Source organism: Pituophis catenifer, unplaced genomic scaffold (genome assembly GCF_029215685.1).
Source record: "Pituophis catenifer annectens isolate HBS135680 unplaced genomic scaffold, rPitCat1.0.hap2 SCAF_1, whole genome shotgun sequence".
NCBI classification, from domain to species: Eukaryota; Metazoa; Chordata; class Lepidosauria; order Squamata; family Colubridae; genus Pituophis; species Pituophis catenifer.
Genome location: NW_027256881.1, coordinates 190,865,775 through 190,937,863, shown reverse-complemented (window position 1 = coordinate 190,937,863; position 72,089 = coordinate 190,865,775). Strand labels below are relative to the sequence as shown.

Below are 72,089 nucleotides of genomic sequence, written 5' to 3'. Positions count from 1 at the left end.
AGATAGAATATATGAGGGATTTTTTAAAATTGGAATGTAATCAAAAGCTTGGAACTGAATTTCTTTCATTTATGTAGAATAAGATGGAAATTATTGGTATATTTACCCCAGTACACTGAGACTGCTGCAGTAGCATCCCCATAGGTTCCTGGAGTTCACATTCAGAAATATATTTTCCATTCCTTTATTCCAGTGTTCCTTTCAGCTTTATTAAGGGATGAGCAACCTGAGTTTCACAGACCACAAAACAGTCTGAGAGTCCCTTTATGTGATACTTAAAATCAGACTGGTAAAAATATGACCCCTAATTGCCAAATTAGAATGGCATGATATTTCCATTCATTTGAGACAACAAAGCAAGTAGAATAAAGGTAATAAGCCTCTAACAAGAACCAGTTTGATAAAGCAGCTAAACATACCGGTACTAGACTAGAAACCAGGGGACTATGAATTTTTGGCATGAAGCTTGAGCCAATCAGCTTCTCTAGGAAGAAGGTAAGGTCAAAGCACTTCTGAAAATGTTCTTAAGAAAAATGCAGGGACTTCTTCAGGCATTTTCCAAGAGTCAAAACTGACTCAAAATCATACTTTGCTCCTCCAGCATCCAATGCACATAGTCTGCTTCTTTGTTTTTTCTTTAAATATCTCTCAGCAGAAAAAGGTCACGAAAATTCCAAACCCACTCCATCTGTGATGTCAGCTGGTCACTACTGTATTTTCTGACTACCTTGGCAGGCACACAAACCAGATTGATAGTCAATACCACAGTCTATTCATCAACTAAGAACAAATACCACAATCTGTCATTCTCTAGACCAGGTATTTCAGTAGAATTTATTACATAAGTTTAAATGAAAATGCAAAAACAACTGAGGCAATGAAATATTTTGCAAATGATTATAGTACACTCTGTTCGCTAATTAAAATTTATTTGCATCTGGGGACATCTTTGAATTTTCAAACATAGAACTCTCCAGTGTGAAAACTCTGAAAACCTAAGGGCCTATGGTGGAACATAAAACAAGCGGAAGAACATAGGTGGACTTTTGAAAGTGCGTGTTAAATATGCATTTGCATGTAACTCTATTTTTCTCACGCTTATGGAAGCAGCAAAGTGGACATTCTGAAATGAGGCTTAATTAAGTTTATTGTTAATATATTTCAAGTGTTGTTTCCTGTCCTTAGGATTGTATGATCAAGGAAATACCTTCCAACTGTAGGAATTGGTTATAACTATGAGGAAATAGAAACTGCTTTAGATTTATGATATAGGCACAATCTGAAGTATAAAGAAAGATGGTGCCCCAAGATAAAGATAGTATGTTCAATCAGGGCTGGGGATATTTGCCTTAAATCTCCATGCATTATGGAATTAATTGACACTACAAGTCACCTTACTTTTCTTATATGTTGAGAGAAACTAATTAAATACTGTAAGCACATGAAGGAAAGAACAACTACAAATAAATCAAGGAGAGAAGCAACTTAGAACTAAGGAGAAATTTCCTGACAGTTAGAACAATTAATCAGTGGAACAACTTGCCTCCAGAAGTTGTGAATGCTCCAACACTGGAAGTTTTTAAGAAAATGTTGGATAACCATTTGTCTGAAGTGGTGTAGGGTTTCCTGCCTAAGCAGGGGGTTGGATTAGAAGACCTGTATGGTCCCTTCCAACTCTGTTATTATATTATATTAAAGGCATATAAAGTACAGTGACGTAAAACAAAGTTGGGTAGAGTTGAGAACAGTAGTGGGTTCCACTTAGTTTCGCTAATGGTTCGGAACCATGAGTGCGCAAGTGCGTGGCGCTTCTGCGCATGTGCAGAACCTTCTGCACATGCGCAGAGCCTCAATGATGATGTCCGGGCGGATGGGCGGAGCCTCCCTCTCTGCCACTACCGGTTAGGCCAAATCGGGGCAAACTGGTAGAAACCCATCACTGGTTGAGAAGCTACCTTAGAAGTCATGCAGAGTCTGTTATAGAGTCATTTATTAAGCACTAAGCAAGTATAATAAGGTAAAGTACTTCACTGATATGAAGATGGAAGGGAACAAGATCCAGTGGTTGGTTTCATGCTTCCATCTTTAGTTTGGACTATCAAGGAAAATTACCGGAAAATAAGCCCAAAGTAGAAGAATGCCTTGGCCAGATTTCCATTAATGAAGCATTCCATGGAAAAGATCTCCAAAGAGAAAACATTTGAAGACATATATCTAACTCTGGTTATCATGCCTTTGAAAGTGAGGATGGAAAAAAAATCAGACATATTTGGAAGCTGGCTGATTTGCTGTAGAAATGGTTGCAGAATCAGTATGCATAGGAAACTAGTTGAAGAAACAATGGTATTTTTAAAAAATATATTGTGAAGGCTGTTAGGAAGGGATCAGTACCCTCTCACTTTCTTTGGAAGTGGGATACACAAATAATATCTAATTCCTTCCTAATAAAGAGAGGAGTCTTCGCAGAATTCCACTCTGACAGTGGCCGCAGTTAAAGAACAAAGGAATTTTAGAATTAGGAATGTTTCTCTTTTCACTGAATGGGAGGTTCCCCCCCACCTCCCAAACTAAGATGTTACATGCGTAAAATATTGCACCACTCCAAATGAAGTCCCAGCCTTGCCTTGCACATGCTTTGCTGGCAAGGATCAGCAATGATGAAACATGAATGCCAGGAACCATTGGCAGACTTGGCCTCGAGCGGGACAGCGTAGGCGTTGCTACCTCTTTGGAGAAATATACAGGAAAACGCGACATCTTGAAAGCGAAGGAGAAGTGATCAACAACAGCCCTCCTCATCTCTAGCTTACCATCTTAAAAATCTCCTATAAAATCATTTGCCAAAGAAAAAAAGAAAAGGAAGAAAGAAAAGCATTGCTAACAGTTTTGTTAAGTTTTCTTTCAAAAGAAGCACTTAGATGCTTTTAAGGAAAGATTGAGGTAACGTTTCTGCTGTTGACAGTTATTCAGTCATTCATTGCATAAGACACAGGCTTCTTTTCCATGGTAATGAATGACAGCTCCACAATTACACTGAGAAAAATAAAGAATAAAAGGTGAAAAACAAGTGAAAGCCGAACTCTTTTACACCATATGTTTGATTAACAAATCCGTTCCGCCACCCCCACCAAAAAAAGCAATGACAGGATAAACATCCAAGTTGATATTTTTAATTCTTCTGCACTTAACAATCTGTGTATACCAGCAAGATTGAGTTTATACTGTGGAAGTGGTATTTAAAGAGCTGCTTGATAATTAAGCCACTTTCTCAAATTCTTTACCTTAATGGTGTTGTATGATGAAATGCTCTGTGGGTAAAAGCTCAGAAAGAAAATTGATTCTAAAAGAGGATCTGTTTTAACCTTTAATCACTGTATCTGACCTGGAGACATAATGTTTCTTTAAAAATGATGATAACAAGCTTTTCATTAGCTCTAACAAAATGTAGTTTTACTATGCAGTAACCAAGAGGTTAAGAGTGAAAAACTCTTTAACTAGATCAATTACAAATCTGCTGTTTCTCTTGGTATATAAATCATTGTATTGACAGAGGTCCAATTAATTAAGCTAGCATATTTCATAGCATTGGCTTTGGCATCAGATGTTGCCTTCTAATCATAATAATGTTCTGAAGAAAAATGGTTACAGGAATAAAACAGATTTCCCAGTTATTTCGCTTCCTTGAATCTCTCCAAGATGATCACATTTCAGTAGGAAAAAGCAGCCAAAGCAATTCTTACGTGTTAGACCGCAATACTCATAAGCAGATACAATGGTTAGGGTGTAATTTAAAACACTACCTACTTCAGGCAAGATTTCCTTGACTCCTTCGTTCCCACCTCCCAGTATTGAAATGTAAGGACTTTTTAAGTTATGCACATTTTTTTAACAGACACAGAAGCTTCTCTAGACTACATATAGACTGGTGTCTCCTATCATGAACAGTTCACAGGCTATTCCAGTTTTTCCTTAGCAGATTATATGAATTAGGGAGGAGGGAAAAATAGTTTCCCTTTCTCCCTATTCCGTGAACAAGGCATGGCAGCTACAAAATAAAGGCATGGTCTAGAAGCACTTTTGCTCTCTTCTAATAAAACTCTTCTTATGTACTTAAGTTGAATTTATCCTTTGTAAAGCATTATGTTCTTGACAGCTACTAGCTGTGGATGTGAATTTGTTTATTCATATAATGCCTGCTGAGCACTTGATGATACCCTCACCCAATCATCTCCATAAACAGCATGTATGTATAAGCAATGTTATGACATCATCCAAAACACAAAATTGCATTAAAATGGAATAATGTCTAAATGAGACTGCAGTGTCTAATTTACAAAAGACAGGTCAGCTGATATATTACTCCATAGATCAATTAGTCATTTGGCTTCATCAAAGCAATTTGCCTATCCCATCCCATCCCACCCCATTCCATTCTTAATGCTGCATACTGGGTAAATTGCTGGCTCCTTGGAGGGGAATTGTATCCTTTGTTAGAACAACATTACACCCTTTCCAGAATCAACTGAGACAACTTGCAAAACTGATAAATCTGTCAGATTCACTTGGCTTCTAAATTTGTAATCTTAAATTTGCTCGTAACTTTGCAACCAAAAATGTTACCATGACCCTACATATATATATACATCATATATATGTGCTGGCTACCTGGGAGGTTACACGAGGCTGGCTCCAGAGGATTATTAATGCTTCTCTGAGTGAGGGTGTCTTACCTCCCGCCTTGAAAGAGGCGGTGGTGAGGCCCCTCCTCAAGAAGCCCTCTCTGGATCCGGCTGTTTTGGCAAACTACCGTCCTGTCTCCAATCTTCGCTTTGTGGCAAAGGTTGTCGAGAGTGTGGTTGCGCAACAGCTTCCACAGTACCTGGATGAAGCTGTCTATGTGGATCCATTCCAGTCCGGCTTCAGGCCTGGGTACAGCACGGAAACGGCATTGGTCGCGTTGGTCGATGATCTCTGGAGGGCTCGAGACAGGGGATGTTCCTCTGTCCTGGTCCTATTAGATCTCTCAGCGGCTTTTGATACCATCAACCATGGTATCATGCTGCACCGGCTGGAGGGGTTGGGAGTGGGAGGCACCGTTCTACGGTGGTTCTCCTCTTATCTCTCTGACCAGTCGCAGTCCGTGTTGGCTGGGGGGCAGAGGTCGACCTCGAGGCACCTTGTTTGTGGGGTGCCGCAAGGGTCGGTCCTCTCGCCTCTCCTGTTCAACATTTATTTATTTATTTATTTATTTATTTATTTATTTATTTATTTATTTATTTTTCATATTTGTATACCGCCCTACTCCCGAAGGACTCAGGGCGGTGAACAGCCATAATAAATACAAATACATATAGAAGTTAAAAACTATTAAGAAACAGATTAAGTAATTTAGGCTCAAAGATTAAAAAACATCCAAATTTATCTAAAGAGGTTTAAAACCCAATTTAAAAGACAGTTTAAAAGCCAATTAAAAAGGGAGAGTTAGGCCAGACCAGCTTGTTGGAATAGAAATGTTTTCAGGGCTCGGCGGAAAATGCGTAAGTCTTGGATGTTTCGTAACTCCGGGGGAAGCCCGTTCCAGATGGTAGGTGCCCCCACAGAAAAGGCTCTCCCCCTGGGGGCCGTCAGTCGACATTGTTTGGCCGACGGCACCCTGAGGAGTCCCTCTCTATGGGAGCGAACTGGTCGGTGAGAGGCTATTGGTGGCAGGAGGCGGTCTCGTAAGTACCCTGGTCCTGAGCCATGGAGCGCTCTAAAAATAGTAACCAAAACCTTGAAGCGCACCCGGAAGACCACTGGGAGCCAGTGCAGCTCGCGCAGGAGGGGGGTTACATGAGAGCGCCACATTGCTCCCATTACCACCCGCGCGGCCGCATTCTGGACCAGTTGGAGCCTTCGGGTGCTTCTCAAGGGGAGCCCCATGTAGAGAGCATTACAATAATCCAGGCGTGAGGTGACAAGGGCGTGAGTGACCGTGCGTAACGAGTCCCGATCCAGAAAGGGATGCAACTGGCGAATCAGGCGAACCTGATAAAAAGTCCTCCTGGCTACGGCCGTCATATGCTCTTCAAAAGACAGCCGTGAGTCCAGGAGGATGCCCAAGTTGTGAACCCGATCTGTGGGGGCCAACGACTCGCCCCCAATAGTCAGAGATGGCGCCAACTGACTATATCGGGACGACGGAAACCACAGCCACTCGGTCTTGGATGGGTTGAGTCTGAGTTTGTTCCTCCCCATCCAGATCCGTACGGCCTCCAGGCACCGGGACATCACCTCGAGGGCATCATTGGGGTGGTCTGGGGTGGAGATGTACAGCTGGGTGTCATCAGCGTACTGATGGTACTTCACCCCAAAACCACGGATGATCTCACCCAGCGGCTTCACATAAATGTTGAATAGAAGGGGCGAGAGGACCAATCCTTGTGGCACCCCACATATAAGGGGCCTCGGGGTCGACCTCTGCCCTCCTGTCAACACAGACTGCGACCGGTCAGAAAGAAAGGAGGAGAACCACTGTAGAACAGTGCCCCCCACCCCCAACCCTTCCAACCGGTGCAGCATGATATCATGATCGATGGTATCAAAAGCCGCTGAGAGGTCTAATAGGACAAGGACTGAGGAGCAACCCCTGTCTCGAGCCCTCCAGAGATCATCAACCAATGCGACCAATGCTGTCTCTGTGCTGTACCCGGGCCTGAATCCCGACTGGAACGGATCTAGATAATTCGATTCATCCAGGTACTGAGGCAGTTGTCGTGCAACCACACTCTCAACAACCTTTGCAACAAAGCGAAGGTTGGAGACAGGACGATAATTTGCTAATACGGCTGGATCCAGGGAGGGCTTCTTGAGGAGGGGCCTCACCACCGCCTCTTTCAAGACGGTGGGAAAGACACCCTCACTCAAAGAAGCATTTATAATCTCCTGGAGCCAGCCTCGTGTCACCTCCCGGGAGGCCAGTACCAACCAGGATGGACACGGGTCCAATAAACATGTGGTCGCCTTTAGTCTGTTCAGTATCCTGTCCACGCTTTCGGGAGTCACAGGATCAAACTCTTCCCAAATAATATTCTCAGGACCTGCCCCTGTCATCTCCTCTGGATCAATCCAGTCAGAGTCTAGCTGTTCAAGAATCTGAGCAATTTTGTCATACAGATATTGTACAAAATCCTCAGCTCTACCCTCCAAGGGGTCTTCCCGCGTCTCTTGATGGAGCAGAGAGCGGGTCACCCTAAACAGGGCGGCTGGGTGATTATCTGATGACGCAATAAGAGTAGAAAAGTAGTTACTCTTCTCTACTCTTATCGCCACTTCACTTATGTGAAGCTGCTGGGCGAGATCATCCGTGGATTTGGGGTGCGATACCATCTGTACGCTGATGATACTCAGCTGTACATCTCCACCCCAGACCACCCCAACGATGCCCTTGAAGTGATGTCCCGGTGCCTGGAGGCCGTGCGGATCTGGATGGGGAGGAACAGGCTTCGATTCAACCCTTCCAAGACCGAGTGGCTGTGGATGCTGGCGTCCCGATATAGCCAGCTGGTGCCATCTCTGTCTATTGGGGGCGAGTCATTGGCCCCCTCGGAGAGGGCTCGCAACTTGGGCGTCCTCCTGGATGCACGGCTGTCTTTAGAAGAGCATATGACGGCCGTGACCAGGGGGGCTTTTTATCAGGTTCGCCTGATACGCCAGTTGCGTCCCTTTCTGGATCGGGACTCCCTATGCATGGTCACTCATGCCCTCGTCACCTCTCGCCTGGACTACTGCAATGCTCTCTACATGGGGCTCCCCTTGAGGAGCACTCGGAAGCTCCAGCTGGTCCAGAACGCGGCCGTGCAGGTAATTATGGGGGCGACATGGCGCTTCCATGTGACACCTTGCCTGCGCGAGCTGCACTGGCTTCCGGTGGTCTTCCGGGTGTGCTTCAAGGTGTTGGTTCTCATCTTTAAAGCGCTCCATGGCTTAGGGCCCGGTTATTTACGAGATATGGCATGGCACCTTCTGCCACCGATAACCTCCCACCGGCCAACTCGATCCCACAGAGAGGGCCTCCTTAGGGTGCCGTCGGTCAAGCAATGTCGACTGATGACCCCCAGGGGGAGAGCCTTCTCTGTGGGAGCACCCGCCCTCTGGAACGAGCTACCCCCAGGAATATGACTAATCCCGGACCTCCGGACCTTCCGTCGAGCTTTGAAGACCTTCCTATTTCAGCAAGCTGGGCTGGCTTAAAATTTTAATGGGTTATTTTAAGGGTAATGGGTTTTAATGTTTTGGGAAGCCAATTCGATTTAATTCTGCTTTTAAATTATTTTAAATTTTGTATTGTATGTATTTTAATTTTGGCTGTGCACCGCCCTGAGTCCTTCAGGAGAAGGGCGGTATACAAATTTAAATAATATATATATATATATATATATATATATATATATATATATATATATATATATATATATATTATAGTAGATGAGATTCTACTGAGCTGGAGCTACAAAAAAACCTTGGCTACGTAGGGAAAACCTGGCTAGAAGAAAAACACACATAAACCCTACGAAGAAGTAAGAAAATTGATACTGTGCCTTTACAGGGAGGAGATGGGTGTGGCCTACTGATGACAGCTAACGAGCTAGAAATGGATCTATTTAGGTCTCCCACCTAGCAGTGAGAGCTTGCTAGGTGTTAGAAAAGAAAAAAAGCCCAGAACCGAGTAGATGAGATTCTACTGAGCTGGAGCTACAAAAAAACCTTGGCTACGTAGGGAAAACCTGGCTAGAAGAAAAACACACATAAACCCTACGAAGAAGTAAGAAAATTGATACTGTGCCTTTACAGGGAGGAGATGGGTGTGGCATACTGATGACAGCTAACGAGCTAGAATACACATACATACATATATATCTTTTTTCTTTTTCGTAGGTTTTTATGTGCATATTCTTTCTAGCCAGGTTTTACCTACGTAAACTTAGTTGTTCTACAGACCTAGGTTCTGTGAAATCTCATTCACAAGTTTCTGGGCCTTTTTTCTGCTGACAAACTGCAACTCTGTGTTGCTCTCTGGGAGATTCAGATAGCTATTTCTGCCTTTTAAGGCGTCGTCAGTGAGCCACACCCACTTCTCAGATATCCTTCCTGTAAAGGTACAATGTATCTTTTTTCTTTTTCGTAGGTTTTTATGTGCATATTCTTTCTAGCCAGGTTTTACCTACGTAAACTTAGTTGTTCTACAGACCTAGGTTTGCAGTTTGTCAGCAGAAAAAAGGCCCAGAAACTTGTGAATGAGATTTCACAGAACCTAGGTCTGTAGAACAACTAAGTTTATGTAGGTAAAACCTGGCTAGAAAGAATATGCATATATATATATTAATGCAATTTGTGCTAATATGTGTACTTTGAAAAAAATAAGGCACCCAATAAACATCATATGCCATGTTATTTTACAGAATATTGTTGACCATGATTGCCACAAATGCCTGCTGATAACTTTTTTTTTTAAATGGAAATATATTTGAAAACATAAGGAAGAGAAGGAATATTACTACCTGTACTGATTTGGGAAGACTATGAAAACAGAATACTGTATCTTTCAACCCCATGCCAAGCAGCAAGCCTGAAAATGTGGGACTGCCTGAGTTAAAACAAAACTCAATTTACTCCTTGGTTGATTTAAAATGGACTTTGTGTTCCCTAGCTTCTTCTGAAGGAAGTTTGAAAACTGCAGTTTCATCAGTGTTTACAGCAATGTACAGAGTACGCCAGAGAGTAAAGCTTGAATGGCTCCTTAAAACAAATGTAGTTTGTCAAGACCAATCCAACACAAGCATATATTTTTTTTCACTGCAGCTTTATGCTTCACTGTCCAGAGGGAAAATAGAGTTAGGAGTTGTGACTAGAAAGAAAAATTGATGGTTTGAGGAGAAAATCCATTTATTTCTGGGCACATTTCCCTTCAAGATGCCTTATCAAACTTGACTTGAATTCTCCTGCCAACTAGAGCTTGAAGGGAGTGCTGAGTAAAAGAACATAAGGAATGAAGTCAGCTTTTAGGTCCATCTATTTTAGAATGGTTCATACTGGCAGAATATTAGAGAGCCATCATTTCCGGTTGTATTTGGAGATTCTTGAATCTGGGACATTTGGTGTGCAAAGTAAACTGCAGTATTTACAAGGATGCCATGTTGGCAATGTTCTTGTTGGTTGCTGAATGGTATAAAGGATCAGAGAAAGCTTGTGGGCAAACCAAAGTTTAAATACTCCAATACTCCAGTATTCTTTTCTACTCGGAGTTCTTCGAGTATTTAATCAGATTACTTGCAGGAAAATAAGGAAGTTGAATTGTATGGACCGCACAATTTCATACTGTTGATGATGATTTCACTTTTACACTCATCCACTTAAGAAGAAGAAGAAATTATAAATAAAAAGGTATTCCATTGGAGAGAAATATATTAATTTCCAGTCTACTCCCTGTTGTGCTCATTACCTCCATAAAGGAAGTTTTTGTTTTTGTCATTTTACCTAGGGGAGAAGTCAAAATTATAACTCTCTGCACCTGCAGTTTAATGAGCTATGGCTTATTTCTTATTATCTCTCTGTTAATAAGTAGTGTATTTTAGTGTATTCTAGCTATGTCTCCAAGGTACTGCTAATCTCTGAATTACTACAGTTTTATTTATCAGTCTATTTGTTTTAAACTGTTATTTGGACTGAAGGATTTACTAAAATCAGATTGTGCCTTTTTAACTGCCCTTATGTCTTAAGCAATATTTTATTGCAGTTCAACTGATACCTTGCAACCTACTCTAGATTTATTCTGCTGGAAATCAGGCATGCAAAGGTACGGATGAAAATGTGTCCCAATGCATTTCTAGTTGAAATAGACCAGGGGTGTCAAACTTAAGGCCTGGGGGCTGGATCTGGCCCTCAGGGTGCTTAGATGTGACCTCAGGGGCTGTCCTGGAACAGCGAAGAATTGGCCCGCAGTGCCTCTGCCAGCAAAAACGGAGCTCAGGAGAGCTGCATGCATCCCTCCCAAATTTCGTTTTCATTGGCAGATGGTTGCAGAAGGCCGTCACAGCCGAAAATGGGAACCTGTTTTCTCTGGCAGAGCACTTGGGCCACCATAGGCACCCCCACATGAGTGATGTTGAGCTGGCCATGCCCACTCCAGTCCCCCAAGGTCAAACACAACTTTGATGCAGCCCTCAATGAAATCGAGTTTGGCACCACTGAAATAGACTAACCATCATAGTGGTTGAAGCTCCATTATGCAAGTCAACGTTTGAAGCTAAACAGATCTGGTCCTATAAGAGTTCAGGATGGAAGATCAACTGAGAGCCACAAATCAGGTGTTTTAATTCTTCAGAGGAAAACATGAATGCCACTATAATAAATAACAGCATTTGTCATCTTCATTTTCTGTAGGCCTGTGGTTTCTCTTTTATAACCCTGGGTTCCTGTTGATTTTTCTAAAAAGACTATTGAACTGTGTTAGTTTGAAACAACTTTCAAATGAAATACATCTCAGTGTGTGTCACAGAATATAAACAAGTTCCAGCATATGGTTGCAGTGAATTAATCAGGAAATGTAACCAGGGGGAAAAAGAAACTGATTTCATTTTTTAAAAAGTGTCTTTTACTTGCATGAAAACAATTCAACATTTTGTCAAGAAAATTGATCTGTTCAATCTTGAATGTTCAGAAAGCACAGCTGCTAATATCGAAATATAAATTAATTGAAATTTGTTTTCACAGTAAGTTTCCCACTGTAAAAAGTTTTGAAGCTTTAGCTTATTTTTAACTTTATAGAATGTGTTATGATCAAGAATGCTACACTCCTATGATAGCTCTTTACTCTTGCAAGCAGAAGTATCAGGATACACAGTGGTGCTTAAATGTTTGTGAACCCTTTTGAATTTTTGATATTTCTGCACAAATATAGCATGATCTATTCTCTCCACAAGTCCTAAAACTAGATAGAGATCCCAATTAAAGAAAGTCAAAAACATTACCTCAGACTTGCATCAGTATGACTAGTCTGATCCTCCAAGGATGTTACTGCAGAGAGGGAACAGCAGATTTGATCCATTTCGCTCCTTCAGTAAGATCATGTCCCACTGCTTTCAAATAGGCCTACAGAACCTTTCTCTCAGACATGTTAACATGTAGCCCTTCAATCAATAGAAATATACACTGGCATAAATGGTTTTGCGTCAAGGGTCAAGCTCTATTTTGCCTCAGAAAGGGGAAGATATGCTGCCCTTACAGATTAAGGTGAGCAAGTTAAAGAAGGAAATGGATTTCCCCAGCTTCACTTTGCTTCCCAACCAAGAATCACCTCTCGGTGGGTGAAATCTCCACCAAGGATTCTCCTTAATGTGGACTAAGGCCAAGGTTTTTGTGAAGGTGTTTTGCAGAGGTGCATTCAAAAGAATATTCCCCTAACATCCATCAGTGGTTTTTCAAGCTACATTTAAGCCGGAAAAACCAGGGGACAGGCGAAGGCATTCATGTGTGTGAAGGAGCATTCCCATAGCATCAAGCAACACCTTCTGCCTGTCAGCTCTTTTTAGAGTGGTTAAATCAATGGTAATGTGTGCATGCATGCACTCTCCTTTTCTCACTTGTCAGGGAAGGGCTTTCTTTATACTAAAGTTGACATTTTGAACAGAGCAATCTCACCACCTGCAATTAAAGGCATCTCCTATAATTTTAAATGAAATTTCAAATGAATATCTTGGAGACAAGAGGGGGAAATTTGGGAGGGAGTTTTCCCCTATGTTTTGGAAGCTTTTAAAGAAAAGTCATTGGATTCTATGGCACTGTGGCTTGAAACCCGGTTCATCTGTTGAGCTGCAATTAATCTGCAATTTTTTTTAAAAAAAGAAGACTATAATGTTGGTTATTGATGATGTAGTTGAGAAACTCATCAGTTTCTCCTCTCTTTAGTCAATTGTAGGGTGGGAAGAATGAAGTAGAAGAGAGATCAATCAATCAATCACTCAATCAATCAATTAGAATAGAACTGGAAGGGACACTGAAGGTCTTCTAGTCCGCTCAAACAGGAGTGGACTTCTGCAGGCAAGCTGTTCCAGTGATTAATTGTCCTCACTGTTAGGAAGTGTCTCCTTAGTTCCAGGTTGCTTCTCTCCTTGATTAGTTTCCATCCATTGTTTCTTTGTTTCTTTCATTGGGAGAGAGAAGGAGAGAGGGAGATGGGAGAGGGGGGGAGCAGTTTAAATATGATGTATGTGGAACTGTCCTTGAAAACCACCTGGCAGTTACAACTAATCCAGAATGTGGCAGTGCACACAGTGTTGGCCACCTCTAGATTCACCCACATTATACCCTTTAGTCAGTGGTGGGTTTCAAAAATGTTTACTATCAGTTCTGTGGGCGTTGCTTGGTGGGCATGGCTTGGTGGGCGTGGCAGGGGAAGGATACTGTAAAATCTCTATTCCCTCCCCACTCCAGGGGAAGGATACTGTAAAATCCCCATTCCCTCCCGATCAGCTGGGACTCGGGAGGCAGAGAATAGATGGGGGTGGGGCCAGTCAGAGGTGGTATTTACCGGTTCTCCGAACTACTCAAAATTTCCACTACCAGTTCTCCAGAACTTGTCAGAACCTGCTGAAACCCACCTCTGCCCTTAATGCAATTCAGTTTAGTTTGAAATTCAGTTTAGAAGTGATGCTGGTCATCAGTTCTAAAGTCCTATATGGCACAAGTCCAGTTTATTTGTGGGAGTGTCTCTGTCTGAGAACTTCTGCTCATCCCATTAGATGGAGAGGGTAGCTACACTCCAGGACCCATACCTTGAATTTCACCATTTTATGGAACCTAGGAAGTGTGCTTTTTTTTATTACAGCCATAGAATATTTTTCTTTTTGACATCCAGGAGTCCCCTATTTTTGTTCATCTTCTGGAAAGTACATAAAAAGTTGGCTTTTCCTCAAGCATTGGGATAGAATGAAGGCAGAATGGGAGGAGATTCCTGAGTTCCATATTGGGAAGTTAAGTTCTGGCACCAAGGTTCTCTGGTTTTGAGTTTACTGGGGGGCGGGATTTGTTTATATTGTCTGCATATATCATTTTTATTCTTTGCTTGTGAGCCATCCAGAGTTTGGTTTAATGTGGGTGGTTATGTAAATGTTTTAAATAAATAAGAAGGGAGGAAAAGCTGCTAGCACTATGCACACACCAGCTACCCTGCAGATAAAAATGGAAGAAGGGTCAACAATATTCACACAAGCATATACCCCCTTCCCACAAGAAAGTAAGGATCTGGGTTTTCTAAAGACGGGTCTACCACGCTTTCCAAAGAACAGCAAACTCAATGCTTAGAAGGAGCCCATATAGCAAAGGAGCTGCACTTCAAAGAGGTCCAGTCAGGTCTAATCCTTTCACAAAAGCAGAAGCCAAAATGACCATGAAGGGTAGTGCTAGGACAGGAGTGTCAAACTCGCAGCGTCTTGTTGTCATCACGTGACATATTGCAACTTCCTCCCCTTAGCTAAACCGGGGATGGGCGTGGCCAGCGCATGACACATCCAGCCTGTGGGCCGCGAGTTTAACACCCCTGTGCTAGGGGAAGAGGCACAGCTGCAGCAGCTCAAATAATCAGTGGTCTCTAGGCAGATCCCAAAATGGCCATTGAGGGTAGTACATGACATGATTTCCACAGACACAAGAGGAAAAATTGCATGTTAAACTAGAACAATTAATAACCTATTGAATCTGTCTCCACTGAAAGCTGACAATGGGCCAGAGTGACATCCTGTGATTCATCCTTAGCAGGATGTAAAGATGAGCCCTAAAAAAACCTAACATGATAGATCCCACCAGGTATTTAACCAACCTGGCTTCCATTTAGAAGAGCATATAACGGGCTTATTTACCTATTTGTGCAGATTTTGAGATTCGTCAACCTTGCCTTTTAGAAGGAGTTTTATATATATATATAAAGCATGACTTTATTTCTGCTTCTTTGGCATCTCTTAAGCAACATATTGTATCATGGAAGTATTTCTCTTGTGATTATGTTCTTCATGTAGTAATTCTTGTGATAATGTTAACTGGCTTCTCCAGCTGCTGAAAAATAAATGGCTGATTTTTACTTTGCGAAAAAGGAATTTTAATGGTCTTTGCCAGAAATAGCAGGAGCTGAAGTGTCTTGTGCAAAATAATAATTTTTTTAAAAGCACTCAGGATGTGAGTCATTATTAACAGCAGGATAGTTTAAGCATTCTTCATTTTCCTATTGTTACAACATAAAAAATAGAAGTTTTGATACAGAAAAATATAGTTTCTATAGGCTGACCAGAGATCATGTGACATCCCCCCCTTGTCTTCAAATCAATGCATTTCATTTTCCACAAATAAGTTGACAATGCAGGAAATAAAAAGATAGAAAACTACACAACACTGTGACAAGTTTACTAATTAACACAGAGAAGGAAAGTGAAACGCACAGATTATAAGATTTAGTATTTCTTTGGTATCTTCACAGCTCATAATGATCCACAGTAAGAAAAAAAACACATTATCACAGTCTGCATGGAATGGAATTATAACTGAAACTTATCTATCTAGGATTGACTGGAATATCATCAAAAGTTTGAAGAACTTCCGCACTGGAAAAAAAAAAAGTGAACCTGTACTGCTGAAATATTAATGGAGTATTTGCTTGCAAGTTGTATACAACCCATACATAATGTCACATTTTATCAGCTCCTAGTATTTGCAGAAAATATTTTGTTTGCAGTAGAAGGAAGGAAATTGATAATGTTGGGCAAATGAAAATGTGGCACTGTACCCGAAGGCTCACTGTGACACACAAGGAATGTATATGGTGGGGCATCTGCTATCGTGATCATCTCTTGTGAGCTGCTTTGGGGACCCCTTTTACTGATTTGATGCATAAATAAATCACAGGACAAAGAATACTTTAAATCATTGCATCTTCACAATTAATCCTAAACTAATCTAGCGGTAAGAGTTTCGGTTCCAAAAATAGGGTTGCCAGGTGTCCACTATTTGAGCGGACAGTCCGCTTTTTTCACATTATGTTCACTATTTTTTTTCACAAAATAGTGGACATTTTTTTTATTCAAAAGCTTTATGATGAAATGGTACATAAGTTTTGCGAGTCAGAATTTCATGAAGTTTTGTGCCATGTTCCAATACGTTGGTTAAGTTTGTTTAAAGGGGTCGAAAGACTTCTTTTAAACTGGATACCTCTAAAATCGTATTTTATTTCTCTTGGATCTGATGAGTGCCATAAGGTTATCTGGAACCTTATTTCGGATCAGGAAAATGAACTCGCAAAGGACGATGAACCAACAATTTCAGAATTGTATTTATATTTCACGCACTTCTTCATGTCAATAATGCAAGATACCCTACTGAAGCTGGAAAGCAAGAAAATTCTTGCATGTGATCTTCACATTATCATGTGTAAGCTGCGTGATTCTTTGCAAAAAAAAATACGATGAGCGGTTTTTTGGAATGAAAGTTTTATTTGCCTTATGTAAAAAACATTTGTCTGAGAATGCTATGCAAAAGTTCAAGAAAGAAGCCATTAACGTGTATCAAAGAGCCATTGCGTACCTAGAAAAGTGGTATAATTTCACCGATTTAGTATATGAGACGCTAAGTTGTTTCAATCTAATTGATCGCAATAATCCTCCAACTTTAGAAGAAATGACGAACATCTGGTTATTATCACCATGGCAAGAAGAACTTCCACCCAACACTCTCTTTGATGAAATTTCTGCCTTAGAAGAAGTTTATGTTCATCTGCAGGGCGATTCATCCCTTGATAAGTGGACGTACTTTTTCAAGAAAGAGCCAACTCCAAGTTTACTGAAACTGTTCCAGTATTGTGCATCAATTCCAGTATCAAATGCAAACATTGAACGAATTTTCAGCGTCATGGGAAATTTGTGGACTGACGAACGTAACCGACTGCTTGTATCAGTTTGAACTTTGTATATTTTTTAATATTTCTCAACGTTGTACTGAAATTAAAGAATTATTCCTTAAACACAAAGAATTGATCAAAGCTGCGCAGTCAAATAAAAAATACATATGACAGCAAAGTAAAATGTAATTTAATATTAATGTAATTTAATATTTTACATATTATTATATTTGATGTTTTGAATTTTAAGTAAAGTTTTAAAGTGATTATTTTAATACGTGTGAAAATGTTTGTAAGAAAATATATAATTTAATTGTAAAAAATGTTTTTATTTTTTTACTACTTAACCACTACCACCACCCCGCTTGTCCGTTATTTGACTTGGCAACCCTATTCAAAAATGACACAAAGAAGGTAGCAGAAACTGTTTCTTAAGGTAGTTCTTTTGGAAAAATAAAAGATTCGCCTGTGATTCCGTTTTCTTCTTAGCTTGAGAGTAATAAAAAAAAATCCTGTCACATAATGCATTTAAAATATTTTAAAACCAATTAAACTAAGGAAAGAAATTAATCAAAGTGCAACAGTAAATTCAGATACAGGTTACTCATCTATTTTTAAGCTTGACTTCTCTCTGAGGATATAAAACAGGCAGCTTTAGGAACTTAGGATAAACTTCTGATTGATATCAGGCTATGCTTTTTAAGCACCTGAGCAGGACTTGTATTTAAAAACAATGTTTAAATTTCATTTGAAAGAGCGTCTGCTAAGGAAAATGGATTATCTGACTGGTGCTGAAGGTCCTGCAAGTGTCAGCTTTTATCTGTAAGCCCTCTTCTATTAGCAGAATTTTGCTTGACAAATCTAAGTAAGTTTCTCCTTTAAGGAGGAGTAACTTCAGTGGTGGGTTTCAAAAATTTTTACTACCGGTTCTGTGGATGTGGTTTGGTGGGCGTGGCAGGGGAAGGATACTGTAAAATGTCCATTCCCACCCCACTCCAGGGGAAGGTTACTGCAAAATCCCCATTTCCTCCTGATCAGCTGGGATTTGGGAGGCAGAGAATAGATGGGGATGGGGCCAGTCAGAGGTGGTATTTACCGGTTCTCTGAACTCTAAAATTTCCACTACCAGTTCTCCAGAACTGGTCAGAACCTGCTGAAACCCACCTCTGAGTAACTTACTCTACAAATCTCCTTGCTACCACCATTTCTATACTTCATATACTGCCTCTTGTATTTAAACTTCTCAACTCTCTGTGTACCACACAAATGTGCTCTGGAAAGTTTTTTTAGCAGATTTGGGGGGGTGGGGTAGAGAGAAAGAAAATGAAATTCTTGCCTAATAAGCAAAAATTGGTTTGCATAATCTGAGCAAGCTGATTAATAGTTGGCAGGAATCTATCAAGACTCTTGGCTGGACTGGACTGGGAAGTTAAAAAAACAACAACAATCCAAAAGAGGCAGTGGCAAAGTTACTTAGATAATGAGATGGGTATTGCCTTAATTTAATTAATTAAATAAATACTTTTGTACAGTCATCCAGAAAATTACCCAAATGAATCCTTAAAAGGTTTCAACAGTAGAGTATGAGTCAGAGAAAACTGTACCTGAATTCCTCAGTGATTATGGAGGAGGATGGTCTTAAATCTCTTATTCTAATCTAAGCTAATGTGAATACTTTTAATAAATCTCTCATGATGTTACCTTGCATTCACAAGATTGACAGCTGCTACCCAGATGGGGAATACACATCCTTCTGTCTCAAATATGAACTCCTTAAAGGAGAAACTTTCTCTACAAATCTCCTTGCTACCACCATTTCTATACTTCATGTTGTCGCTTGTCTTTATGAGAAGTTTATTCTCATCTCCCTGTGAGTTTTTCATCAACTCCATTCAATTCAACTTTTTTGCTCTTCCCCTATCCTTCAAGCAATTCATCTAGTAGCGTGTGTTGGCAAATGTTTAAGAATCAGTTCTGTTGGCTCCATTGTCTCTGCTGTGCCACTAACCATGGAACAACGGATCAACGCAAAGGGTTCTGTAGTTTAATTCTGCTTTCAGTTGGCTTGCAAAATTCATGAAAATTGGGAAAAAAATGACACTTTGATTTTGGGTTTTCTCAATTAGACATGTTTGTTGTTATAGAACTGGGTAGTTTATATTATGAAAAAGTAAAAAGCTGAGGTTTGATGCTATTATCTTATTCTACTGCACCAAAGGGACTCAGAAGTCAATGCCTTTTCTTTCTTTTTTTTCCTTTGCCTTACACTTTCCTCTTCCCCTTTCTCTTATTTTCCTATTTCTTGTGTTTTGTATTATAAATTAATAAATAAAATGGAATATGGGGGAAGTATTATTCCAGTGAACAAGGGCAACCATAGAAAAATTCCAATATGATGACAAAATTTAAAGGAAGGAACCTGGAGCAGGCACTCCTGGGGCAGATGTTTTTGGAGAAGGCAGTCTTTCAAATAATTTAATTTTAGGCCACATAAAACTTGTAAGGTACCCTTCAATCACATTCGGAGAGCCTACTTGCAGCCAGTGCAGCTTGCAGAGTGGCAGGGTATATTATGCAAAAGTTCCATAATTCAAATCTATTTCCTTTCTTGTGACCTTTCTATAAATTAATATATGTGTAGTCCACTTTCTTTTTCACAACTATATTTTTTCAATGATCTGCTGAACAGCAAAAAATTCTCTGCAGAAATACTGTAGTTTGGCTGAACTTTTGTTTGCATCCTTAAATTTAAATTCTGCTAACACCTTCCCAGGTGTACTTTTAAAAAATCATTTTTAAATGCGCACCTTTTGTAACTTTGTAGAACTTCAAAGAACATGAATGTTTCTAAATGTGTAACATGAAAATGGACCGAACTTAAATGCAGATACTAAAACGCTAGAGAAAATATAAAATTAAAGCTAAATTGCTAAATTGTTCAAGTACTGTGTATTGTAGAAGACACTATAATATAAAATGCTAATGTATTTAACTTCCAAACTATTAAATGCTAAAATAGTTGATTGTACTTTTGTGTCATTTGTTAATAATACAAATCTTTCACCTTTAAATTTAATGTTTGTCTAAAATTCAGAAACTTCAGATAATTAACTAAGAGAAAACATAAAGCTATTGCTATTGCCAAAATACATGGCTGGTTCATGACTCCCTTTAAATTTTTCCCATTATTATTGCCTATGGCTACTGCAGGTGGGATCCAATAAAAAGAATGAATGATACACACCAGAATGAGCAGAGTTTTGTTTTATTTAAGGGATAAATCCAGTACACACACAGGGAGGAGATCATTTCCTGATCAATTGTGATTGACATCAGTGGGAGAAGTTTTGACATTTCTGTTCAAAATTGCTCCATTCTCTTTTCTTCTCCAAGCTGTCCCCCCATAAGGTTGAGGTACAATTGCTACACTCTATGTTTGAATGTTGCTCAAGTAAAAAAATCCCTTCTCGTTTCCCTTTTTGATCTTATATCAAGATCATTTACTTGAAAAAAGAGAACCAGAGGATCTTCTGATTAGAGGAAAATGTAATTTAGACAGTTGCATATCTTTCTTAAGAGGGGAGAAATTAGTAGCTTTACTGTCAGTATTGGAAATGCTTCCGATTGTTAAAGCTGTGAGTGATTTTGTTGGAGAATGTATCACAGGGAACCGAAGAAGTACTGAAATGAAAATGTATTTAAATTCCTATCATTTAATTATAAAATGGATTTGTGTAATAGTGCCGAGAAAGAGCTAACTTTACTTTGCTTGGTGGGATCCTGTTGCTTAAAAACCATTTTATCTCACCCATTTAAATTAGAGAATTATGTGCTCATTATCCCACATTATCCCAAGCCTACACATAAAAATACCTAGTGCTTATATATTTCAAATACCATGAATATTTAGGATTAATGTTGCAGCCTTCAGAAATAGATCAAATGTATTAATATCTCTTGAGCAGCGTTGGTAGGGGCAGATGTCTCAAAAGTTTTTTTTTTAACAGAATATCAGTGTTTCTAGCATGTGGTAGCCTAGCAGTTAAGACTGGAAAACTGGAAGGTTGGTAGTTTGAATCCAAGTACTGTGTGATGGGGTGACCTCCCATCCTTGCCGCAGCTTCTGCCCACCTAGCAGTTCAAAAGCATGCAAAAGTGAGTAGATAAATAAGTACCATTTTGGTGGGAAGGTAACAGAATTCCATATGCATCAGTGTATAGTCATGCTGGCCACATAACCATAAAAGCATCTTTGGACAATGCTGGCTCCCTCGGTTAGGAAATGTAGAAGGACACTAAAGTTGGGCAAAATTAGAGTCAGACAAAACTTGCTTTTACTTTTTTTCTTTCTTTTTTTTTAACCATAGTTTAAGGTATGGTTTTATATATTATTTCTGGAAACTTTTTTAAAATTCAATTTGGAGCCTGGATATTGTGACAAATTTAAATCAAGTAAACAACTGAATATATCTGAAAGGAAGATGCTCAGAGGAGAAATTCCTGTATCTGTATCGCCCCTATTTGTAGAGATTATAGCTAACTTTGTGGGCTACTGCTGTATAAACCTGAGGAGGACCATCAGATGGTAACTGAAAGCCATAAACATTTGTCTTCCTAAGGAAATAAGGTTCTCCGAACTACTCAAAATTTCCCGGTTCTCCAGAACCTGTCACAACCTGCTGGATTTCACCCCTGCTTCAGAGTCTCCAGATGTTGAGACAAAATGTCTATAGATATCTGGCCTAAAGCAGGTTGGAGACGTACCAAGAGCATACTGATAATACCTCTTTCAAATCTTATAGATAACCTCTGTTTCAACCAGATGGCAAAACAGGGATAAGGAGACTGAATCCCGCTGCATCATAAATAGGACTGCCTACTGAGTCAACCTCTTTCCACACCATTGACCAATTCTGCTCTTATAAAGGAATGGAACCACTGCAGAACAATTTTCCTACACTTACTTTAGATGGATGCCATAACAAATAATGAAAGGTCAAGAATGGGAGGGCCTATTCCTCCCGTCCTGGTCCTGATGAAAGTCATCCACCTGTTGTGACCTAGGCTTACTGAGTCACTACAAGACACAATTAGTCCTAAACAACCCTATTTTATTGTAACGTTCATGGGAATGTTCATTCCCAGTTGAGTCCCAATTAGTTGCAAAACAAGTCCTTTGGAAGAAAAACCTTTATCTTCTTTGACACCCTGCCAAAGGCCTTACTTGGCAAAGCCCCACAAAGTTCAGAAACAAACAAGAGATGTCGACTGGAAACAGAGTTAGCAATGTTGCTTTCCTGCAAAAGGCCCAAGTGCCTTTGTTTCTCTTTTAAGCCTTATGGGAGAGGCCAATCATCTCCTGGCCTTACTCCCGAGTCATCTCTTTTGCTTTAGCTGCTCTTGCCTTCTGGCAGCTCTGCACATGCATGCACTAGGAACAGGGTCCTCCTGTTCCTCTGCCTCTCTGCTGTCTGACTGGGAGAGCTCCGGAGTCTATGCATCACTCCCAGATGGTCTTGGCCCCATCTCTGCCTTCGATGCAGAGCCCTCATCCAAGCCTTCCCCAGATTCCAGGACTGGCCCATGTTCCTCCCCAGCCTCCTCACTGTCTGACTCCACTGCCAGCTCCACAGACTGCTGGCAGGCCACAACACCACCAGAGCAACCAAAGCCACTTCTGTCCCATGCTCATGCCCGAATCCTAACTGAAAGGGTTCTAGATAATTTCTCTGAACTACTTTGTAATTAAAGCCACACCACCTTCTCAATAACCTTTCCTAAAAAGGTTGTATATAAAGCAGTAGTTGTCCAATAGAGGATGGGCCTGAGAGGATGCAGCACTACCTCTTTCCCAGCAAGACTCCATCTCTCAAAGAGGCACAGACCATGTCCCAGATGAATCTATTACCACAGATGCCAACTGAAGAAGCAGGGAGGGACATGGATCCAAGCCACAGATGGCAAAGATTGAATCACAATACTTTTTCTGCTTCATCTGAGATGCCAAAGCAAATCCCAGATCACCCTACAAAGCGCTACCTTAGCAATTCGGGTCCCAACCATGGAGACAAGACTTAAACTAATCTGTCTCTGTAGGCAAAATGCCATGCAATCCCATCAAAGCAGCATGGTGGCAGATATTCCTGCCGCTCATTTCCAACTGGAAGGCTCCCCTAAATAGTGCTACTGGATACTGGATGATGACTCACTGATAAATTTAAGGTTGGAAAAGTACTGATGCTCTTCCAAAGTGTGGACTTGAATATGAGCTTGTACTCTTGTTTGGTTATGATCACTTTTTGTTTTCATTCCCTGGCACTTCAAGCATTTACTTGTCACTTCAACTTCTGGAGCAACTCAGCAAACTAAGGAGCACCTGAGGTCAGAAAATAAGAGAGGCTGCTCAGAGGCAATCATGTCAAATGCAATGCTCACCTTCTAACCATAATTCTTAACCAAGTACACAACAGAAATTCTTTCCCTGCAGACAGACTGTAAGCTTATTTTATGTTGGCTTTCATTTTCATTCGGCTACAAAACTCAGTGCTTCTCTTGTGTGATTCTATAATTTGGGATTATATTTTGCATTTATCTTAACAAGTGAAACCATGATTAGTTTTATTTCATTAAATTACTAGTTCAATAATAGTTTTAAATAACTGAGACTTCCCTCTGTGGATTTGTTTCAACATATCCAGTTTTCTTACAAGCATATTTGTTCAATTGTAACGTGGGATGTTTGATTTTCACCTACCGTGTTTCCCCAAAAATAAGACCCTGTCTTGTATTTTTTTTTAACCCTGAAATAAGCGCTTGGCCTCATTGCCATGTGCTCAAAAGCCCTATTTGGCTTATTATCAGGGGTTGTCTTATTTTGGGGTAAACAGGGTAGCACGATATATGAACAGAGCTGTGTGGTTGGTTTATGCACTGATGTTTTATATGAACAACAAACCAGATTTTCTGCTCTTTTGTGAAAATGTCAAGGTTGGGGGGGAAATCACTGTAGCTTTCTTTTCAGCCATTGCTGTCTTGCTAAATATTCTTCATTGCCTTGATACAAAGCTTTCTGTCACTTTCTTCAAGCTGAGGCAACTTTTTTTAAAAAAAATAAATAATTTGCCTACGCAATTTGTACAATTTCAAAAGGCTTTATCTATTCACCATGTTATGTCTTTTCTTTTTTACCTCAACAAAAACATTACCAGCTATATTTCAGCTTCAACTGAGACTTAATAGTCAAGTTGTAATATGCAATTTTTATGACATCAAATGGGAATCAGCAATTGCACAATGTGTAGAAAGTTACCATAATTATGAGCCTGTCAGCTATAACCATATGTCCACAGAAACACAGTGTAGGCTTTCAAAGGAAAAAAAGATAAATGGGCTATCAATAACACAAAAAAATTAAAAACATTTAGACAAAAGATGCTTTCAAGTAGAAGCAGTATAAAAATTGAAAACTACTGGTGTATGTATTTATAAAAGTACACAATAGTCCTTAAGCATGATTCCCAAGACTACTTTTTCCTAAATGTTCCTTATACTAGACTACAAATATAACAACATATTGGACATGAGTTGCATTTGTTTTGTTGCTTCCTTCTGTCCCACCCCAGCAACAACTCATACTATTTCTGTTTATAAATCTTGCAGAGTTTGAATTAGGAATGTGTCCTGAAAACACAGCAGGCCAATCAGTCACTAAAGACTTGATTTTTATCACTCTCAGCCTTCTGAGACATTACATCATAGTTAAGGAGGTTTTGTTATACTGATCTTTGTTTGTCTTTAGCATGGGAGGAAAATGTCTATGCTTTCACAGTTGGAACATAAAAAATATACAAGAACTTCAGCAAAAAGTTTTTAAAAATGACATTTTGCAACTTTCCTAAAGGGAGGAATAAAAATATTAAGAACAAAATTGCTTCTTCCCAATAACTTAGCACAAATAGTATTTTCAGTTTGAAGTCAAAATTACACTCATTAAAATCTCTGGGAGATTCCGAGACAAGGATAGTTAGCATCAGGCATCTTCGTTCCATTTTCAGAGCCCACTAAACGATATTTGTCAATATTATTTATTTTATTTTATTTTATTTTATTTTATTATTTTATTTTATTTTATTTTATTATTATTATTATTTTATTTTATTTTTTTTATTATTTTTTAGTTCAATTTGTATGCTGCCCCTCTCCGAAGACTCAGGGCGGCTCACAATGCATTTAAAATTATTATAAAAAACATTTAAAAATTAAAAACATTAAAACTCATTCACACCATTCATGGCCGGATCTCGCCGGATCGCAAGAGCGAGATCAACGGCCCCAGGCCTGCCGGAAAAGCCAGGTCTTGACCATTTTTCGGAAGGCCAATAGGGTGGGGATGGTCTGGACCACAGGAGGTAACTGGTTCCAGAGAGCTGGGGCAGCCACAGAGAAGGCCCTCCCCCGCGGGCCTGCCAGCCGGCATTGTTTAACTGACGGGACCCGGGGGAGACCAACTCTGTGGGATCTTACTGGTCGGTGGGATTATTTCACTAACATTAAAAAAAAAAAACAGATAACTGTGTTTTGTTATTACTAAACTATGTAATAATAGAGATAAATACTGTGAATTTATTTATTGGATTTATACCCTACTCTGTAACAAAAAAACCCATCCTAATTTCTTAAATTCATTCAATTAACATAAAAATGACGATTTGTGTTTACCATCAAAAGCCAAGGAAAGCAATGCCAAGGAAAGCAAGGATAGAGAAGGAAGAGAGGAGTTACTACTGAATCATGGCAAAATCTGTCCATCCAGAGACTGGATTCTGAAGACAGCCAATAAATACATTCCTTCTCTGAAATTCCCTCTTGGATTAATGCATGAAGCATGGAAACGATTGCTTCATCTGGAGCAAATAAAGCAGTGTTTAAAACAATGGTGGTGTTCCCCACCCCTCCTCTATTTCTCCAAACTAAAACCATGTTTATTCTCCACTGCTTGGGAGAGGCAAGATGCCTCGGCAAGCTGAGTGGGGAATCATTCATGCACTCTCCAGTCTAGATGCTTCCCCATGCTGTGATATAAATCTTTATAACCAACCTCCACCACTTGTTCTCCAACGTAGAGACCAGTTAGTAGTCTTGGTTGTGGGACAATTTTCCCCAAACTACCATAGTAATTGTGGGAATACTTGTTTTTTAATCTACTCGAGGTTTTTTAATCTTCAAGACCGCCTTCTACCGCATAGCTCCCAGCGACCGGTAAGATCCCACGGAGTCGGCCTCCTCCGGGTCTCGTCAGCTAAACAATGTTGGCTGGCGGGCCTGCGGGGGAGGGCCTTTTCTGTGGCTGCCCCGGCTCTCTGGAACCAATTACCTCCTGAGGTCCGGACCGCCCCCACCCTATTGGCCTTCCGCAAAGCGATGAAGACCTGGCTCTTCTGGCAGGCCTGGGGCCGTTATAATGATCTTGCGAGACCCGGCCACAAATTGGAGTGCATGTGTTTTAACGTTTTTAAAGTTTTAATGTTTTTCTTTTTAACATTTTTATGGGATTGTTCGCATTGTTTTATTCTTTGTTGTAAGCCGCCCAGAGTCCCTTGGGAGTTGGGCGGCATTTCTATAAATAATAAATAAATAAATAAATACTCAGTAATGTTACTGGAGGATCATTATCTGGGAGTTTCTCCTGCCCTCCCCCCAAAGAAAGTGGTTTTTCTTTATATAGTAAAAAGCCAACAGCATTTGAAATCAATCAATAGCTCAAAAATTATCAGAACAAAATTTTCATGCAAATAAACTTCTAAAAAAAAGGTTGCTGTTACATCTGAATTTATAAAAAATGTTTAGCCACACACACACAACTTAACATAGATTGCTGACACGGTGGCGCAGTGGTTAGAGTGCAGTACTGCAGGCTACTTCATCTGACTGCTGGCTGCCTGCAGTTTGGCAGTTCAAATCTCACCAGGCTCAAGGTTGACTCAGCCTTCCATCCTTCCGAGGTGGGTAAAATGAGGACCCAGATTGTTGGGGGCAATATGCTGACTCTGTAAAACCGCTTAGAGAGGGCTGTAAAGCACTGTAAAGCAGTATATAAGTCTAAGTGCTATTGCTATTGCTGTATTTCAACAGTACTGACTTCCTCAAAGGCACATTCACTAAAAACAAATTGGCTCCTTCAATTGAATATGAAAGACAGGGAAATTAATCATGCAAGTCCACCATCCCTTAACCTGAATATTAGGAGAAGGCTAGCTACTAATACCTTGCTATGTTCTGTCCAAAAGCCTTGATTCTAGAGCAAGTACAGGATTTCTTTTGTTTCCTTTTCCGGTTTCCTTTTTGAAGATTAAGCTACAAATGAATGCTCATTTTGAAGAAAGGGTAGAAGCAATTCTGACAATTTCTCACTAAGTCCTCAGAGTATTTATCTGAAGCGGACCGATTAGAGAGGAAACAAGGCCATTGAACTCAGAGATATTTACACCTAAATAAATAGATTCAGGATTGTATTGATGCTGAGAGGGAGGATGCAAGTAGTACAAGTGGGAATTCAGCCAAGACTCAAGATATATAACCCTATATATTACAAGTCTTCCACATGTTGCTGAATTGGTATAAATTGCTGGATCCGGTATTAAGAGAGACATAGTTTCTCCAGAATGCTATGAACCTACTTACTTAAAAGAGGCCTTGTTTCTTTTAATATAATTTACTAGCACAGATATTCTCCAGTTTAGAGTCACAGCAAAGTAGTACTGTTGAGTGTGGGACAATATTTCCTAAACTAATAATTGTGCAAGTGCTTGGGTTTTTTTTAACCCTATTCATTAATATTGTTGGAAGATAATTTGGGTGGGCTTTTTTTCCCCAGGAAGTGATGCTGGGGGCTTTTGCCCATACAATAGAAAGTCAACAGCATTTGAAAGCAATCAATAGCTCAAAAATGATCAGAACAAAATCCTCATACAAATAGACCACTAAATAAAGAAGTTGCCATTACAACTTCAAATAGCAAAGATGTTTACCCACATATACAACTTAACAGATTGTTGACTCTGTCTGAACATATTTCAAGAGTATTGACTTCCGGAATGGCACATTTGGCAGAAACAAAGTTGAATGTTTGATTTCACCAAGTTTGATTTCACATTATTTTTAATATTTTCCATTTCATATTTCTTATATTTTGATTCCACATATTTTTTCCTCATGTAAGTCAATTTGAAAACTTGCACCTATTTTTGTGAGCTTGTCTCCTAATATATGCATAGATATAATATATGCAACTTATTTTCCATAAATATCTATTTTTGTTGCACTTATCTTCAATATTCAGTTTTGTACACTTAGTTTGAATCGTGAACTTCATCATAAAATTCAGGTATTTGGACATTTTCTTATAATTGCATACTAGTTTGTTGAACAGATTTTTGGATGTGCAAAATGTATAGGCTTCACAAACATGTTTATAGTACCCATGCTCCTAAGTGGACATATGTGAAATTTAGAGTGTCTAATAAATTATTATGAATTATGTACACATTTTGCAACTATAGGTACCTAAACATATATTGCATATCTGTACTAGTCAGCATGGTAAATGTGCCAAACATGAGATTTTTTTTCATAACTAATGTTTACATGAAAGGATCTAGTATCTTAGATATATATTTGGTAAAATTTCATTTCATATCTCATAAAAATAAATTTCTCTCCCATCAGAAAACAAATGTGATCAGAGCACCCTCTTGTGTTTAAGCACTGATATTGTCTAATAAAGAAAATCACTTCCCAGCAAGTTGCACAGTTGAAATGGATTCTTATCTGGGGCTGCCATCTGCACAATGCCATATAAATTACCTATTTAAAAAAGATGAAGTACAGTCTGGTTTGAACTGGATTGGAAAACAAAGTAATTCTCATTGTTAAAAAGAAAAACTGGACTGGAAAAATAAATGCAAACTTGGTAAATGTTCTTAAGATTTGATTTGCTAATATATTTATTTTAAATTTAAGTTTCTCAAATTGTTTATTCCTGAATAATGTGTTTAAGGATACTTACATAATTGAAAAAGAAAGAAGGAATAAAAGCTGATCATTATGTACAATATCTATGCCAAGAGCAGGAATACTTTTTTTTTTTTTTTTTGTCCCAAGACCTGTTAAATTCTTGAGCAAAGTGAAACAGGCTTTAAACTTTAAAGACACGTAATCATGTTTGGGACTTCTGCTTTGGATTCCTTACAGCAGAAAGGGCTGAAAATACTATCAAACTGCACTAACTGCTGTTTCCAAATCTTAAGGCTACAATGTGTAAGGATCTCTTTCAGTAGTTCGGCTTATCATATTTCCCAAATTAACTTTAATTCTACAGACAAAGACCACAATAGACCTTTCAAGTCTGTGAAAGTTAGCAAGAGTTAGAACTTCTATGCAGAAGAATGCTTTGGCAAAATTTATCCAGCTATGTGATCATTTCACCTGGAATGATATTTTCCTCCAGCATATCTAAGACGTGAATGTAACCATCCCACCTTTTCCAGAATATCATGAATATCAGAATATCAATTAAGAAGAGGTCATTACAGGTAGTCCTCGACTTACAACCACAACTAACCCCTCAAAAGCTGCATTTAACATCCAGCTGCCTGCAATTACTGCGAGTTCAATTCTCGCCAGGCTCAAGGTCGACTCAGCCTTCCATCCTTTCTAAGGTGGATAAATTGAGGACTCAGTTTGTGGGGGCAATAAGCTGACTTTGTATAAATATACAAAAGTATGAAGGCTATTGCTTAATACACTGTAAGCCGCCCTGAGTCTCCGGAGAAGGGCGGCATATAAATCAAATTTAAAAAAAAAAAATTATACTGTTAAGTGAGTCATTTGTTAAATCAATTTTGCCCCATTTTATGACCTTTCTTAGTCTCAGTGAATCACTGTAGTTGATAAATTAGTAAACCTGGGAATCTGACTTCCCCATTGGCTTTGCTTGTCAGGTGGTCATAAAAGGCGGTCACATGATCTTGGGAACACAGCCATGGTGATAAATATGAACCAGTTGCCAACCATCTGAGTTTTGATTCCATGACCATGGGATTGCTGAAAAGGTCATAACTGTGAAAAAATGGTCATCAGACACTTTCTCAGTGCCGTCGTAACTTTGAATGGTCACTAAACGAACTGTTGTAAGTCAAGGGCTACCCGTATATCGCTGGCTGTCCAAGTCAAAGACCAAGCTTAAGGGGCAACGTTACAGTACCCAGCTTATGTTAAAGGAGCAAAAATTCAACACCCGCATTCTTTATTAACTCTCATTGTCCATCCAGACCTTTTTGTTTTCAAGTCAAAATAACACCTGGATTCCCACTGAAGCCTAAGACCAGAGCTCCTCTGCTTCCCTTATGTGGGAGAAAGCCACTTACACCCCTAACCAAGACAGAAGCTATACGAAACGAAGTTCAGCCTCCCTCCCCAGCATTAAAGATGCTTTGCTTTGCGAAGACATCTCCAAACCAAGGAACCTGGCCATGGTGCCAACTTCTCTTTGCGTGTGGGAGTGATGAGCAGTTGTGTGGGATGTTAATGAACAGGGCTGCAAAAAAAAAAAAAAAGCCCTTTCTCTCTCTTCCCATCCACTAATTTTGACAGCTATTGCTAGTAAATAATAATAACAGAAGAAGAAAAAAGAAGGGGGCGAAACATCTCAGACACTTCCCCCCCCCCCTACATTCCATCCATCCATCCAAACACTTGTTCTGTGGGTTTAGAAGCCAACAGCAACTATCTCTAAGCAAACACAGCAAAACTAAATGTAAAGCCAGAAAAGGGACCATTCATTGCCCAGGTACAAAAGAGGCTGGGGATCTTGCATCTTTACAGCATGGAAGTCGCCATTTTAACCAGTGGAACAGCTCGCCTTCATAAGTAGTGGGTGGCTTCATCCCTGGAGGTTTTTTTAAAGATACTGGAGTCACTTTTGTCTGAAATGGCATAGCATCTTCCTGTTTGAGCGGGTGGGGGGGATGTTGGACTAGAACAGGGGTCAGCAACCTGTGGCTCTGGAGCCGCATGTGGCTCTTTCACCCCTCTGCTGCGGCTGTCACTCAAAATATGTGTCACAACAGCCGATGTGCGACACCCACCAGCACACGATTTATTGAGCCCTTCAACCCCCGGTTAGGCCAACCATGGATAAATCCAAGAAAAGTTTCAGAAGAAAACAGAATGTTTAATTCAACTACGTATGCTAGTTTTGTGGCCGCTGAAGAAATAGTCAGGCACGGGAAGGGTTTTGTGGCTCCCGGTGTTTTTTTTTTTCTGTGGGAAACAGGTCCAAATGGCTCTTTTGAGTGTTTAAGGTTGCAGACCCCTAGACTAGAAGACTGAGCTTGTCGATCAGAAAGGTCGGTGGTTCGAGAATCCCTAGTACAGGTCTCCTGTGTGAGCAGGGGGTTGGACTAGATGACCTCCAAGGTCCCCTCCAACTCTGTTACTGTTAAGGTCCCTTCCAGGTCTATTCGGATTCGGATTCGGATTCTGGTTTGAGCAACTACTAACTACTTGTTATAAGGACAAAGAAGCCCCCACCCCCACCCCCCACGCACCCTCCCGGTCAATCGCATCGGGTTTTAGTCAAGTTTACTTCGGAGTAAATGCCGCAAGGAGGCATTTGCTTCGGAAGAAGCGAACCAACGGAAGAGGATTCAATAATAGGGGAGGCCGCGATCTCGCTCCTTAGCGCCGGGGGTTGGCTTCGGAGCAGCCATGCGGAGGGGCCTGCCCTGCACTTCCTCCTCCAAAGCTACTTTTTGTAAGTTTGCAATGGGTTTTTTTTGGGCCAGGAAGCCCCCCTCCTCCCCCCCTCACAAGGGGCCCCCACCCTGAGATTTCTCCCCCCCCCCCCCGCGCCTCCCCTGGAAGACTCGGCGGTCGGAGCTGCAGCCACGTCAGCCCGTTTTGCCTTTCCCAACCCCGCCCGCCGCCTCCTCCTCCGGCCGCGAACCGGATCCGCCGCCTGGCTTTTCCTCCCGTCTTCGCCACTGCTCCAGGCTGCAGCTCCGGCTCCTCCCCCGCGCCGGCACCAGCAGGCAAGGATCCTCCAGCATCAGGTAAGGACTCCGGCTGCAACTGCAGCTGCAGCTGCCTCCGCTCCACCGCCCGCGGCCTGGGAAAGATAAAAGATAAATAGATAGAGCCACCAAGCACCCCTGGCTTTCCGGCTGCCCCGATTCTCAGTCCGGCTGCTTGCGGGGAAAGTCTCCCGGCTTTCCTTTCTTTAGTTGGAGGGCTCGATTTGTCTCCCGCTTCTTCCACTCCGCTTTCCTTTTCCGCCCACTAGCTCTTCTTCTGAGCGTAGTAGGCCGCCTTTTCTCCCACCGCATCCTCCGCAGCCCGGGCATGCCTTGCTCGTTTTAAATCCCCGCCGCGGCGTCTGCACGGAGGCATTTTCTGGGGGTGTTTTAAAGCCTTTCCCCCATGGTTTTCCAAGCCTTTAGGCCGGGGGGAGTCCTTGCATTGTTTCTCCAGGCGCTCCTACTCCGCTTCCTATCCGCTATTGATGGCGCCCTCTTTATTTTTTATTTTTATTTTTTTTGTAGGAATAAGCCAAGAGTTTTGCAATTAGAAAGTGATTTTGGCTGGTTTCCCTCGGTCCTCCGCCCCACCCTAACCCCAGTGGGGGTGCCAGCAAGTGCAACTTTCTTCTCTTTAAGGATTATGGAGAGAGAGAGAGACAGCCAAATTAAAGTTGGAGCTACAGCCAGTCCTCGACTTACAGACCCCCAGTTGAGCCCAACATTTTGGTTGCTAAGCGAGACCAGTTGTTAAGTGAGTTTTGCCCCCATTTTCTTGCCCCAGTTGTTAAGTGAATCGCCGCAGTTAAATTAGTACGACAGATTTATGGACTTAACGTTGCTAAGTGAAACATTTGTTAAGCGAGATGTGACTTTTTTACTGCCACTGTTGTTAAGTGAATCCCTTAAGACGTTAAGTTTAATACAGTCGTTAAGTGAATCTGACTTCCCCATTGACTTTGCTTGTCGGAAGGTTGCAAAAGGGGGATCACATGACCCCGGGGATGCTGCGACGGTCGTAAATATGCATCAGTTGCCAAGCGTCTGAATTCTGATTGCGTGCTCATGGAGGTGCTGCAATGCTTGTAACTGTGAAAAACGGTCCAAAGTCACTTTTTTCAGTGCCTTTGTAACTTTGAACCGTCACTAAATGAACTGTTGTAAGTCGAGGACTATCTGTATAGAGAGAGAATTGCTTCGGATGATGGCTTCCATAATCCTTTGCCATTGTCTTTGCTGGCTTGGACCCATGGGAATTGCCTAAACATGCACCTGGATGGCATCAAATTGCATGCCCAAAAGCAGTGTTTGTATTGTTTCATCAGTCCCCCACAAAGGCAAGGTGGATTATTAGTGCTCTGGAAAGGACTGAAGATCTATTAAGTCTCAAGATGGCAGCTTTGTTAATATTTTTAAAGAACCAGGTTTGCAGCGACTTGGCTTTCAAGCCATGATCTAGGATGGAGGAATGTTAATACTTAAAGTATCACATTTATACTTCCCTTAGTTTTTTTCAAAAAGTTGTTTTTGAAGATTTTAGTATGTAGTCTTTCACTCATTCTGCTGTTGATTTCTCCTCAGGGTAAACTACATGTGAGTGCATTTGCTCATTTCCTGTAGCCACGCTTCATCTGAATCTTGTAAAGCTGCTTTGCTGGAGTGCTTCTGCCTTTGAAGCACAGGAATAAATAGGTGAGCCTTTTCCTTACTGTGCAGGCATTTATTCTGGCAGGGTGTAGCTTTGTGTGCAAAAGAGCACATGCTCAAAGGCTGAGAAAGTGTCGTGTAGAATTTCTGATAAATTACTGTATTACTGGGCTAGAAGAGCTAATTGCCTCAACCGTCTAGCTCCATTAATCCATGTATTGAATGCTTCACAGTTAGATTGTTGTAATGCAGTATAATGTGTGCTTTTGCTCTTGCTGGATCTGGAAATAGATGTGGAATGTAATATTGGAACACCAAATGGCTCATTTGGCCATATCCTCTGTTAAAGCAACTGTATTGAGTACCGGTTAGTTTATCAAGCTAGGATTAATATTTTGATTCTGGCAAACAAGGGTGTAAACAAACTGGGACCAGGATGTAGATCCTATCAAACATTAGAGAAGTCCTCTTGAAACTGCTGGGTTTGGCAGAATGCAATTTTCTGGTTACTCATAGTCGAGCCTATGGTGGCCCCAGCTTTCTAAAATGATCTTCCCCCTGAAACCTACGGGGCATTTATATTTTGTTAGTAACAGTAACAGAGTTGGAAGGGACCTTGGAGGTCATCTAGGCCAACCCCCTGCTCACGCAGAAGACCTGTACTAGGGATTCGAACTGCCGAACTGCTGACCTTTCTGATCGACAAGCTCAGTGTCTTAGCTACTGAGCCACCTAGATCCTTGTTGAAAACTTATCTCTGCATTCAAGCCTTCACTAAATGAACGTTATACACAAATGGTTTTATTTTCTTTTGTTTTTCATAGTTTTCATTATTTTATTATTGCATTTTAAAAACACAGAAATAACTGATTTAAGATATGGCTAAAGGGGAAACAATATAAAAATCAATTGAATAAATTAAATATAAGGCAGCTTTTTAGGGTTCTTGATAATCCCGGAATCCTTCAAGTTTTGAATTTGATTGTCAGATGATTCCTCCCTAATTTATAGCAAACTGCAGGGCTTGAACTGGCCCAAGAAAGAAGATTTGTTTATGCATTTCTACATTTTCTATTGGTTGGTAACACTTTCCTCAAGTTAAAGTACTTAAAGTCCCATCTCTGCCTTTCGGGAATGATTTCTTACGATTTTTTTCTTCCTAGCATTTTTTCTGCAAGTGCAAGGTCTGCTTTTTTCACATCATCGGAGTGCTGATACTTTGGTTGCAACAAGATTTGTTTAACTGGCTTTTTTTTTTTTTTTAATTTGATTTATATGCCGCCCTTCTCCGGAGACTCAGGGCGGCTTACAGTGCGTTAAGCAATAGCCTTAATACTTTTGTATATTTTTATACAAAGTCAGCTTATTGCCCCCACAAACTGGGTCCTCAATTTACCTACCTTAGAAAGGATGGAAGGCTGAGTCAACCTTGAGCCTGGCAAGATTCGAACTTACTTTAATTGCAGACAGCTGGTGTTAAATTACAGTGCTTAGTCTGCAGAGCTATCCAGGCTCTTTTAGGTTAGGCTTGTCTCCTAACCATGAACTGAGAAAGAGTGACTGGCCCAAAGTCTCCCAGCCCGCTTTCGTACCCAAGGCCAGGCTAGAGCCTATAGTTTCCTGGCTTCTAACCTGGTGTCTTAACCAAATTGAATCAAACTGGTTCTCAATAATTTATTACATGGAGGCCACCTTATTCCAAAACCAATTAATTGTCTTTCTAGGCAAGTGCTGGCAGATTCTTTTGCAATGGACTTTCCTGTCACTTGCTTCATGGTTCCTTAATTACATTCAACTGATTATGTAAGGAGAGAACCTGGAACTTTCTTCCAGTGCCCAGTATATGCTTTGTCACTAAGGTTATGATTCTCCCTCTTTCTTTCTCTTTTGACTGGGTACTCCTAATATATGGCCTGTTTTACACTCAATGAGAATACAGAATAACAGAGTTGGAAGGGAACTTGGTGGTCTTAGTCCAACTCCCTACTCAAGCAGAAGGCCCTATACCTGTGATGGGGAACCTATGGCACATGTGCCAGAGGTGGCACCCATCACCCTCTCTTATGGCACGTGAGCCGTTGCCCCAGTTCAGCTCCACCGTGCATGCGTGCATGCCTCCCGCTGGCCAGCTGGTCTTTCGGTCTCTGCCGCACCTGCTTGGGGATGGAGCGCATGGGGGGATGCGTGCGTGCATGCGCAGGGGGAGGGGGCATGCAGGGGGGGTTCTGCACACTGCATTTTGGGGGTTTCCATGCACACACATTTTGGGCACTCAGTCCGGAAAAGGTTAGCTATCACTGCCCTATACCATTTCAGACAAGTACCTGTCCAGTCTCTTCGTAAAAATCTCCAATGATGGAGCACCCACAACTTCTGAAGGCAAGCCATTCCACTAGTTAATTGTTCTCATTGTCAGGAATTTTCTCCTTAGTTCTAGGTTGAATCTCTCTTTGATTAGTTTCCATCAGTTACTTCTTGTCCTATCCTCAGGTGCTTTGGTGAATAGGTTTGACCTCCATCTTCTCTGTAACAGGTCCTCAAATATTGGAAGACTGCTATCATGTCACCCCTAGTCCTTCCCTTCATTAGGCTAGACATTGCAGTCATAGCTTCTTCTGCTTACTCCAAAAGAAAGGCTCATTTTTGTACTTTTGTTGTACTGTCTATTATCACTATTGCACTATCAGTGCAGGAAATTTTGGGCCAAGAAGGATATGAACAATTTACAGCAACAAAGAAAAGAAATTAAATTTGAGGAAGTTCCAGTTATGTCTCTTTACATGCACAGTTGCAGAACAAGATAGAAACAGCAGAGTTGTGTTGAATGCTTTAGAGAAAACGGGGGGAACCACTGAGGGAACTCATGTCATGAATTTGCTGTAGAACATAAAGAACCTAAAATCTGTTTGTTGTTTCCCCTAGGCCCAGTCTACTTAAGCATACATTTCTATGCTTGGATTATGACAGCAAAAATCCTACAAGAAGCTTCTTCAGAAATATATGCAGTCCAGGTTACATCAGAGTGAGAGCTGTTAAATCTGCTGTGAAGTATACTTGACTAAGATATTCATAATGGAGACTTCATTTCCCAAAAGACAATGCGTCAGAGACTTTATAAAAATTGTCTCCTTGTGTTTCCTTTTAATATGGCTTGTAGCTTTAGTTGACCCAACTCAAGATTATTACAGTTTACTTGGAATATCCAAAGAAGCAACAAGTAGGGAAATTAGGCAGGCTTTCAAAAAGTTGGCTCTAAAGCTGCATCCTGATAAGAACCAGGTAGGTCAGCTTGTCAGAAAATGTTTTCCTGTTAACTAAGAAATGTAAATGCAAATGTTTAAATATCTTGTTGTAATACATATTTCATGATTAATTGGTATAATTGTTTCAAAAAGTACAATGTGTTACGTTATAGTTGTTCAGTCTTGAACTTCCTATATAATCGAAAGGGAAAATACCCATGAAACCTACAACTTCCGCAGTTAGCACTTCTCTTTTTTTTTTTTTCTGCTTCCAAGAAACCATTTCTCTTCATTAGCATTAGCCCTTAGACTTATATACCACTTCACAGTGCTTTACAGCCCTCTCTAAGCGGTTTACAAAGTCAGCCTGTTGCCCCTGACAATTTGGGTCCTCATTTTAGCCACCTCAGGAGGGAAGGCTGAGTCAACCTTGAGCCTGGTGAGATTCGAACTGCCAAATTGCAAGCAGCTAGCAGTTAGCAGAAATAGCCTGCAATACTGCACTCTAACCTCTGCACCACCGTGGCTCATATTCATATTCAACCTGATGCTTCTTAATTGTGGACTGCAGTTCCAGAGGTTGTAGTCAAATCTATTTGATTATATAATCTATACCAGTGTTTCTCAACCTTGGCAAGTTTAAGATAAGCGGACTTCAACTCCCAGAATTCCACAGCCAGCATCATAAAGTTGCCATGGTTGAGAAACACTAATCTATAGCTTCAGGGTAAATAATAATAGATCCATGAAATGTAATGCAGCAAACTACAAGGATGCGTGATAAATCCATTATTTTTGTAATCAGACCCCCAGTCGGCCATCAGTAATAATAATCACTGTGACAACACTGTGCATGCGTTTCTATAAAATGAGCAGCTGGTGTTCCTTTTGAAATAGTCAAATCTTGTGCAGGTTTGCTGTGCAATGTGACATTTCTTGAATTACACACCCAACAATAGAATCTGTCTTAATGCTGTGATATACCCATAGCCATATACCCATAGCTACGTTTGTTCTACTTCAAGCTCAGATCCTGAAAATGTTGGCCAATCAGGAGGAGGAGGTGAGATTTCTGCCAACCTATCCTTAGCTGTCTTTCAAGTTCTCTGAGAAGTTGCCTGTGTGATTTGTGAGCTATAGATAGAGAAATAAATGAAAAGGTTCCGAAAGGAGCAAAATTATACCAACATGTATAGAAACTTAAAAGTCATATCAGCAACTGCTTGTTAATTCTCATGCTACAGTTCACTTAAAAAATTCATCCAGACATACTCACACCCCCTACTGTAACAAAGTTGTGCTATTGCTGATGAGGTAGTAATAGGCAAATTATCTTCTGCCTTGTCATAGCCCATCCTGCCTAGCACTTGTCAGAATCCTAGGTAATGTTTTCAGCTGAAAAAATGTAATGAGTTCTCTCGATATGTGTATAAGGCAGTTAAAAATTAATGCAATGCCAGTGTCAGTACATTTTTGAAAATTGAAATGTCCTGAGCAGATTTCAATGTTTTTCCTCAATATTTTAGTTTTAACACCAGTGCTCTTTCTCCAGAACAATCCAGAGGCACATGAAAATTTCTTGAAAATAAACCGAGCATATGAAGTATTAAAAGATGAAGATCTGAGAAAGAAGTATGATAAATATGGTGAAAAAGGTCTGGAAGATCACCAGGAAGGAGGTCGCTATGAAAGCTGGCACTTTTACCGCTATGATTTTGGTAAGATGTTTTTTTGTAGGCGAAACTGAATCGTAACCTATTTTCTGTGGTTCATTTGTAAACAAAAAACAAAAAAAAAACTTCAAAGGAAAATATTGCCCTAATTTGCACACTAAAGGTGTAGGAGAATTTAAGTCTTAATTAGGAGTGTGGATGTTATGTGATAGCATATTATGTATATTTGGCTTTTTTAATTACTTTGGGAATAGGACATCCACTATATTAAATTTGTTTTGCCATCAGAGTTGTTAATGAGTTGTTTCATAGTAGGTTCTCAGACTGCTTTCAGATTGAGTAAGAGTCTCCATTTAAAATTGCTTCTTGGTATGGATGGCCAACTGGCAGTCCATTAACGAGCCATACATACATACATGCATATCAAATATATGCCTTCTGTGTCAGATAATGCAGACAAAGAATGTGAAATAGCAAGCAAAAGAAATTAAAGGAGCTGTGGGGAGGCTATATAAGAGAAAAGGAAGGCAAACTAAATTTGGTTTAGTTTGCGACCTAGCCACAGGCTGGCTATGTCACATGTTGGCCATGCCCACGCCCAATTTAGTGAAGGGGAAAAGGGGAAAAAAGTTCCAATCAGTCTTGTGACCCCGCCGTGACGACGTGAGTTTGACACCCCTGGTTTATACTAATAACTAGCCATTTTATCTTTCCTTACTTTCTGTCCTTGCAAATTATTCCACTGCATCCTTATATTGCTTTGTATATTGTCTGTTATTTTCTTACACTTCTAACTTTCTCTCTAAGGAACTCTATATTTAACCATAACTTTGATAGTCTTCCTTTTTTTTCCCTTAAGCTCTTTCTTCATATATGTTTCACAATTCAGTTCTCATTCATTCTCTTTTAGAGTTAAATCAACTCAGCGTGGTTCCCTTGATTTTGTGCTCTGCCTGCATTTATTCAACACCCAGAATCATTTGAGAGTTATTGTTCATGCTATATTTTCTTGTTTTACCATACACATTTTCTAAATATCCTGTTCCTACTGCATGTAACTTGCCTTTATGTCTCTCCTGATACACACAATTCTCAATTATCTGCATCCTATAACAAAATGGACAGAGGTATACTCTTAAACCAGCCATCTCAACAAACAACATTCCATGCCCTTTTTAAGGTAGATCTCTGTTGCTGGGATAAAAATGGGAGCCTTTCAAAACAATAATAAGCAGATGGATATTTCAGTGTAAGTCTTATCTGGCGAAAAACATAGTTAGCCTTTTGGTCTCACAAGGGAAAAAGAAGTTCAAGTGTGTCTCAAACATTGTTTTAATATACTCACAAATAAGTGCTGGAGTGGTGGTTTCTTTCCAAGTTTTTGTATTTTGTATTCTTGACAATAAGCCAAATTAATGAGATGAATCTTTTTCTCATTGTTCTGTGCTGTTAGAAGCTCGACAATATTATTATGTGTGTCAGAATGAGCTATGAAGCTTAATTTCACTTGAGCCAAAAATTAAAATGTACACTGTATGTATGAATGAAATGTAACTTCCCTGCTTTAAAAAGATGTATTATAGTCACTATTAATGAGTTTTTGTTATTATAAAATATTCTAAGAAAGAAAATACTAGAACCTAAGTCTCTCACTATTCATGGATTAATGGTCTCTTACGTATATATGAGCAGAGGAGTAGTAATTGGTTATTAGTTTTTAAATGTTGTATAGCTGGATTAAATGGACTTCTAAAAATGCTAACTGAATGGTTTTTTTACCAGGTATCTATGATGATGATCCTGAAATCATAACATTAGATAGAGGAGAATTTGGTAAGTGATATGTGATCTTGTAATTTCCTAACATTTCTGTTTTCCAATTTCTTTATTGTGTTATTTTTTTATGACTTTTTTGTTGTTACTGTACAGATAGCAGAATGTCATTCAGAATCCATGTGAGGTGATCTTCAATTTTTTTTTTATTTGCACCCTCTCATTTAGTGATTGCAATTATTAAATTGGAAGTGAAACAAACACTGAGTGAAATGGCCATTAGTTGACTGAGAGAGACATACACACTTTGTGAAGATCACTGTTTGCTGTCATTTCATTCAGATAAAATTCTCTGATCAGGCAATATGAGCATTATTCTCACTCTGGCATCAGTTGTTGTCAGGCGTAGAAATTTGGTCATATGTGCACCCATTAGTTGTAACATGTTTTTTTTAAATATTGTATTTGTGAATAATCGCTAATCAAGGTGGGTGATTAGGAAGATCATCAAACGAGGAGTGGGTGTATTACATCCTGCCTTTCATTTTGGAGGTCAAAGGGCACATAGCTCTTCTCTTTCTCCTACATCAGCAACCCTATCAGGTTGAGTAGACAGGGAAAGTGTGATAATGATCGAGCTACTGTCACTGAGGCTGAACTTAAACATTGGTCTCTCTGCTTTTAGGCCAATACTTTAACCACTAAGCTCATACTTCATGCTCTTATGCCCATAATGCTGTTTTCATCCTACAGTAGACATATTAATATTAATTCTTTCCCTTTGTTTCTGTTTTTGCCCTGCCAAATGAATATGGTATGCATCTTAAGTTGACTTTTAAGTGAGCATATATTCATGAGATTCATAAATTGGCATGATGATTTGTAAGAAGTGGAATGCCAAAATATACTCTGTTGCTGGGCAACTATAATTGAGATGCCAGGCATGATCTATGTATTCCTTCCTTTGGTCCAGAATCTGAGCAGTTCCATCTATAAAGAGCAAGGTTCCCATCAACTTTTATTCAAAGGGGAAACTAGGGGAAAGTACTTCACTCCTCCATGGCAGAGTGTTCTCAACCATTTTTGTAGCACTAATTTGAGACCTGTTCTTCCGGCAGTTTTCTTAATGTATACCAGAATAGTTAATTGAACTGTAGTAGGCTCTGCCAAATCCAGCATTTAGTTTTCAAAAGTACCTAGGTACTTTTTTATTTCTTATTAGTGTTTCTAATATAGGCTAACTTTCAGTGGAGGTGTTAGGTTCTGCTGATCTGGTCATCTTTAAATCTACAGTAATTAGCCATGTATTGCGTGTTTTAAATTAGGGGAGGGAATCTAGTTTCTTCTCAATCAACAAGGCAAGTAACTTTGGCTGATGGGAGTTGTTGTTCAGCTGAAACTTGAAAGTTTCAGTCTCATTTTAATACTTACATTCTGTACGCCAAGGGTGTCAAACACGTGGGCCGAATCTGGCCCATGATAGGCCACAGAATTGGCCTGCGGGCCATCCTGTAAACAGCAAGGGATGGCCCCTGCTACCCTGGGCCCAGCCATGCCGACCGAGTCAGCCACGACAACCAGGCCACACCCACCCCGGCCCCCAAGGACAAACAAAATCACAATGCGGCTCACAACGGGTTTGAGTTTGACACCCCTACTGTAAGCATATCACCCTCCCCCAATGTTGATGGGCTACGGAGATACTCCAATTCCTTCCACATATATTTTCCTTCAATTCCCATCATCTCTAGATCAGCAGCATGTTGACTGGAAGACATGAAAAGTTCCTACTCAGCTGGAGGATGTTGGTTTAGGAGAAGACTAGGCTAATCCTCATGCTCCCACTATGTTTGCCTGGAAATTATTCAGTGGTAAAAATAACGTTTTTTGTCATCATTCTTTCTTTTTTAATAGATGCTGCTGTTGGTTCTGGAGAACTGTGGTTTGTAAATTTCTATTCTCCTCGATGTTCACATTGCCATGATTTAGCACCCACGGTAGGTTGCCACTGTAGTGTGTTGTCATTAAATTTATGTCCCTGTTGGTGTGTGTGTTTGTATGTGTGTTTGTGTGAGGATACAATCCTAGAGGGCTGATTGAGGGAAACAATGAAGACTTTCCTTGTGGCATGAGAATAAGAGGAAGCTGCATTCTTCTGGCATGGAGCAGGACTATATTTCTGCAATACAATGACCTCCAGTTTGGCCCATGTGAAGCCGTTTTGCATGTTTTGGCAAGAATATAGGCAGTGTCTTGCAGTCTGCCACCATTTCTTCTGAAATAGTTCTGCTAGGAGTCATATAAAAATTATTCTGCCACTTTGACAATCCATGAGAGCATGTAGCAATGTAGAACAAGAGTAAGGAATGTGCTTGTATGTGTGATGACCTAACCTAAGAAGAAAAAGTGGGTTTTTGTAAACAATACTAGCAAAGCTATATTTGAGTTACAATTAAGGGAACATATATTGAAATCATACTGTTTTTTAAGCATCATAATGTTTTTTAAGCATTTCCAAATGGGGTAAAAAGCTGAAAAATAATCATATATTTTTTTCTCATTTGAAGTGGAGAGAATTTGCTAAAGAAATGGATGGATTAATACGCATTGGCGCTGTCAACTGTGGTGATAATAGAATGCTTTGCCGGAATAAGGGAATCAATAGCTACCCCAGCCTCTACGTGTTCAAAAGTGGAATGGTAAGTAGGCACAGAACCTAGCATCCCATTCCATTCCATAGAGGAGCATTTGAAGTAACTCCACTGTACTCGGGGATCTCTGGCAGGAAAAAAAGGCTTTCCCCATTTATTAGAGACTTGGGGCCAAAGCTTGTCCTAGTTACATGGAGATGTGTAACCTCAAGCCTAAGTACTATTGCGAGAGGGTATCTCAACATTGAAAGGAAGGTTTCTTAAATGAGAAGGTTGTCTTAGATTTTCTCAGAATATGCAGATTTTTTTTCTGTCCCGTTTTCAGTGGTCATAAACTTAGAATTGCCTTCTTTTGAAGGAAGTATGATAGAAGGCATTTGATGCTGAGAGGAGACTTGAAACAGTAGGCCTGTTCATATTTTGATACTGAAAAGACTTAAGACAGTGCACGAAAGAGGTACAAGATATCCTGCTCCCCAAATTTTTTTACAGTGTTTGTCCCCAACCTTCATATTGAGCAGAGATAAGAAGGATTACCTCCTTGGTTCCAGAAAATGGGAAGAAAAGGCCCTACATAATCCAAAACCCTAAGCAGTTTAAACCCTGAATTTTTCCAATTGCAAAGAAAGTGTCAAATCTGTAAAGGCTAAATGGACAGGATATAGCACAGATTGTTGCTTTGTTCTGTTTGTATTTTGTAGATCCTTTTAGTGTTTCAACTAGGAGAAGAACTATAGTATAATAATGTTATGTATTCAGTTTCTATTCCAGATTCCTCTTCTAAAATCCAAAAAGAAACTTTCTGTAGCAAAGATCAAGGATATAAATAAGTTCCCAAGAATAATAATGGTTAACATGTGTGACCACAAAATACTGTTTTAAAATTGGATGCTTTTCTAAATCTTTTTTAGAATCCAGTGAAATTTTATGGTGACAGATCAAAGGAGAGTTTAACAAATTTTGCCATGCAGTATGTCACAAGCACAGTGACAGAACTATGGGCAGGTAAGCATTTATTTATTTTTAAATAAGTATTTGTTTTCAAATTGCATATGTGTTTCTTTTAGTGTGTATTATGTTAGATCACCCAAAGCAGAGTCTTGGACAGTGAGTAGATGTTAAACAAATAAATAGTTCACTATTGGATCAAATATAGGTGATTATATTTTAGACAAATATTCTTTTTTCATAAATTATAAAATATGTTTACAAAAAATATATCTTAAAGTTGTGTTACAACTAAATCATACTATGTAAGCCTTATGAATAATTAAACAATAGGTGCAAATTCCTAAATCCAGTCTGTTCTTTTTTTCCCTAGGAAATTTTGTTAACACTGTTGAAACTGCATTTGCTTCTGGTATCGGCTGGTTAATTACATTTTGTGCTGAACAAGGAGGTAAATTATATGTTTGTTTATGAAAGAATGGATGAGAAATTCTAATTCTTCTAACAGCCAAAGAAACTTAAAATTGAAACTAAGCTGGAAAATATTTAGAATTGCATCTAGAATAGGAATTTTTAAATTTGTTTTCATTCAAATATTTTGAACCTCAAGAGGCAGCGTTCTGTAATTAGATAATATAACCCTGCAGGAATAGGTTTTGCTTTTTTAACAGGTCTTTTGAAAAGCTGTTTTTAAAATCTCATCTCTGCATTACTATTTTCTTTGCTCTTTCTTGTTAAGTTTAGACCTTCTCTATTATTGTAAATCTATCTTTTCAGAGGGATGGAGGTTATCAGCTCTTCCTCCTTCCCTGAGTGTCAAACCAATCCTGGTGTCAAACCAAGGCAGGGAACCATATATGAAATTTCAGGCCCTCATACTTCCCTGCAAAGCTTTGGGTGGTGTGTGTATGTGTTAATATTAAATAAGAAAAATAGGACTACAATAGATTGTTAGAAAATGATTTAGATGCTTTACTGCCTTGATTTAGTATGTTCTGTATTTCAGTTGAGACACATGAAGAAATCTTTCCTATTTTTCATAGGATTCAATGCCAAGTATTGTATAATCTCTTTGTGCTGAGAATATACCTTAACAATTTCCCCCAAAGAATATTTAGCTGTGCAATGGTATTTGAACAGACATACAAATATGTAAATCAAATGTGTGTACTTCAACTCCCAGAATTCCCCAGCCAGCACTAACTGGGAAATCTGGGAGTTGAAGTCCACACATTTTAAAATGGCCAAGACTGAGAAATGCTAGTGTAGATTAATATAATATTTTTAAAAATATGTTTACTTATTTTAATGTAATTTATCTAGATTGTTTGACTTCTCGAACACGCCTTAAACTGGCTGGCATGTTGGTAAGCATTGGTGTTTTATTTTTATTTTTATTTTTTAAAAAATATTAAATACACCAGTGAAATTTGGCCCAAAGGAAAGCTCACTGACTTCAGTGGGAGAGAGCTAAATACATACTGGAATCCTCTATCTCAATTTAACTTTGCTTTGGCCATTATTTCTAACTCCTCCCTGGGATGGAATTGTTTTGTAAGCAAAGCATGAACTGAATGGCAAAGTATGCCTGCCGTTCAAATAGATGTGTGATATATCTCTGTTAGATTTCAGTTTTTCATTTTTCTTTTGTTTTTTGATACAGGAAGGCCTGGTTAAAGTAGGCTGGATGGACTGTGCCACCCAGGGTGAGCTTTGTGATAGTTTGGATATCTCATCTAGCACAACAGCGTATTTTCCACCTGGAGCCACCTTAACTAATAAAGAGAAAGGAGGTGTTTTGGTATGAGTTTTACCATTGGTTTGCCTTTGCCTACGCTGAGTAGTTGGTGGTGGTGGAGGAGATGAAGGAATAAATATCTTAGTATTTTTTTCTTCCTAGGTTTTGCTTATGCTCAGGTGGTATTTGTTCCTTTTTACGTGTTTTGGCTATTGTTGGCATTCCAGGGAAAGAGTAGAGTTTTGTGTATTGGAGAACACTTATCCAATCTGGCACCCTTGAAATATGTTGTTCTAAACTACCATCATCCCTAGGCAGCATTGTCCATGATCTTGCTAATTGGACTGCTCAGCTTTCTCATCCATCATACCTGGAAGGTATCAAATTGGAGCCCTGGTGGCGCAGTGGTTAGAATGCAGTGTTGTAGGATGATTCTGCCCACTGCCAGGAGTTCGATCCTGGCCAACTCAAGGTTGACTCAGCCTTCCAAGTTTCTGAGGTCGGTAAAATGAGGACCCAGATTGTTGGACTCAATATGCTGACATTGTAAACCAGTCACAGAGTGCTGCAAAACACTATGGGAACAGTATATAAGATTAAGTGCTATTCTGTTACTTCTAAAGAGAGCATATACCTGTACTAATATCATGTAAGCATTCTGGCAGTTAATTGTCCTGAAGATACTAAAGTGTCCAGTGCTTAACTATACCACTTTATTCTATTTATTCTATTCTTTTTCTAATGTTGGACAAAATATAAATATTTAGGATAATTAATATTGGTAGATACTGAGTAACTGATGTAGTGTTTAATGCATCAGGCTAGAAAGCAGAAGACCTTGAGTTCTAGTTCTGCTTAGGCACAAAACCAATTGGGTGATCTTGGACCAGTCAGTTTCTCTCAGCCCTAGGAAAGAGACAGTGGCAACCTACTTCTGAAAAATAATCGGGTTTTTTTCTCTCTGGAATTCCTTTGTGTATTCTGAAATTTTGATAGGATCTAAGTAAGGGTAAGAAGGAATACATAGTGAAAAAAAGTTATCTAATTTCTACAGTTCTCTCTAATTCCGGGTCATTTCAAGAAGAATGAAATGTTTTAAGGAATGAGGAGATATCAGAAGTGTCAGTAAACATAAGCTATGCAAAGAAATAAAACTTTTTTTTATTCTTACTATTACATTTTTTTTTCTTCATCTTGTCTATTCAAGAGAGTGCAGAAATGGCTCCTGAAATGCATTAAAAATTACTAAAACATTACTTCAAACAATTAAATTATGGTAAATAAAATATCTACCGTACAGTTGAATAACATTTATATGATGATTTTCCACCCTTTTCAGCATGTGAACTCCTTAGACGCAAGAGAAATATATTTGGAAGTCATGAAGCACCTTCCAGACTTTGATACAATCCTGGCATCTACTTTAGAGGTAAATATTTTAATTCTCAATCTCTCTCTTCATTGCAACACATTTATTCTTTTTGTCCCCTAAATCCTCTCATTTTTTCCCTAATAGGTCACACCAATCCTCTTTTCTTAAATCTGGGCCATGTTTTCTTTTAAACTGTAGAATAGGCCTGTACAACATGAGGCCTTGTGTGGCCCACTGGCATTTTTAAACATATCAGTAAATTCATTGCTGCCAAAGTTATCAGGAAGTCTCTGCCCCTGACCTCCTGAAACAGACTGCTGAGACTCTCACATGTCTCCATGATTTACCAGAGTTGCCAACTCTATTGCTGCCATCAGTATGGCCCATTCCATCTACAAAATGTGCAGGCCTTCTCCTGAGGTTTAGTGACGGCCCTGGTTTAAAAGGTAAAGGTTCCCCTCTCACATAGAGTAGGTTCCCGACTCTAGCCGAAGAGCCAGTGCTGTCCTGAAGACGTCTCCGTGGTCATGTGGCTGGCATGACTAAACGCCAAAGGCTCATGGAACACTGTTACCTTCCCACCAAAGGTGGTCCGTATTTTTCTACTTGCATTTTTTACATGCTTTCGAACTGATAGGTTGGCAGAAGCTGGGACAAGTAACGGGAGCTCACCCCGTTACGCGGCACTAGGGAGTCGAACTGCTGAACTTTCTATTGACAAGCTCAGCATCTTAGCCACTGAGCCATCACATCCCTGGGTTTACACCTGGCTTAAACCAGAATGTAAAAAAGCAGGCGAGAAAATAAGATCTGTTTTGTTGGGAAGCTCAAACTCTGCCATTTTAACAAAAAGTCAATATGAACATATTATTGGTAAATTTATTTAATTTGCTATGCCATATGTTTGATGCAGCATATGCATAAGTAAAGCACATTCACCCATGCATATGTTTGGCTCCACAGAAATACACATTTCAAACAAACTTCCATAGAATTGCATCGTGAATTAAGAAGAAATACATATTTATAGTTATTCAATGGGAGAAAGCGTGCATACAATAAATAATATGGGGAGCTACAGATCACCTGACATGTTATGTACACCTGTGAAAAATCATGTAATCTATTTGATCCCTTTCTCTATTCTCTGTTTAATATGTTTTTCCTTCAAAAAGCCTGAGTTGGTTTTCTTTGCCTTTTCCAAGGATCACGTGGCCCACCATCGATGGTTAATATTCTTTCAGTTTGGCAAAAACAGCAAGTCAGATTCCCATGACCTTAAGAAGCTAAGTGTTCTCCTTAAAGCTGAAAATATTCAAGTAAGTGTGCGAAGCTCAATAATCTTTGATTTAAAGGGACAATATTGTTTTATCTAGTGCCTTTTTCTTCAAACCCTGATCATTTTGAAGCGTTCTGCTATTTTTATTTATTTATTTATTTATAATTAAATTTATATACCGCCTTACTCCCAAAGGACTCAGGGCGGTGAACAGCTAGAAAGTAAAATATACATAATACAAACGTTAAAAACCATTTAAAATACATTAAATACTTTGGCCAGATTTAAAACACCCCAATTATAAAACCAATTTAAAAGCAATTAAAAAGGGAGGTTAGGCCAGACCAGCCTCCTGGAATAAGAATGTTTTGAGGGCGCGGCGGAAAGTGCGCAGATCCAGGATCCTCCCGGGGGAGCTCATTCCAGATGGCAGGTGCCCCCACAGAGAAGGCTCTCCCTGTGGGGGCCGCCAGTCGACATTGTTTGACCGATGGCACTTTGAGAAGACCCTCTCTATGCGAGCGTACTGGTCGGTGAGAGGCTATTGGTGGCAGAAGGCAGTCTCGTAGGTACCCCGGTCCTAAGCCATGGAGCGCTCTAAAGGTGGTAACCAAAACCTTGAAGTGCACCCGGAAGACCACTGGGAGCCAGTGCAGCTCGCGCAGGAGGGGAGTCATATGGGAGCGCCACATCGCTCCCGTAACCACCCGTGCGGACGCATTCTGGACCAGTTGGAGCCTCCGGGTGCTCCTCAAGGGGAGCCCCATGTAGAGAGCATTACAGTAGTCCAGGCGGGAAGTGACGAGGGCATGAGTGACCGTGCGTAACGAGTCCCGATCCAGAAAGGGATGCAACTGGTAGATCAGGCGAACCTGATAAAAAGTCCTCCCGGTCACAGCCATCAAATGCTTTTCTAAAGACAGCCATGAGTCCAGGAGGACACCCAAGTTGCGAGCCCTCTCCATGGGGGCCAACGACTCGCCCCCAATAGTCAGTGATGGCACCAACTGACTATATTGGGATGTCAGAAACCACAGCCATTCGGTCTTGGATGGGTTGAGCCTGAGTCTGTTTCTCCCCATCCAGATCCGTACAGCCGCCAGGCACCGGGACATCACTTCAAGGGCATCATTGGGGTGATCCGAGGTGGAGTGTCATCAGCATACTGATGGTACTTCACCCCGAAACCACGGATGATCTCACCCAGAGGCTTCACATAAATGTTGAACAGAAGGGCGAGAAGACCGACCCCTGTGGCACCCCACATACAAGGGCCTTGGGGTCGACCTCTGCCCCCCTGTCAATACAGACTGCAACCAGTCGGAGAGAAAGGAGGAGAACCAACACGGTGTCTCCCACCCCTAACTCTTCCAACCGGTGCAGCATGATACCATGATCGATGGTATCAAAAGCCGCTGAGAGGTCTAATAGGATCAGGACAGAGGAGCAACCCCTGTCCCGAGCCCTCCAGAGATCATCGACCAATGCGACCAATGCCGTCTCTGTGCTGTACCCAGGCCTGAAGCCCGACTGGAACGGATCTAGATAAGCCGATTCATCCAGGTACTGAGGAAGCTGTCGCGCTACCACACTCTCAACAACCTTCGCAACGAAGCGAAGGTTGGAGATTGGACGATAATTGGCCAACACTGCCGGGTCCAAGGAAGGCTTCTTGAGGAGAGGCCTCCCCACCGCCTCGTTCAAGGCAGCGGGGAAGACACCCTTACTCAAGGAAGCATTAATAATCCCCTGGAGCCAGCCTCGCGTAACCTCCCGGGAGGCCAGCACCAACCAGGAGGGACACGGATCCAATAAACATGTGGCTGCGCTCAGTCTACCCAGTATCCTGTCCACGTCTTCGGGAGCCACAGAATCAAACTCTTCCCAGGTAATATTCTCAAGACCTGCCTCCATCATCCCCCCTGAATCTACCCAGTCAGAGTCCAGGTGTTCCCGAATCTGAGCGATTTTGTCATACAGATACTGTACAAAGTCCTCGGCTCTACCCTCCAAGGGGTCCTCCCGCGCTTCCTGGTGGAGCAGGGAACGGGTCACCCTAAACAGGGCGGCCGGGCAATTATCTGATGACGCAATAAGAGCGGAAAAATAATTACATTTTGCCGCTTTTATTGCCACCAGGTAGGTCTTAATATAAGACTTTACCAGTGTTCGGTCGGATTCAGAACGGCTGGCCCTCCAACTGCTCTCCAGGCGTCTTTTCCGGCGCTTCATCTCCCTCAGCTCCTCGGTGAACCAAGGAGCCAGGTGAGACTGGTAACGGGTTAGAGGCCGCAAAGGCACGACCCGGTCCAAAGCTCCAGTGGCCGCCCTATCCCAGGCGGCCACTAGGTCTTCAGTCGAGCCATGAGCCAGAGCCTCAGGAAATGGCCCAAGCTCCGTCTGGAACCTATCCGGGTCCATCAGGCACCTGGGGCGGAACCACCTCATCGGTTCTGCTTCCCTGCGGCGGGGTGTGGTGGTTCGAAGGTCAAAGCGAAGGAGGGAGTGATCTGACATGACAAGGGCTCGATCACTATATCCCCTATCTCAAGATCACTCAACCACTGACAGAGACAAAAACCAGGTCCAGCGTGTTTCCCCCCGTGTGAGTAGGGCCATGAAGTAACTGGGTCAGGTCCATGGCTGTCATGGAAGCCATGAACTCCCGAGCCATCTCAGACTCCTCACCGACGGATGGCAGGTTTAAATCCCCCATGACCATAAGCCTGGGGGTATCAACCGCCACCACTGCTATAACATTGAGCAGCTCAGGCAGGGCCGTCGCCACGTGGCAGGGAGCCAGGTATGTAACCAGCAAGCCCATCTGTGCCCCATGACCCTACTTCACAAGGAGGGACTCACATCCGGCCGTCTGAGGAACAGTAGCCTCCCTTGGACCAAGACCCTCTTAATAACAACCGCCCCCCCCCCCGTGACCTCGGCTGATGAAATGCACGAAAACCGGGTGGGCACATTTCAACGAGGGGGACTCCCCCCTCCTGGCCCAACCAGGTCTCCGCAATACACACCAGGTCCGCTCCCCTCTCCTGAACTAGATCACAAATGAGGGGGGCTTTATTTACCATGGACCTGGCGTTGCATAGCATCAGCCAAAGGCCCAGGGCCTGAGGGTCTGTGCAACCTGGGGAACAAGAGGAGCATTGGGGGCCGGAGCGCGCCACCGCTCGAAGACAGCGAGCGTGCACTCCCATTTTCTCCTATTTTCTTTTAGTCCCTTGCTTCCCACCTTCATCTGCTCACCCATGCCCTTTTCTTAAAGATGTATCCTTGAGGTGGGAAGACTTGAGTTAAACATGTTTTCCCATACTGATATTATTTTAGCATCTAAAATAATAGTCTTTCTCCTTTCAAGTTGGGATAGATTTAGAAGCACACAGCAATAATATTAGAAAGCTCTGGATGTTTCTTCTATAATGGAAAATATAATGAAGTTGCAAGATAGCCTCAAGATTTGAGATTCTACCATAACTTGCACATTAGAACAGTGTGAACATGCTTTGGATAAAACTAGGCTTTGATTGCATTTAAGGCCCATTGGCAGAACTGACAAGTGCTCTCATTAGCAAAAAAAGAAAGATAAGTTCTTACTCAACAAAGATCTTGAGGAAAAAATGGACAAACAAGAAAAGGAAAGTAGTTTAAAAAATGAGAGTGAACGTAGAATGTTTATTTTGTGGAAAATTTGCCTTAAACTTAACTGTTTCTTTCACAGGTTGGGAAGTTTGACTGTCTTACTGCTGCTAATATTTGTAACAGTCTGTATGTTTATGAACCATGTGTAGTGGTCTTTAAAGGACGGGGAATGGATAACTATGAAATCCACCATGGTAAACAATTTTTATATAGAAAATTTACATTTATAACTGGGATAGGCAATTTAGTTTTTACAGGTATATTTAACTGCAGCTTCACAGTTCCTTGCCATTGACATTCTAATCAATTGGAATCAAAGTACAAAATGAGTAGATAGCTTCTTTCTGATTTATTATGTTGTGGTATTTGATAACCTTTCTTTAGGGAAGGGTTGGATTGTCTTCTGCTCCGCCCCCTTCCTCCCCTCCCCTTTTGCAACACCCATTGAAATCCTCCATGAAGTTGCTGAGGACATAATACTAAGATTTTTTTCCCCCCATTTTCAGGATTCTGGAGTCAGAAAGGTTGTGTGATAACAACTTGTGCAGATTAAGGCATACCCTGCTACCCTTAGCCCCACCCGCAAACCTCAGGTTTATTCTTTACTAGCCAATGACACAGCCCCACACATACACATAAACATTTGGAAAAGGGCCAACAATCTTGGTCTAGCCATTCTGATATTAAATATAATGTGATATATAGAAAAGATAAATGGTTTCCAAAACAAAAAGTCTAACCACAGTGGGAAAATAAAAATCTGCATGTACCAAATATCATATTTAAGATACACATCAAAAGCAAGCTTGGACACTGCTATTGTTAAGCGAAGATACGACTAGGAGAGTTTTCAGCTGTTTCTGTATTGGTCATTTTTCCATTCTGAACCATTTCCTCCCCCCTTTGCTGTCATCCTCTAAACTGCTTGCTTTAACACAGCTTGGGAAATAATTTGAGGTATGTGTGGCCCTTTGAATGAGAAAATGGCCAATGAATCTTTTCCTTTTGCTTGTTTTGCTCCCCTACTCAAGATTTATAGCTTTCTAGAGCTGTTTTTCATTTGGTGGAAGATGGGATACCATTTAATAGGTATTCCTTAGATTCATCATAAACTGATTTGGTTCTGATTGATTTAACACAATGCCTAGTTTGTCCCTGTACTGGAGTTTTCTGGAGCCCAAATTTTGCTCTCAGTTCACCAGAAGGAGAATTGATTTTATTTTTGCTACTTTTAAGTTAAAAAATTAGGATACTGTAGAATTCAGGGATGATTATTCCATAAGGTTGTTGGAATTAAGCTCAGGGTGATTGAAAGAGGCTTTCTCACAATACTGGATCATTCATCTATTGTAGCTTTCTTTAACTAGCTGTCTGTTAGAGATACTGGTCTATATTGATGATGAGAGTTGCACTCTACTTCTGTTAGACAGACTGACTTGTAGCGTTCATGTGCTTTCTTTTCTTTTTTAAAAATTTTTTTTTTATTATTTTTTTCTTTAAAGACAAAAACAAAAGAAAAGTTTCCATTTTACAACAGTTCCGTATCAGTGTATATCCAGAGTTTATGTTTCTCCCCCACTACATATTCACATATTTATTTTTGTGGTTCCCTTATTCCTTATATATTTATATACTACTCCTTACTTATTATACATACTATTATAACATGTTTCCCCAAAAATAAGACCCTGTCTTATATTTTTTTGAACCCTGAAATAAGCGCTTAGCCTTATTGCAATGCGCTCAAAAGCCTGATTGGGCTTCTCAGGGGATGTCTTATTTTGGGGGGGAAAGGGTATCTATATATTACTTTATATACATTGCATATTTAATATCATTTTATTGATGCTTCCTAATTTCTAGATCATCTCTATTATATATTTTCTTGCTTTCCTTCATTAGGAGTGCTATATTTATTATGACTTCTTTAAAAAACACATTAAACTCCCTTTTGGGAAGCAACGATCTTGCAAACTTGATTAACCTTCCTCAGAACGCATGTTCTTTACTTTTTTTTTTTTTTTTTTTTTACTTCAAGCTCTCTTTCTCATCTTCATCTGTCTTTTGCCTGTCTTTTGCTGAACGAACAGTAGGTGGCTGTCTACACCACATCTCTATTTTTGTTTCCTTTTACAGGGAAAAATATTCTGTATGATTTAGTGGCCTTTGCCAAGGAGAGCGTGAATTCCCACGTCATTACACTTGGACCTCAAAATTTTCCTGGCAAAGAGAAAGAACCATGGCTTGTTGATTTTTTTGCACCTGTAAGTATTTCATCAAGAGCCAGTTTTGTGTGGTAGTTAAGTAACGAAGGTAGAATCGAGGATACTGTGAGTTCTAGTTCCACTTTTAATATAAAGCCAGTTTCGCTGGTTTTCCTTGATGCCCAAAAGGCATTTGATAATTTGAATTGGAAATTTTTAATGGGGCAATTAAAATTGATGCAATTCGGGACAAAATTTGAAAAAAATGATAGGGAAAATCTATACAAAACTAACGACAAGAGTAATTATGAATGATGACACTACAGAACAATTTGGCATAACAAAAGGGGTAAGACAGGGATGCCCACTCTCTCCACTTTTGTATATATTAACATTGGAGGTGCTCTTGAAGAATGTCAGAGAAGGTCAAGAAATAAAAGGTTTAAGGATAAAGAAAGAAGAATATAAGGTCTAGGCCTTTGCCGACAATTTGGTGTTTATAGTAGAAGAACCACTGGAATCAGGACCAAAACTGATTAAGAAATTAGAAGAATTTGGAGAAGTAGTGGGACTTAAGATAAATAAAAATAAATCAAAATTAATAATTAAAAATCTTACAAAGAAACAGGAAAAAGATTTGGAAAACGACATACAAATTCAAGTAAACAAGAAAATAAAATACCTAGGGATTTGGTTATCGGCAAGAGGCTCCTCAATCAAAGAGGACAATTATGATAAAATAGTAATATAGATCAAGAAAGATTTGGACAATTGGAGAAACTTACAGATATCATTATTGGGAAGGATCGCCACCATAAAAATGAATATTTTGCCAAAACTGTTATTTCTATTTCAGGTCATACCAATAAAATTGGGAAAAAAAGTTCTTTGAAACACTAAATAAAATAACATCCAAATTTATATGGCAGGGAAAGCGACCAAGAATTAAACTTAAACTCTTACAGGATACAAAGGATAGAGGGGGAGTAGCACTCCCAGAATGGGAATTATATTATCAAGCTGCTAGAATAACCTGGTTAAAAGAATGGATAGAACTAAGGGACAAAAGAATATTAGCAATAGAAGGACACGAGTTACAAGTGGGTTGACACGCATTCCTTTGGGACGGAAAAGACAAAATGCATAGTTATTTCAAAAGACATATATTAAGGAATGTGTTACTGCAAATTTGGTTGAAAATTAAAAAACAACATTATACAAAAATACCAATTTGGCTTTCACCGATAGAAGCAGTAAAACATCCAAATTTAATAGAATTAAATAAAATAATAAGATACAGAGATGTAATAGAACAACAAAGAAAACTGAAATCAAAGCAAGAATTGGAATCGGATCTAAACAGAGATATTGACTGGTGGACATACACACAGATCCAATCTAAATATAAAGAAGATACAAAAACATGAAATACAAAGAGAGCAACATGAATGAGATAAAATTATACTAGGGACAGATGAGAAGTTAATTAGTAAGATTTATAAATTCTTATTGTGATACAAAATGGAAGAGGAAATAGTGAAACACAATGATGAAATGGGCACAGAACTTTAATTATATAATAGATTTGGAGAGATGGGAAACAATGTGGCAAGTAAATTCAAAATTAACATTATCCACGGCATACAAGGAAAATCAGCTGAAGATGTTTTATAGATGGCACCTTCCACCAACAAGACTCCCAACGATGTTCCCAAATAATACCTCAACCTGTTGGAAATGCAAGAAAACTCATAGAACATATGGTGGACGTGCCTGGCAGCAAAAAAAATTTGGACAAATATAAAGAAATGGCTAGAAAAAATAGTAAACCAACCAATCGAAAGAAAGCCGGAAACATTCTTATTAGGAATATTCATGAGAACATACACCAAAGAAATAAAATATCTGATTCTACACATAACAGCTGCTCAAATAACATATGCACAAAATTGGAAACAGGAAAAGACTCAAACAGAGGAAGAAGTGATAGAAAAAGTTTTAGAATGTGCTGGGATGGACAAACTAACAAAAGAAATTAAAGAAAAAGAAGACACAGATTATTACATAATTTAGAATAAATGGTATGAATGACTTGGGACTAGAAATAGAGAATAATAAATATAGGGAAAAATCTAAAAATGTAAAAAATGTATATAATATATAGAAATGTATAAAAATAAGGTTATTAGTGTTAGAAAATACAATGTAACCAAAGAAAAAGGGACAATGAAGAAAATGAAATAATAAAAGTAACACGGGGAGAAAGATATAAAATGGAGAGAAGACCATTAAGAAATTGTTTAAAAAAGAAGATATATTTATATGTTGTATGTTATATGTTTGTCATATTGTGTTACAAGAAAATATTTTAAAAAATTTAAAAAAAAAAACAAAAATTGTGGTTCTCTAGTGACTGGGGAGATTTTTTTCTTCTTCATTCTCTCTTTGATATTAGTGGTGTCCTCCTTGCCGGGCTTTATTGCCAGAACTGAGGAAAGCATCAAAGCATTTGTATGGCCAACTCAAGTTTGGGACATTGGATTGTACGGTTCATGAAGGGATTTGCAATTTGGTAAGTTCCAAGTAACATTACTTGCATACACTTACACTGGCATACGCTTACACATATTAACATACTATGATGGGGGAATCGAGAAATTACATCTTTTTTAAAGTTTCTATTTAGATGAAAGACTGTCTTCTACACATATACTTGCTGGGGTGCACATGCACAGACACACTAATTCTTTGAGGATCTTATAACTTTTAAACTTTATGAACCTTAAACCTTGAAAATGAAGAATAAAGTGCATAGAATGTAGGCAGAATAGTTTACCTGATTTTATAGAATTATAACTTTATAATAGATAAATATCCAGATAACAGATATCTCTGGACAAATCTATTGTTTACTTACTGTTAAAGCTCAAGAGTTTGGGTCTTAATAATCAGATAATATGTTTATTTCCTTAAGTTAAATTCTACTTCTAAAAAAAAAGTTCAAAGCACGTCTCAGAAGTTAAAATCATGTTCTTTGAATTACAATGTGTAACTTTGAACCTGTAGTCTTATCCATGTTTGTTGGGACTTAAATATATACAATTGCAATATAAAACTTTTTTTTTAACCTGACTAATATTTATCCCATCTGACACCTGTGTTTGTTCACTTCTGTTTTTTTTAAATAAATGACTGCAGTGATATAGGATATGGGTGCTTTGGTTTAGTTTTCAGAAGAAAGCGCTTGCCAGAGTACTGAATGAAAGGAGGCCTAGCTCCTGCCATTTCTCAAGACCTTTTACTTCATGATCTTTTATAGCACAACATTAGAGCTTATCCAACCACTGTGGTATTCAATCAGTCTCACACGCATGAATATGGAGGACATCACTCAGCTGAACAGATCTTAGAGTTTATTGAGGTATTTATTTATTTATTTATTAACATTTTCTACCACATTGCAATCTGACAGGAGTCTCAACAGCTTTACAGGAAAACAAATATAATTAGAACATCAATGGTCCAGTTAGCATCATACAAAACCTGAAGTATACAAGCCAGAAATAATTCAAGGATGTGTTAGATTCTTTGGCCTGTAAGATATGTATGAAAAAAATGGCAATTAATTTTGATCCTAAATTCATTTAATGAAACTTTTATATTTTAAAAAAACGTTGCAAATGTTGCTGCGATACATTAAAAACATTATATATTATTACATTTAATAAATAACTTAATTTAAAACAATCAAAGTAAAATATAAATAATCATAAGGTCATAAGCAATTACAAGGAAGGAAATGTAAACTGTATAACACCAATTTTTCCTATTTTAAACCTTGATATAGTCATGAGAAGTGCTACCTATACTCCCAGAGGAAGTGTTGCTAGCACCGTTTGGTGAAAAGGAATTTCATTAAATCTTTTCCATTCTGTGTTTCAGGATCTTATGAACCCTTCAGTGATATCCCTAACACCAGATACCTTCACTGAACTAGTGAAGAAAAGGAAGAATAACGAAATCTGGGTGGTTGATTTTTATGCTCCGTGGTGTGGTCCCTGCCAAGCTTTAATGCCAGAATGGAAGAAGATGGCAAGGGTAAAAGCAAATATTGCTTATTTTTAGTTGTCTTAGAGTGCATACAGCATTTTTCCCCCAAAATACCATCCGTGGAAACTCCCTCAGTGTTCTGTAACATTTAATTTTAATATACTTTGTCTATCATAATTTTTTACATATTTTTTGTCTGTGATAAAAGAACTCCTGTCCTGTTCCAGGGGAAGCATACACAAACCCCTAGAGAGATGGTTGCAAACTTTACTGATACATCCGTGAAATAAATAAACAAGAGGAAAAGGAAATGCAAGTGCAGTTGCACACATGCCCAGAGCAGAGGAAACAAGTTCCCCAAAAGCTTGCTTTAAAGTTCCAGTCCAAAAGAGCAGGTACAAGAGTGATCAAATGAAGTCCAAGGGTTGTAGAAGATTCATCAGCCAGTTCCAGGTCCAAACTCAAAGGCAGAGTAACAGAGGTGGAAGGGACCTTGGAGGTCTTCTAGCCCAACCCTTTACTGAAGCAGAAAAACCTATACCATTTCAAACAAGTGGCACTGTCCTGTCTCTTCTTAAAAGCCTCCAGTGATGGAGCACCCACTACTTCTGAAGGCAAGCCGTTCTATTCAAATTGGGAGTCAAGGAAATTAAAAGTTGTTGCCAACAGAGAGGCCTGAGCATGCTGCTCTTAAATAAAACAACCCCAGTGTTGGAAGGGTAATGTTCCTTTCTCTATTCTGCTCTCCACGTGGCAAGCCCTTGTACTGGAGGGGCGAATGATGATAACTTAGGGTCCTGATCTTCCGAGATTGGCAGCAGCTGTGCCTGCTGGTTTTCCTATATTTCTTCTGAAACTCCTCAAGCAGCAGTTAGTCCAGCAATTATGGAACTGGCCACTCAATGTTGGTTTCCTCATCTGAGTTTAAGCTTGCCATGACAACTATTGATTTAGTCCATTCAGTATTTTCTTCCCTTTCTGTCATAAGAAGTAGGCAGATAATAGACTTGAACATAAGCAGGGTCCAAGTTACCTGCTTGCTCCTATGAATTGCATTTTTGTAGCGGATACTGATACTCCAAAACAACTAATTCCCTAGTTTGAATTCATTGGAATAGTGCAACAGATTTTTAAATGCAGTGAAAATAGACATTAAATAGGGTTATGCTTTTCTTTTGAAATTATTGAAATTCCATATCTGATTTATGGCTCTGGTCTGTTTAAATTCCTCAGTTATTTTGAATAATGCATTGCTATTCATGGCATAGAATGTCGGAGAAAAGAAACCCAGAAAAAGAACATTAACTCATGCAAACACGGGGAAAATGATAACTTCTTGGCTGGTTGATTACAATTGCAAAATATAGTCTTTAGGAACAGGAAGATGCTACAAAGAAACATCTCCAAATTGCTTTTTCCCTTAACTTTCGTACAAGCAAATTTGGACTAGAAACTCACTGGAGAAACTTAGCTAGATGAACATCAGCTGTAGTTCATCCGATTACTACCATTTCATCTTTAGTTTGTTTTCATAATGAGATCTTAAAGGTTTGGTTTACTATCATCCCCATAACCATTATACACATATAAAAACTCCCAATTCACCACCTAGGACACTGATGGCTAACCTTTTTCTCTTCGGGTGCCAAAAGTGCATGTGTGCACGTGCAACAGCACCCATAATGCAATGCACACGCATGTGCACACACACTCCCGTACATGCAACCCCCACACGCTGCCCTACGCATGCGCACAAGGGGTGGGATTCAAAAATTTTACCAATCTGCACCACGGGGGGGGGAGGAGGGTGCGTTTTTGGCCTCCCCAGGCTCCGGAGGCTTTCCTCGAGCCTCCAGGAGAGCAAAAATGGCCTTCCTCAGGCTCTGGAGGCCAGAAATGGGCCTGTTTCTGCACTTTTGGAACGCGTGCAGTGCTCCTCCCGTACACGCGCACATGACCCCGTGCATGCATGTGTGTCTCCCAGGCATGCGCCCCGCCTCCTGCGCATACCAAAAATTAGCTGGCCGGTGGGAGGCACATGCACGTATGCGCAGTGGACGTGAGCTGGGTGACAGCTCACGTGCCCACAGAGAGGGCTCTGCGTGCCAGCTGTGGCACACGTGCCATAAGTTTGCCATCGTGGACCTAGGACATAGGCTCATATAATTCAGAGGCTTTTCATTTTGGAGAAACAGAGAGGTGTGCATTCTTTCCTTTCACACCCAGTGTGGTGTCTTAACTGAAATCCATGCAAAAATAAAGATAGTCTGGGGGCCTTTTCTAACATGTATGTAATTGGTGCACTAATATGCAGGGCAGCTACTTTTTTTGCTGTCTCCTCAAAAGATGTTGCTTTCATCTCTTACCCTGCCTATGAGTGAGATAGTATTAAATTGTCCTTAGTTGTACTGGTGTTAAAGAGGTATCTTTCCACTTATTCTGACACTGCCAAAGAACAGCCTCAAGCTGTATAAAATCTGTCAGGGTTTGTTTCCTGTTACATTGGAGGGAAATTGAGTGAGTTGAAACAGTCCATCTATAGAGGGATGATAAGGAGACTACCAAATTTCATGTCAGTATACTTTCTTGCTAACTCAAGCCCTGGGTACATGCCTGGGGAGAAACTCGTAGCAAACTCTTCAGATGACAAGGTAATTGGGTAGGTTTTATTTAAAAAAAACATATTTATTTTTTTATTGCTGTTATGTTTGGATGGTTTATTGGAGCAATTTTTACAACTCAACTAGAATAATCCAATCCTTTGTTTTAGTTGCTGAATGGACTGATTGTAGTCGGTAGTGTGGACTGCCAAAAATATTTTTCTCTGTGTCATCAAGAAAATATTCAAGGCTATCCTGAAATCAGGCTGTTCCCACAAAAATCGGCTTCCTCTTATCAGCACTAGTGAGTAATGCAGTTGTTCCTATTCCAGTCTAAATTCATGCAAAAATGCTTTAGTTAAAAATGCTTGTATGTGTGGTGTATTTTGAAGATTTGAGCAAGTATTTATTTATTTACTTATTTATTTGCTTTAATTTATATGCCGCCCTTCTCCGGAGACTCAGGGCGGCTTACAATGCGTTAAGCAATAGCCTTCATACTTTTCTATATTTATACAAAGTCAGCTTATTGTCCCCACAATCTGAGTCCTCATTTCACCTACCTTTGAAAGGATGGAAGGCTGAGTCAACCTTGAGCCTGGTGAGATTTGAACTTGCAGTAATTGCAAGCAGCAGTTGTTAATAACAGTGCTTTAGTCCACTGTACTACAGGCTCATTTGGGTAGATGGGAAAAATAATGATGGTCTAATACAAAATTCAGTGATTTGGATTAAACCTATTCATTACAGTTGTGTACTATTTCATAACTGAAAGCATATTAGTAATTTGGCATGGCTGGAAATGCAACTATAGCTGCTACTTGCAACTCTTTAAATTCATTGCATCTTTTTCCAGGATTGCACAGCAGCTGCAGAATACAACCACACAATCCAGGGGAAGTGTACAACTCCTTTAAAGAATTGAATATAGGTGCTATATAGGTGCACCTTACGTATTCCAAAATATCTTTTTTTTTTGTTTCCGAGGTCCTGTTGCTCAATATTTGAACAATAGGATCTGTAGTAATTTGATCACTCTCTTTTTAAATATTTATCAAAAAGAAAATGTATAATATGACTTATATTCAAATGTCACTATTCATATTTTGGATCTCACCGTTAACTAAACTAAATGAGCATACTGATGTAGGTATCCTAGCGTAGTGCTTTGTTGTTCTTTGGAATAAATCTCTTTCTGCACCATTTTTATTAGCCAGTTGTATTTAACTACTCATTTGTGGAATTCCTGCCCTTGAGATGTGGTGACAGAATCTAGTGTAGGGACTTTAAAAGATGTTTAGATAAATTGGGGTGAAATAGATCCCAATAGCACCTATTAGGGATGACTGCTGTATGAAACGCCAGATGAGGGCGCACTATTAGTCAGATTCCGGGTAAGGATATTTTTATGCAGATCTTCTCAAAACTGAATCTTTTAGAAGAAAGGTAACTTTGTTTTTTTTTATATGTATACCTTTCAACAGTAGCTACAATGGCTGGCATCGAGATGCCTATTCATTGCGAAGATGGGCACTTGGGTGAGTTGCTTAGCTCTACTTTTTCACAACTTGATCAAACTTTTTTTTTTTCTTTAAAAAATCAGTTTGCCTGATGAAGAGTTCTTAGAAATGTGGAAGTTTATAGCAATGGTTATAGCAATGCTTTTCATACTATATTGTAGGCAAGTGTATAATGCATCTTCTAAAACCAGTAATTCTGGCCTACCCTAGCTCCTTTTGATGAATAAATTTTTGGAGTTGATTCAGCATTTAAATAGTTGGAGATCTTCAAAATTTTATTAAGATTCTAATTAATCTTAATTAGAATTCTAATTAATCTTAATTAGAATTAAGAATTGAGTGATTATAATCACTCAAATAAAGTAAAATGTTACTTTTTTCTGAAACTCAGGCTGATCAGTATTTCAGTAGGTGCTCTTCATCTTTGATGATGATAAATGTGCAGTCAAATGAACTTTCATAAATCTCTGCTGTTAAGAATACTGAGTTGTTTGTTGTATTCGGAGATTCTCTGAACTCCTTCACATGAAGGTACTAACTTCATTGTTGATTTCACTGGAATCCTATGGCTCTTCTGTTTCTTTAGTTATCTGCCTCAAGTGTCTCTGGACCTGACACCTCAGGCCTTCAGTGATAAAGTTCTGAATGGAAAGGAGCATTGGGTCATTGACTTCTATGCTCCTTGGTGTGGCCCTTGCCAAAATTTTGCTCCAGAGTTTGAGATACTCGCAAAGGTAAATTTTTATGGTTTTCCAGCATCAAGAAAATATTTGTTCAATTTAATTTGCTTGATGTAGACCCCAAATTATATCCCAACCAGGATATCTAGCATTTTAATCTCTAGATTATTGTTCTCATTCAAATACAGTCTCCTGTAGAAGAAAATATATGTAGCTCAGGGTTGAAATGTGGAATCCTTGGTGCTTTCTAAGCTTGCTTATTTGTGTGTGGATGTTTCGTTACTTAAATAGATGACATCAACAGTGAGCAACATCACTGATGAGCAATATCATGATGCTCCTAACATCACAGTGGGTGCTCCTGATATCACAATGAACACCTAGGTCACTGATGGCTAACCTTTTCCGGATCGAGTGACCAAAGTGCATGTGCGTGCAAATGCACGCACATGCATCCGAACCCCCAAAATGCAATGCGCATCCGGTCCCCATGCATGCCCCATGCTCCCATGCATGCACCCCTGCCCCCCATGCATACGCACACAGACCCCCACGCATGTGCCCCTTGCAAGCACACACAGCCCATACACATGCACCCTGTGCATGCGCGGCAGAGACCCAAAGACCAGCTGGCCGGTGCACAAGCATACGCAGCAGAGCTGAACTGGGGCAACGGCTTGCGTGCCATCAGAGAGGGCACTGTATGCCACCTCTGGCACACAAATTGCAAAACCGGGCTCGTTGCCAGAGTAAAATGGGAGTTGCCGGGAGAGAGTTGGAAAATTAACTGGTATGCAATTTTGCATTAAAACTCCCCTGCAAAAAATCGGGGGGTAAAGGCTAAAAGCACAGTTAAAATCGCAATAAAAGACGAAGTAAAAAACTTAAAAGCCGAGCAGGAGAAGCATATATCCTACCAGTCCTCCACCTTGGCTCCGCCTCACGGACCTAGGTAATGTCAATCTAGCTAAGGTCATTAGTGAGCACCAAGGTCTTCAAATATAATCTCTCAAAACTCAAAAGTTGGCAATAACGGTTGAAGCAAAACAATAAATGGAGTCTATGTCAGAATTAAAAATGTTGACAATACACTTACCTAAGCATCATTCTTTTCTGGCAACTAAATTATCTATTAGCATCTAGAAAAAATAATGGCAAACTTCATTAGCTTATTTGGTTTGGTGGTTAAAGTGCTGGCCTAGAAACCAGAAGACTGTCACTTCTAGGCCTTCCTTGAAAGCTAATTTTGTGGTTTTGGACCAGTTACTTTCTCAGCCCCACTAACCTCACAGGATTGTTGGGGGGAGTATAGGAGGCAGGAATATGAGGTATTTTTGCCACCTTGAATTACTGTATTTATGTGCCGATAAGCCAAGATCATCTTATCTCTGAATAGGTATAGCCACAAATCTATATGGTATATATAAAAAAGGTGGGATAAAAAAAATGAGGAGGAGACGATCACGAGCAGGGATAGTTTGTGGGACAGAAAGTGTCTGAACCTGAATTTTGAAAATCAGTTTCAGTCGCTCAAGCACATGAGTGTGACTTTCTCACAGGAATTCACTGTATAATAGATAGTTCAAAGGCCGCTTTCCCAGGATCTGCTTGGTTGATTTTTGTCCGTATTAGTAATGCTAGAACTACTTTATCATTCCAAACAAACAAAACCTCTTAACGGCAAATCCTCAAGCGAGGAATGGACTACATTTTGGGGTGGGATGGAAGTTCTCTCCTTTCCTTGAAACAGCCTAAAAAGTTGAGAATTGCTGAACCAAGATCCATTGATTTTGATTGAAGCTCTTGAGAACTGATTAGTTAGGAAATCAGTTATTTGGGATGACAGAAGCATTAACTGCACAGAGTTATGAGACTGGAGTGTTATAAAAGTTTGAATGAATGAATGAATGAATGAATGAATGAATGAATGAATGAATGAATGAATGAATGACAAGTTAACTGCTGTCACCTAATTGCTTAGTAGTAAAACTAATTGTTAAGCTAATGGACTTTAACATGCAGCTCCTTTTCTTTTTTCCCCCGTTTTAAAAGACGGTTAAAGGAAAAGTGAAAGCTGGCAAAGTTGACTGCCAGGCCTATGCTCATACGTGTCAATCTGCTGGCATCAGAGCGTATCCCACAGTTAAATTTTATCCTTATCAAGGAACAAAGGTAAGCCATCTATATCAGCAGTTGCAAGGAGTAGATTAGAATATTTGAGGGTTAACACCTGTGTCATCTTGCCATAGTCACTCTTTTATGAAAACCTGCAGGAAAGCCACCTTCCAGTGTAGACATGTGGTACTAGATGCCTGGTTCTCTATCTTAATAAACCATGGTTTGCTAAGATTGATATAGGATGGGCATTTACAAGTGTTTTTAGAAAATACATATGTGTAAATTAATATATGTTCCAAAATAATCTTCTTGTGTTATCTTAGAAATGCATCCAATAAAATGTACCTGGTCATATGCAGAGCCCCACTCACTGATTATAAGCCCACCTTTTAAGTACTGTAAGCCAAAAAGAGGTTGTGGGGGGATTTCTTACTCCTGATCTCTCAGTATTAAGCTATGAAATGTATTTGAATATAAGTAGCTCGGGTTGGTAGTTGGGCTGTCGGTCTAAGCTCCGAGCTTGGCAATTTGGTTGCAAACCTTTCATCGCCATTCGAGGAGACATCGTCAGTGTGCTTTGAATTGTGCTCATCTGTTAGAGCGCTGGCCTTTAAATACCTTTTTATGTGATGCAAATTAGTAAGGATGTTGTTTGTTCCGCTACCATGACTCAGAAGTAGCCAAACAAACAACATCCACACTAATTTGCATCACATAAAAAGTTATTTAAAGGCCAGTGCTCTGACAGACTAGCACAATTCAAAGCACACTGACAATGTCTCCTCGAATGGCGACAAAACTTTTGCAACCAAATTGCCAAGCTCAGACCAACAGCCCAAATATTAAGCTATTCTTTATTTATATGTATCACTTTGTTTTTCCAAAGACAACAGTATCAAGCCTACATATACATTGCAGTGGTGGATTTCTACCAGTTCACCCCGGTTCAAGTGAACCGGTAGTGGCGGCGGGAGACTCCGCCCAGATATCTCTGCCCGTGCGCAGAAGCGGCGCGTGCAAGTGAGCACATGCCCACGAGCGAACCAGTAGTGACAGGATTTGAATCCCACTACTGATACATTACCTACATAAGCAACACCAAACATTACTATTAAACCATCTGTAAATCTGTTTGTTCTTGTATGTGCATGTATCTTGAGCAGAGCTGATCATTCTTTCTTGCTCTGTTTTTAAAGAAAAATATTTTGGGTGAGCAGATTGAAAGTCACGATGCAAAAGTCATAGCCGAACTACTGATGGAGAAAGTAGAAAGCCTTAAAAAAAAGAAAAAACAATCTTCCAGAAAAAAGGTGGGCAATATTTTATAAGGTATTTTTTCAGAAACATACCTTCATGTTATTATCTTGCAGCAACCATATCTTTGAAATTGTTAAGAGCTTTCACATTTGCCCTGCAAAAAATCAGTGTAATGATTAAATGTTAACAAAGAGATTTTCCTGAATATTTACAGCCCAGATACAGTAGTAGTTGCTCCTGAAGGTCGAATAACTTTTCTGAATATTTGATCAGATCACTGAAATTTGGGTTTCCCATCTTATTGGATGATCAACTACTAATACGAACCCCTCCTTCATGCCCTCCAGATATGTTGGCCTTGGTGACTGGAATTTGGGTTGCTATATGCGTGCCAGGTTTGAGAAACTGCCAAAAAGCAAAAATGCCATGTAATACAAGCCTGGAAAAATGCATCCTATGAACAGAAAACCACTTTGTTTCCAGAGGATGGCATTCTTACATTTCCTTTCCTTTCCTTTTTCAATTTCAACATTTCATGGTTGAAACTGAATCATTTCAAATATTTGCAGTTCGGTGGAGTTAAGAAGACTGACTTTGAATGGGTCTGCAACCCAAACAGGTGGTAGTAAACAAAAATCTGATATGGGAGTCCTTTGCAATCCCTGGGAGATCATTGCAAAATAACAACAGTATGTTCAGGAAAAAGAGTGAGCCATAAGATTTAATCCAAAGAGGAAAGGGACCGATATTGAACAACTAGGAAATATTTAATACATTTGTAACAAAGTTAATGAAAAGAGTTTTCCTCTCTTTAAGATGTAACACAGCTCATATTCCTGTAGCAGGTAGGACAGAAGAAGCTGGGTTCTGAGACTACGAATGCAATAATTTCTCAGTATTTTACTCGCTCAATCGTGTTTTCTGTTCTTTTTTTCCCTTTTCTGAAAACCAGGATGAACTCTAAATTAAGAAGTGAATTCAAATCATAGTGAATCTGCAGCAGTGGTCTGATCAGATCATGTTCCTCAAGAAGAAAAGGAAATGCACTGAAATTCCTGGGCACATGAATCTTCTACAACTATTAAGGAACATGTTCTGAATCATCCAAAGTGTACATTTAGTAATAGAGACGTCAACTCCGGCAACCAGTTTGGTACCCTAACTGCACTTCAGGAAGGCTGTTCTTCTTTGATTGTGGACATGGGACTTGATAGGTAGTGGGATTTTTTTCTTTTTTCTTTCCACCTTCCCAATCGTACTCTAGAGAATCATCTTTCTTGTGTTGAAAAAAGAACCTCAATAAGATGGCAGGTGAATAGTCTTTTCTTCAAGATAGAAAGACTAAGCAAATCTCTTCGTCTCTGAGGGGAAAAGACTCAACTTTGGTGCCGTCTCTGAGAGAAAAAGGCTGATCTTCCGTTTTACTGTTAGTGTGCTTTGTCAAGGATTCACTGAGTAAGCTAAAGATCTAGGAATGATCAATTCCCTTTAACATTCAACCCTCTTTATGTAGAATATGAGTTATCCCAATCTCTAGACTATGTTGAAGGACACTCAGATCAACACAAACAACTACATGAAGATTTCAGTGCATGGCAGCTAAGAGAAAACCATGCTTGGGTTGGTAGAACATTTTGTGGAACACCACTGTAAGTGTTCAAAGAGCAATGACGTCTCTAGGGTCATACAGTGAACTCAATTCAGCAGCTGGCAGTACATGCACAAGGTTGCAGTGTTGCAAGCTAAAGCAGTTTGGTTTTTCATCCCAGGCTAAAGGGTTTCCTTCTTCAGATTGTAATAATATATCTAAGAACATTAATGAACAGAGGGATTATCCATCATGGCTTCTGTCATGATCACTTGAAGCAACAGTGAGATACTATTGGCGTGGAAATTCATTGATTTCAGCAAAACTTGCTTCCAGGTAATCAACTATAGAAGACCAGTTTAAAGCTTTTTACATCAAAGCAGATACACATTTTAAAAAAGCAAGCCCATAAAAAGATATATCTGGATGGAATTTTTCCAGTTCAGAGTACACCTATTTCAGTTTGTGCCACAGCAGAATTATTCTGTTTTTTAGAGCAGGATAGTCAAACCTGCATCTGAGGCGTGCAGTGTGCTTTGTTGCCAGCCTACTCCTATGTCTTAAGAAGCAGAATTATAAAACATAAATGTATGTTTCAAGTGCCTTCTGAACATTTACTGATGGTTATGGTTACTTTTGTGCAGCTTGTAATATTGGGAACCTACTTAAGATAGTCTCATTAGACTTGTTCAAGGATTGAGAACAGTGTCCTTGATGCAGTATAATAAATACTCATCTGATGCCAAATCAAGACCTATAAAATTATGAAACTTATTTCAGGTTCTTAAAGTCTTTATTTCACTTGTTCTCACACCTTTCCTTGCAACTCTCTTGCTAGTTACTTGAAAAAAAATCTTTCTCTGCTTAAAAATGAAGTGTGTTTTAATATTGACACAAGATTTGACACGAGGCAGTGTTGTTTTAAGATAAGGACACCACTTTTCACACTTACAGCTTTTTTTATTATATGTCATCAAGTTGAGGTCAATTATTGGTGACCATATCCTAATTGTTATTGACTTCTTGTATGTGTAATATTTTTCTGCATATGGAAGGATCAGGAAGAATATATGTACTTCCATAAACTGAAATATCCATACCCAGATGTAATCAGTGATAGCTGAGCTAGGAATGCATACCTTGTTATAAAATTTCCAGATATGCTTCTTCCAAGGCTAAGGTTACAGACATTGCTGGTGAATAGAAAGCAAAACAAGAATACGATTTTGTCTGTAATAGAAAACAATAGATAAAATGACTACATCTATTGATAAATGTTTTTATTCATCAGTTTCTCATATAGCCTATTTGGGATGCAGGATTCATTAATGTAAAAAATATTTTAAAATGCTACCTTGCAGGAAGAGGGAGAAAAAGCTGCCTGCCATTTACTTTTACTCTTAGAAATTGACTTGTATATTATTTTCTGTATACCTGAGAATGGGTTTTGCTAATAAGGAAACTTGATTTATGACAGGGTTTGGAAGATCTCTTAGGCTTACCTACCTTTGAGCTCCTTGATGATACAATCTAGGCCAAAGATTCTACACTGTAGGAAAACACTCCTATATTCTTGAATGATTAAGTATGTAGTCATACTTTTGGATACTAGACTGGAAGATGATCAAGCAATTGAAGAAACACAGAATAAATATTTGATTAATTGGGCTTGCATTTGAAGAAGACTTAATGTAAGTAGCCCGAATTCATTTGTGAAAAGGGCCCATTATTGGCTATAGTATTGGGAGTCAAATATATGTGAAGGCACAAAAGCTAAAACAACTTGTCTGGGGAAAATATATATACCGTACCTGTTCCTGGGTGCCTGCACTTCTGTGTACTATAAAGAGGACCTTTATAAACGTTTGGTGTGAGAATGGCAATTCTGTTTTAAAATCAGTTGTAAAGTTTACAAATAAAAAACACTATTCTTTTTAGCCCTTTTAAGCAGAACAGATACAGAGCTACACTGTGACTGACAAAAGTTCTTGTCTCACTCCATGATTGTATTGCAAACCAGAGTTTATGATAAATTAAACTGTATTTCAGGATTGTGATATGTAATGTTTGTCAGATTTTTTTTCCTGAATGTGTTCTTAACTGTCTTGCTTCTTTTCAAAATTCTGAGAATCTTTAATCAAGAGGCAAAGCTCTAGTGATGGAAAATGAACTGTGTCTGAACTCCATCCATCCACTGCCTTAGTTTCTCAAAGATCCCACAGCAAGTATCTGTGGAGCAGATGTTGAAACCCTGATTCCGTACTAGCTCTCCTAAAAAGGGAAAGTTGGAGCCTAGGTGGAAGTTGCCCAACATGGCTGGATTTCAAGAGGACACACCACCTTCAAGGGAAGTGGCATTTTACCCTCCCTAAAAGTGGTATTAATCACTAAACATGTCCTATCAGCCATCTTAAGGAGCTAAAGGACCCTATTCACTTCCTCAGATTTCACCAGTCCAGAAATAAATAGGCCTATTAGTTCCAGCAAAACAGGCTTAAACCAGATCTGTATACAGTTTTTATATGAAACATTTTGAATATCATTACTCATATTTTTTGTTGAAGTATTATAAACTGCCCAGCATTTCAAATGTGGTTTCATCATAAATTTCCATTTATGATGCCATCATAAAGTGATACAACCATTAAATATCCTTATGATGGTAGCTGCTACATGCAGTGATGTATTTGTTTTTCTGGTTGGCGAATCAAATAGGCCCAAAATGGATGCCTGGTTTTTCATTTTGAACAAGAGTGGTCGATCCAAGTATCAGGGACACCTACCTGGCAGAGGAAGGGAGATCAAAATTTGCAAGATGGACAAAACCTCATGATCAAAATTGCCTTTTTAGTGCATGTGACATTGATGAGTCACACTGCCATCTTGCAGATTATCACGCACAGACAGATGTATGCACAATGCTCATGCCATTGCAGATACCTCCTTCAGTGTCCTTACACTCCCTATCCAACCTCCCTCTTACTATTTTAAGTATATTTATTTAACATCGCTCAGCATGTTTCAAGTCGGTAGCCATTTCCAGTATTGTTTTTACCAAATGCCACCAGATCTCATTGTAAAAGGGGAAAAATGATGGGTGGTTGTAACCCAGAATATTGTTTGGAAATATGACTTGAGAAAACAAAGTGGGGGGAGGATTAGAGTACAGTGAGGAGAACTATACTTACTTTCTACTAAATATCTTTTATCAGCCATTTTGGGTATAGTCCCTCAGCCATTACACATCAGCTATTTATTTTATTTTTATTTTTTTTTAATATCCACAGGATGCTCTCAGAACTAAAAATGGGCTCTTTTGGCCTAAACCAGTTGTGCTATAGAAACACTACATGGATATCATGAATTTAAAATTTCCCGAGGAAGGTTTCATCCTTTTCCTAGAAATCAAAGAACTAATCAAAATGCTACCGCAGTTGTTCCAAGGATTTTTTTTTCCCCAAGTCAAAGATCATCAGTCACAAAATCCAGGAAAGAAAGACTTGTCGCTTCAGCCAAATAAATAAAAGACTTTGTTTTCGTGCAGGAAGACAGGCTATTAGAAGCCAAATTCCCAAAGCAGACAGTTTCAGCAAATACAACCTTCAGATCAAGCATCTGTGACATGTCCAGAAAAAATAAAGATAACTGAACAAGAGAAGAATGTATTACACTTGCCCAACATGTTTTGTAATACTCTGCGAGGCAATGTATGAAGTAGCAAGTCTGATGGGGGCAATTAGTAGCTTTTGATTCCTTATGGAAACTCCTAACTATATTTGCACATTGGACACAAATCTGCTTGTCCTGCCTCAGAGAATATCTAGGCGTTGATGGCGGGGGGGGGGGGGCATGACAGAAACAGACCTGTCTATTAAAAAAGAAGCAGCCATCTTGGCTGAGATCTCAGGCCTTTAAAAAGTTTGGGGGGAGAGAGAGTGTCACCGTGGCTCAACTGGAGTTAAGAGACACTGGATATGGTGATGGTAGGCTTAGCCATCTCCATTCCCTTTCCGTTTCACCTTCCCCCTGCGTAGGAGTGAAAAGCAAAGCCAGATGCCCTCCACCCCCCATCTTATTTCATATTTTAGGCCCTTGTCCCTAGA

The 72,089-nt window shown here is 39.6% G+C and overlaps 1 protein-coding gene across 1 annotated transcript; it reads left to right on the top strand.

Moving 5' to 3' along the window:
* Positions 1-36,711: 36,711 nt before the first annotated feature.
* DNAJC10 (DnaJ heat shock protein family (Hsp40) member C10) lies at positions 36,712-66,469 on the top strand. The gene is made up of 21 exons (XM_070934050.1): positions 36,712-36,918; positions 38,434-38,599; positions 40,337-40,387; positions 42,242-42,324; positions 42,895-43,026; positions 43,890-43,983; positions 44,300-44,377; positions 45,250-45,293; positions 45,590-45,727; positions 47,004-47,093; positions 48,242-48,355; positions 52,049-52,163; positions 54,106-54,233; positions 56,629-56,745; positions 57,493-57,594; positions 58,116-58,271; positions 60,994-61,127; positions 62,308-62,361; positions 62,930-63,077; positions 65,076-65,195; positions 66,338-66,469. Exons 1-21 carry the CDS (start codon positions 36,712-36,714, stop codon positions 66,467-66,469), a joined length of 2,403 nt encoding a protein of 800 aa, XP_070790151.1.
* The last annotated feature ends 5,620 nt before the right edge of the window (positions 66,470-72,089 follow it).

What these genes read in the sequence shown, in the direction of transcription:
- DNAJC10 (XM_070934050.1), top strand. Translation starts at nt 36,712, where the DNA reads ATGGAGACTTCATTTCCCAAAAGACAATGCGTCAGAGACTTTATAAAA. An exon ending in AAGAGAAAGGAGGTGTTTTG is followed by an intron (nt 45,728 to 47,003) that starts GTATGAGTTTTA and finishes CACCCTTTTCAG; the next exon opens with CATGTGAACTCCTTAGACGC. An exon ending in TTGCGAAGATGGGCACTTGG is followed by an intron (nt 62,362 to 62,929) that starts GTGAGTTGCTTA and finishes CTGTTTCTTTAG; the next exon opens with TTATCTGCCTCAAGTGTCTC.